This window comes from Lynx rufus, unplaced genomic scaffold (genome assembly GCF_022079265.1).
Source record: "Lynx rufus isolate CCGP_SWC_20201006 ecotype Redwood Valley unplaced genomic scaffold, mLynRuf1.p SCAF_18, whole genome shotgun sequence".
Classification (NCBI taxonomy): domain Eukaryota; kingdom Metazoa; phylum Chordata; class Mammalia; order Carnivora; family Felidae; genus Lynx; species Lynx rufus.
Genome location: NW_025814832.1, coordinates 28,732,855 through 28,802,506, shown reverse-complemented (window position 1 = coordinate 28,802,506; position 69,652 = coordinate 28,732,855). Strand labels below are relative to the sequence as shown.

The 69,652-nt window shown below is 55.3% G+C and overlaps 2 protein-coding genes across 2 annotated transcripts; one reads left to right on the top strand and one right to left on the bottom strand.

Annotated features, from left to right (window-relative positions):
- The first annotated feature begins 8,029 nt into the window (after positions 1-8,029).
- On the top strand, positions 8,030-10,676 carry SPHK1 (sphingosine kinase 1). The gene is made up of 5 exons (XM_047080427.1): positions 8,030-8,339; positions 8,713-8,865; positions 8,952-9,046; positions 9,128-9,243; positions 9,551-10,676. The coding sequence occupies exons 1-5, from the start codon at positions 8,030-8,032 to the stop codon at positions 10,338-10,340; spliced, it is 1,464 nt and encodes a 487-aa protein (XP_046936383.1). The 3' UTR covers positions 10,341-10,676.
- Positions 10,677-11,646: 970 nt separating this feature from the next.
- Positions 11,647-68,844, bottom strand: UBE2O (ubiquitin conjugating enzyme E2 O). Its single transcript, XM_047081330.1, has 18 exons — positions 68,407-68,844; positions 25,671-25,730; positions 25,457-25,567; positions 23,294-23,391; positions 22,917-22,980; positions 22,097-22,240; positions 21,553-21,662; positions 21,262-21,412; positions 20,546-21,018; positions 20,037-20,191; positions 19,660-19,772; positions 19,439-19,567; positions 18,730-18,819; positions 16,963-17,659; positions 16,558-16,694; positions 14,221-14,424; positions 14,053-14,110; positions 11,647-13,888 (listed from the first exon to the last, which is right to left on the bottom strand). The coding sequence occupies exons 1-18, from the start codon at positions 68,827-68,829 to the stop codon at positions 13,218-13,220; spliced, it is 3,888 nt and encodes a 1,295-aa protein (XP_046937286.1). The 5' UTR covers positions 68,830-68,844; the 3' UTR covers positions 11,647-13,217.
- Positions 68,845-69,652: the final 808 nt, after the last annotated feature.

Below are 69,652 nucleotides of genomic sequence, written 5' to 3'. Positions count from 1 at the left end.
ATTCTGTCTCTCTCTCTTGAAAATAAACATTAAAAATTAAAAAAAAAGATTTTTCTCTCTCTCTCTCTCTGTCCCTCTCCCCACATTCCCCTGAGTGTGCACATGTGCGCGTTCTCTCTTTAAAACACACACACACACACACACACACGATTTCACTAGTCTGTAAGCTCTGTCAGGTAATCACTTGTTTCCCCATTTCCTTTTTGAAAGTGAGTTTCAGAGAAGGCTGCTAGGATCATCTGACGGTGCCTTGAAGGAGAAATGACATCTTAACTCGTTCTCAAGATGCTAGTCACGTGGCCGCGGCCAGGACTTCAGAGAACAAGGAACTGCTTTTGGAAATGGGCTCTCCTGTCGGATCAGCACATCACTCCCCTTGCTGCCCAAAGGCTTCGGGGAACACGTGTGCAATTAGGTTACAGTGTCCCTTGCCCCCAGCCCCCCTCCCCGGCCCCAGCTGTCCAGCCCATGCTGTATAATCATGGCTTACATTACCGGGGCTGTGTCTGGAAAGAATCGAAGGGTTTGACCTTCAAGCGGCAAGCCTCCAGGGAAGAGGAATTTCTATTTTCAGGATGTGGATAATGAGCATCAGGGGTAGGCAAGCCCCGCTCCAGGATCGTGTCTTTGTGCAGCCGGGCAGAGTAGGGCGCCCATGCCCCTCTTTTGCCCCCAAGCTACCACCCCCCACAGATGGCGTCTAGGGAGAGGAAGCCTGAGCAGCCGCAGGGTTCGGATGAAGGAGAAGGACGCATGTCCCAGGTGGCCACCAGGGGTCAGTGGGGTGCCGGGAGCGGGCGTTCCCAGAGGCAGGGCAAGCTTGTCTGGGTCCCGGTGACAAGGGACTTCACCTCCCCGGCAGCAGGCAGGCAGGGTTCACGTCAGGTTGGAGGGAAGGCACCGGACCGCTGGTGCCAATGCACCGCCCACCTCGGCCGGGTCCGGCCCACTCTGTTTGCTTTGGGAACGTCCCAAGGATGCATCTTAGCTTTTGAAAGAGGTGAGAGTGGAAAACATTGCACAACATCAAGCCCCCGGAAAATTGTGTACACACCCATCCCCTTGGCTTGGATCCTGCCTGTCCTGCTGCCCTGCTCCCCAATTTCAGAGCGCCAGGCCTCTCTTCCTGACTCCCAGAAGTTTCCCTTTGGGGAACTGCCGCGGGCGGCCTGACGTGGCTTTCCTTCCCTTGGATCAAGGCTCCTACCAGTTGCCCCGGTCTCCGAACCAGTATAAATGAACAAGTAGGCACAGTTGGGTGGGGTGGAGGGCTGGCTGCAGCCTCAGGAAGGGACAATCATGGCAAGCATCCAGGATGTGGGGTTGGCCACTGGCGAGCAGACCAGAGGCTGCTTTGGGCCCAAACCGGAGCTGATGTCAGCTGGAGCCTCTGGAATGTTCCTAGCCACGATTTTCTGTGTGGCAGAGGCACACAGAGGGGCAGAGGCAGCAGGGCTGTTAGATCACATGATAGGGGCCGAGAGGACCACACGCTTCCTTTTGGTACCCAGGGGGCCCATGGCGAACCCTTCCGGCAAAGCCGAGTGGAGAACTCTGCCAGGCCGAAAAGGGATGGGCTGTTCTGTTTCCCGTCCCTTCATCAGGTGAAAAGTTGGGGTTTTGGAATGCCGGAATTACTGTGTGTAGCCAGGATGCCAATTTTTCTCTGGGGTAATTTTCAAAATTGGAAACCGGTATTCTTTGCAGGGAAGTTGACAGAATCACGTGTGGAGACCAGCAAAAGTGTTTTCACCCCCACACGATAGACACTTATTTGGGGGAAAACAACCTCCTGGTGTGTGTTCACTTGGGGGTGCTGGGGACGGGTGTCGGAAAGTTCTTCAGCCAAGACGCAGTTCCCAGACTTTCCCTAACTCCTCCATGGTTGGCAGGATAACTGCCCCCCAAATGTCCAGGTCATAATCCGGGGCGCGGGCGAATATGTTACCTTATATGGCAAAAGGGCTTTGGAAGAAGCTTAGGAAGCCTTAAATTAAGGCCCTTGAATGGTGAGACTATCCTGGGTTATATATAGGGGTGGGGCCGATGTAATCGCCGGGTTCCTTTGAGGAAGAAGGAGGTAGGAAGGTCAGAGACGTGACAATAGAAGTAAAGGTCAGACGAAGACCTGAAGTCCTGTGCGACTGGCTTCGGAAGGAAGAGAGGGTCTGAGCAGAGCAATGCACATGGCCTCCAGAAGCTGGAACAGGCGAGGCAGGGCAGCCCCGCTGACCCATTTGAAACTTCTGACCTCTGGAGCTGGAAGACAGTAAATCTGGGCAGCAACAGGAACCTAATACGCTGACACAAAACTCAGCTTTGTTCTTCCAAGGGCCGGGGAAACAAACCCATCTTCTTAGGAAGTCAGAGACGCCATAAGTCAAGGTGTAAAGTAAGATCTGAAAGTCGAGGGAGCAGTGTGCAAGCCTGGGCGTGCAAGGAAGTGTGGCAGGCATCAACAACCCCTCCCAACGGATCGCACCCTGACAACGCCGGGAGAAGGGTGGTTCCGGTTTCCAGACGCCCACTTTCCTCCAACACGCACGTGGACGCACATTATCTCCCTTTTTCAGGACACCTAGTATTTGTCCATTGAGGAAAATAATGTTTTTTAAGTTTATTTATCTTGAGAGAGACAGAGACAGCGCGGTGGGGGGGGGGGTGTGGGTGGTGGGGAGGGGCAGAGAGCGAGGGAGAGAGACAATCCCAGTCTCCAGGCTATCAGCACAGAGCCCAATGTGGGGCTTGAACTCACAAAACTGTGAGATCATGACCTGAGCCGAAACCAAGAGTCAGATGGTTAACCGACTGAGCCACCCAGGCGCTCCTAGTATCTGTACATTTTTATTTTTATTTATTTTATTTATTATTTTTTTTACATTTATTTATTTTTGAGACAGAGAGAGACAGAGCACAAGTGGGGGAGGGGCAGAGAGAGAAGAAGACACAGAATCCAAAGCAGGCTCCAGGCTCTGAGCTGTCGGCACAGAGCCCAATGCAGGGCTTGAACCCACAAACCGTGAGATCATGACCTAAGCCGGTCAGACGCTTAACTGACTGAGCCACCCAGGCGCCCCTATCTGTACATTTTTTAAAAAGTGTTTATTTATCTTTGAGAGAGAGAGTGTGAGCGAGAGAGGGGCAGAGAGAGAGAGGATCCGAAACCGGCTCTGTGCTGACGGCAGAGAGCCCGAGGTGGAGCTTGAAACTCACAAACCCTGAGATGGTGACCTGAGCTGAAGTCGGACACGCAACCTACGGAGCCACCCAGGCGCCCATAGTATTTGTACATTGTTTTGATTGAAAATGTGATACGCTAAAAAAGTGATACGTTAATTCACACTAGAGTCCTAATAACTCATTGGTTTTTCCCTCCCACAGTAATTTGCATTTGAAAAAGAACAAGCCCACAGAACAGAATATAGACCCCAAAGAACAAATCCAGGGGCGCCTGGGTGGCTCAGTGGGTTATGCGTCAGACTCTGACTCAGATCATGATCTCACAGTCTGTGAGTTTGAGCCCCACGTCCGGCTCAATGCTGTCAGAGCACAGCCCACTTTGGCTCTCTCTGCACCCTCCCACCTCAACATACTGGTCTCAGACTCGGGACCTCTGGGTCGGTGAAACAGTAGATTTCTGGGAAGTCACCCAGTTTGTGGTACTTTGTGACAACGACCCCAGGAAACTAGAATTGTCTTCAGATGTTGGGCAGACATTCGAAAGGAGTGGAGTGGGCGTGGCCTGCAGGCCTCCACACTGAGGGTGTTCCAGAAGCTAATCACCCTGTCAGGGAGCTAGAATCAGCCGGCCAGCAGGAGAGGGTGGAAGGCAGACCCCAGAGGAGACAGGTGTCCCCAGCCTTAGCAAGGAAACCCACGAGGACAAGGAGGCTGCCCGAAGGATAGAGCTAAGCTGATCCCAACCACGGCAGAAACAGAAACTCTGAACACTCCCTGCGAGCAGCCAAGAATCCCGTGTGACCAGTCCGCCCTCCCGGATCTCCACGGGCGGCACACCCCACGACCCACAACACCCGGCACGGTCACGAGCATCTAGGAAACTCTCAGAACGGAAAGCCACATCTGGGACCGTCCTGAACACAAGTCTTAAGGGGAGTTTGTAGAGTTGGACACCTCCCCTTCCCTGCCCTCGCAGCCTCCCAGGCGGAAAGGACTCAAGGTCAAGGGAGGCCTCGAGGCTCTGCAATTCAACTTGGGAGCTGCAATCTCCCAGGGAGGATTGCTTCCGGGAACGGAGGGATGGTGGGGATCCTATCCTAATAAAAGCAAGTCATGTGCCATCTGGCGGCCTTGGCCCCACGTTTCCTGAGAGCTGGAGCTGGGCCCAGTGAATGCCTGCTTTCTTTCTCTGAAGCAGAAGAGAGGCTCTCAGGAGTGTCTCCCTGGGGAGGCTGCCTGGGGGAGGAAGAGGTGCTGGGAGAGATGGAAAGGCAGTCTCTTTGACCTGTGAGACAGGTATTGCCTTCAAGCCGAGCTACCCAGTGGCAATCCGGTCAGATCAAGCCTGGTGGGCCTTGCTGGGCACAGGGGCTGGTTGCTAGGACTAGGCTTGGGGGAGGAAGCCTGGAGAGGGCTTCAAGACGTTTTCTTTCTCATTGGGGCAGGCCACCTACCGGGTCAATCGATAGGATACTCAAACTTTATCAGCAAGAGGCCTGTCTTCCCGGCTGGGAGGCAGGACTCCTTGATTTACTTCTCCGCTCTGTTGGGAATTGGCTTGACAGCTTGGGCAAGACCCTTCACCCCTCGGGGTTTGGGTGCCCCCAATTGTCAAAGGGCCACAAGCATCTTGTTCTTGCCCAATCCTGTCTCTTGGGCCAGGGCTGCTGATGGGTGAGTTTCTGCATCAGATAAGGTTCTTTAGAGAGAGGCTGGGGAGAGGCGGCCTGGGAGCGGGGAGGTGAATGACAAGAAGGAGGGGGGTTACAGCGGAGGCCGTGGAGGTGAGGGGGGCAGGAGAAGAGGCGCCAGGGAGGACAGAGGAGCCATTGTGCAGACTGGAACCCGGGCCAGAGGGCTTTGCCCTTCACCTCCCTCCCACTGGGCCCCCGGAGGCCGGATAAAGAGCCCAAAAGGCTGCCCCGCCTCCCCTCGCCCGCAAGGTTTCTGGTCAACCCCGCCTCCACCCGACTCCCTGCGACTCCGGCGGGGCTCCAGCCTGGGGCGCCTGGAGGAAGCGCGGGACCCTGTAGCAGGCGAGCTCTCTCACCATGGACTCATGCACAGCCACATCTTCCCTTCCCTGTGCCTCAGTTTCCCACCAGACTCCAAGGTTTAAAGCAGCAGCTCTTCAGGCCTGATGGGGGAAGGGGGAGGCTGGCCTGGCCTTCTCCGTAGCCACCTCCCTCCAAGGCCGAGATCTCAGGGGGAAAAAAGCGCGTCCCGCTTTTTCGAAAGCGCCTAATCCAGACTTAGACCCTAGCCTGCGCCGGAGGGGAAGAGAGGGGACGGAAGGGCGGGAAGGGGAGGAGGGGAGCAGGGGGGAGGGGCGGGTGGGCTGGATCAGGTCCTCAGGCTCCCGCACTGAGCCGCCTCCTCCGCCGCCGCTCGCGTCCCCGCGTCGCGTGACCGCGGCACTGCGGCTGCAGCGCTGCCCTTCCCGTGCCGGTTTCCTGCGGAGTGGGGGTGGCGGGCCCGGAGGTTCAAGACCAGACCGCGGCCGCGGCGCTGCGAGAGGGTGATGGCGCTCCGGCTCCCTCCCCACGTTCTTAGTTTTACGGAGTTTCTCGACCCTCGAGCGCATCGCTGAGTCACTTTCTCGGAACGCGCAAGGGACGCTCGGGACCCAGCCAGGGCCGCCCGGGGGCCGCGCAAGGCGGAAGCGCGCACCGCTGCGACGCGCGCCGAGCCGCGGGTCCCCGGGCCCGCGCCTCCCTCCTAGCCCGCGACCGCGGGCTCCGCCCCCCCGGGTGCCGGGAAACCGGGACCCGCTGCCTCCGTTCCCCGGAAGAGACCCCGCGGAGGCGTGCCCGAGTTGCGACTTTCGGGGGCGTTGACAAGTGCCAGGTGTGCGTGGGCCGCGTGGCTGCGGGTGCGGGCGCGCGAGCCCGGAGCAGCCTGGGCCCGGACCACCTCCGCCCGCTACAGGCTAACGTTAGGCCCTTCCTAACTTTGGCCTCACCTGGTCAGGGCGCCTAATCGGCTTTGACCCCTTCCTCCTCCGGGTCTCCGCAGATAACCACCCCCCCCGGGGACTCAACTCGAGTTGGTCGCGGACACGTTCAGGTCAGACACTTTCTCCTGATATGTATGTATATCTCTCACGCACGCACTGACACGCGCTCCCCGCTCTGCCTCCGTCGAAGTGAAGGTTCCCCCGGCGCGCTTGCATTTTCCCACTGAGCCAGGGGAGGCGGCGGGGGACACTCCGCCGCGGTTTGGCTCTCCAATCCCGACGGGGACCCCTAGACCTTATTCACACCTCACGGAGGGTGAGGGGCGTGGGCCTGGATCGCCTGCTGCGGGACGGCTTCTCTCGCCCCGGTGAGCCTCGATGGTTTCCTCTGGGGAAAAAGATCCAAATTTTAAGGTTCTTGACAAGGCCCCCTCCTCCGGACAGCAGCCACCCCACCCCACCCCCACCCCGGCGGGTCCCCTGTCCCCTCCCCCCGCCCCCCGACGGCGCGCCTGACTGCCGTGGGCTCGGTGGCTGCGCGACCGGGCTGCCGCGCCGGGAAGCCAAAAATACTCCTCCGGGGGAGAACGGGCGCGGCAGCAGAGACGCCCCGGCACAGAGGAGGGGTACCCGGTGGGGTCTGGGCCTCGAATGCCGGGGGACTGCGGTGGGGCGCACGAAGGGGGAAGATCCCGGGGCGGCAGGTCGCAGCGTCCAGGGGCAGCCGAGGGTCTGCCCGGAGCGCTGAGCCGCGCGCGCCTGGAGCCCCACAGGGGCGGCTCGGACTTCGGGCGGCGCGGCGAGTTCGCGCGGGGCCCGCGCTGCGCGTTCACCCTTGCGCGTCCGGGACTCTGAGCTCGCGGCCGCCGCTCGTGGCCGGACCCCGGGCTCTGCGCCTCGCCGACTCCAGCCGGGCCGCGGCGCCGCCTTCTCGCCGGTCGCCCAGTCTGAGCAGCGGGCGCGCGCGCGCGGGCGCGTGGCCGGGCCCCGAGATCCGGCCAAGCGTCAGCGCGGGGGCCGAGCCGCGGGGGCCGACAGTGCGGGAGGCCGGGGGCGGGCAGGCCCTGGCCGCGCCAGGCGCCGGTTCCACCCCCGGGAGCGCGGGGGAGCGCGGGGTGTGGCCAGGCCGGGCGCAGAGGCACAGCGCCCTCCCAGCGCGGCGGCGCCTGGCGGCGAAGTTGAGCTAAAAGTTTGAGGCCAGAGGCAGCGAGGCCGTGGAGTCAGCGTTAGTCCGGCGCTCCGGTCGTCGCTCAGACGTGAGGCTGAGCCCGGGACGAGCCGAGTTCCGCCCTAGGCCACTGTAGGGAACGGAGGTGGCGCCTCCCCAGCCAACCGGACCGACTGGGTAGGGCCGCCCGCCCTGCCTTCTCGCCGCTCGTGGCTCCTGGGCGCCCACTCGGCGCTCGGCTGAGGGAGGCGACGGCCGGCCGCGGGGCTCGGGCTCGGCCCTCGCGCGGCCCCGGCGCGGCTCCCACGAGCAAGGCGCGCGTCCGGGCAGCGTCGCGGGGCCTCGGGAGGCGCGCGCGGCGACCCCCGCCGCTCTGCAGCTCGCGGTTGTGGCCCCGGCCCGCCGGGGTGGCTCGGGGCGGCGGTCGCTCGCGCCCAACTTCGCGCCCCGCGATGCCCGCTCACGTTCTGGGATTTTTACGCAACTGGACTCCCCTCCCTCTGGCAGTCCCCGGGGGGTGAGGAGCTGGTGCGACCGAGAGAGCCACGGGGCTGTGCCTCATCGTCGGGCCGGAACCCGAGGCCCCCAGGGAGGAGAGTCCCCAGGAAGAGAGACCTTTCGCCTCTGAGAGTGGAGGGGCGGGGGTGGGGGGGCTCAGTTCTAGGACGGGAGCGCCCTTGGTGGCGCCAGACCTCGGCTCTCTGGACCTCTCGGAGGACTAGGCGATGCCAGAGAGCGCGGCTCCCCGCGCGCGGCCCGAGGATCTAGCTGGGCGCTGCCCATCTCTGGGGGCCGCCCGGGACTCCGCCAGCGCTGTCTCCTCTCCCTCAGATCCCGCAGCCGCAGGGGATGACGCCGGTACCTCCGCGGCCCCGACTCCGGGCGGGAAGGGCGAGCCCCTCAGCCCGCACCGCGTCGCCCGCCTGGGCGGCACCGATAAGGAGCTGAAGGCAGGAGCCGCCGCCGCGGGCAGCCCCCCAACAGCGCTGGGGACGCCCTGGCAGCGGGAGCCGCGGGACGAGGTTATGGATCCAGGTTTGTGGGGTCCCGGGGGGGGGGGAGGGGCTGAGGGTGGGTGGCCCTTCCGCCCTTGCCAGGAAGAATGGCCAGAGTCAGCTGGGCAAAAAAAGAAGGGGCTGGCTGGGGGACAGTCGAAACACTTTTCCCGACGAGGCCCGAAGCTGGCGGGGTCTGAGCCAAGAGCCGGGGTGGCAAGGGCACCGTGCTCCCTCCCGCTCCTGGAGCTCCCCCCCTGGAAGGCCGCTGCCTCTGGCGGGGATCTGTTGGATCAGTTACGGGGGGGGGGAGTTCATCAGGCCCCACGTTTCCACCCCAAGTACCCCTTTTGTGATCCGCGGCCCCCTAGTGGCCGGTTGGGGACGCGGTCTTTTGGGGTTTGTTTTTACAGCGGGCGGCGGCGGGAGCCTGCTGCCCGAGCGGTGCCGCGTGCTGGTCCTGTTAAACCCGCGCGGAGGCAAGGGCAAGGCGCTGCAGCTCTTCTGGAGCCACGTGCAGCCCCTGCTGGCCCAGGCCGGCATCTCCTTCACGCTGATGCTCACTGGTGAGTGCCTCCCCGAGGGGTGGCAGGGAGCAATCCCAGCCACTGTCCCCCATACATACCCTCGGGGCCACCCCGTCTCTCCACAGAGCGTCGGAACCACGCTCGGGAGCTGGTGCAGGGGTTGGAGCTGGGGCGCTGGGACGCGCTGGTGGTCATGTCTGGAGACGGGCTGATGTACGAGGTGAGGCCCGCCCCAAGAGACTGGGTGTGGGTGGTGGGGGGCGGGGTGCTCCCCAGGCTGAGGCCACCCGTGCTCCAACAGGTGGTGAACGGGCTCATGGAGCGGCCCGACTGGGAGACTGCCATCCGGAAGCCCCTGTGTAGCCTCCCAGCTGGCTCCGGCAACGCACTGGCAGCTTCTTTGAACCATTATGCCGGGTGAGAGCCCAGGGTCCGAGGGGGCCTCAGTTTCTCCTCCATGCCACCCTCCTGCCAGGTTTTCTTTTCTAAGTCCCCGTATCCCGGGGTAACTTCTGTTCCCTCTTCTCGGGAGCCTCCACGCTGTGTTCTGGGGCCCTCTCTCGGTCACTCCAGCTGGCTGCCTCCACCTGCTCCCTCTGTCATTCCTACCGACTAACTCCCTAGGGACCCGGTGTTGCTTTGCCTGCCTCGAGTCCCCAGGCAGCGGAAGGGGAGGATGCACGAGGGCTCCGGCCTCACTCCCTCCGACCTCTCTCCCCCGCAGCTATGAGCAGGTGACCAACGAGGACCTCTTGACCAACTGCACCCTGCTGCTGTGCCGCCGGCTGCTGGAGCCCATGAACCTCCTGTCACTGCAGACCGCCTCGGGGCTGCGCCTCTTCTCCGTGCTTAGCCTGTCTTGGGGCTTCATCGCTGATGTGGATCTGGAGAGCGAGAAGTTTCGGCGCCTCGGGGAGCTCCGCTTCACTCTGGGCACCTTCCTGCGCCTGGCGGCGCTGCGCGTGTACCGGGGCCGACTGGCCTACCTGCCCGCAGGAACGGGGGTCCCCGGGGTGCCCGCCTCCCCTGCAGTGGACCGGCAGGACCAGCAGGGCCCTACGGACGCGCACCTCGTACCCCTGGAGGAGCCGGTGCCCGCGCACTGGACGGTGGTGCCGGAGCAGGACTTCGTGCTGGTGCTGGCGTTGCTGCACTCGCACCTGGGCAGCGAGATGTTCGCTGCCCCGATGGGCCGCTCTGCCGCCGGCACCATGCACCTGTTCTACGTGCGGGCGGGCGTGTCTCGGGCCACGCTGCTGCGCCTCTTCCTGGCCATGGAGAAGGGGAGGCACTTGGAGCAGGCCTGTCCCTACTTGGTGTACGCGCCCGTGGTCGCCTTCCGCCTGGAGCCCAAGGATGGAAAGGGTGTGTTTGCCGCCGACGGGGAGTTGTTGGTCAGCGAGGCTGTGCAGGGCCAGGTGCACGCGGACTACATCTGGATGGTCAGTGGCTGCGTGGAGCCCCCACCTGGCCAGAAGCCTTCGCGGGGATCACCTCCAGAAAAGCCCTTATGACTCCACGGGCCTTGTCGTGCCTTAGCCTGCTAGGTCTACTCCGAGCTCAGGATCCTCTCCCCTTCCCCCAGGACCGGAGGGCCTGTCCCCAGCTCGTGTGGTGGTGGGGAGGAGGAGCAAGCGGACCCCTGGAGAAGGTGGGAAGGCGGAGGACGTGCTTTGGAAGGCCGGGCTCTGCCTCCCAAAGGCCAGAATGAGGCTCTGGGCCAGGAGCCCAGCCGGTTGCCCCCCGCCCCTGCCTGTGGGAGCCAGTCCCGTTTTGTCCTGGGAGCCCCACCCCATGAATCAAAATACAAATAAAGTGACCCTCCCAGCCTACTGGTGTTATTCCAGGTGTTGGGGAGGGAGTGGGGTCTAGAACTTAACGTCAGCGATGCCCAGTGGTGCCTCCTGGATTGGACACAGCAGGGTACTGACCCCTGCTAATAGTCATTTTGGTGGTGGGCACGGGACCAGGGCTGGTCCGGGTTTTCCTTTTTTTTTTTTTTTGCGGAGGTTAGGGCCCTGCCCCAGTGATCATCCCGCCTTTGGCCTGGAAGAAGCCAGGGAGCTCAGCCAACTGCCTAACCCCATATGGAAGACAGACACTCAGATCTAGTGTCTTACCCGGGGCCACACAGCCAGTTAGTCTCCGCAAAAAGGGAAAATGTCTCCGATTTCAGGGGCATTAGGGAAATTGGCAACAAAGTCAAAATGGGAGGTAGTTACTCCCTTTGGAAAGGAGTCTTATCCCTCCAGTGAGGGCTCTAGGGCTCCCCCAGCCTCCTCCACCTCCTCTACCCTACCCTGCCCCTATCCCCCCATGGGCAGGAGTTAAAAGGAAACAGCAGGAGGGGCACATACCAGGCCCCCAAGCTGGTCCCCGTTTTGGCGTAAAGCCCAGGTCGGATGTCTGCTCCCCCAGCATCTGGAAGGAGTTGACCTGGCCGGGCCGGTCAATTACAGGCCCCTGGGACCCCAGCCGCTGCTGGCAGACATTGCCCAACACTGGCCCTTGAAGAACGGGACGCGAGCCCTGCCCTCGAACAACAGCACTGACCCGCTGAACTAGATCCCGGGCTCCCGGCCCCCGGACGCCCGTGAGTCCTAGGACCGGACGCGCAGAAGGCGCGGAAGCAGACCGGGTGGGTGCAAGGTGCCGCTGCCGTGAACCTTCCTGGCAACCGGTCTTGCCTTCCCCTGGGGGGGTGTGCGTGAGGTGCCCCAGAGGGGAAGAAAGGCGACAGAGCCCAGATGAATGGCAGAGGCAGGTTTAATGGTGCCACCTTGTCTTTTTTGTACATTGTAATGAGCCAAACGAAAAAAATGCAAGTAAAAAAAAAGTTTAATCACACAGCACTTTATACAGATATCGTAAGCAGTAGGCATTCACATCTCCACATGAACAACGCACCGGGAAGCACAGCCCCACCACTCTAGATGTTTCTCAAACAAGATACCGACTCAGGGCTCCAAATGCCGCGGCCCGGCTCCGTCCTTCCCTGCGGCCGCTGCCCGCCGGGTGGTTACGGCACAGCACAGGCGTGGGGCCAGCGGAAGGCGGACAAGACGCATCATGCTTTGGCTTCTTTTTTTTTTTTGTCTTTTTTTTTCTAATAAGAGTTAATATCTTTGCTTTTGAGATTTATTTTCTTTCAACCTTAAATATTACATACATACACCAAAAATTACATAGCTGCAATGTGCTCAACAGCATCCTCTTAACCTGGAGCTTCACATTATCAAAAGCTTAGAAAACTTGTAAACCTCTGGGCCTGTCTCTGCGAGGGAGGAGAACCCCTGTCGGCCACCTCTCTCTCCCCAGATTGAGCCTGCAGAGTTTGTAAGCAACAGGAGGCCTCATCCTCAACCGAGAAAGAGAGAGAGAGAGAGAGAGAGAGAGCGCGCGCGCGGGCCGGTTCCTTCTATGTCACCTCCCAGGGTTAGCATGTGATGGTGGGAGGGGCAGAGTCTGCGGGAGGGGCCCCAGCACCTGCCCCGGCCTTGTCTGTGCCGCTGCCCTGCCTCCTAGGGCCCCGGGGCGGGACGGGGCAGGGAGCAGACCGGCTTCGGCCCAAGCGGTGAGGCCGGCATGCCAGCACTGCGGAGCCCCCAGCCTCTTGGGACGCAAGAGCAAGGCACCTACAGCTGTCTTCTTTTCCAGCAGCAACCTGGTCCTCATTCCATGTTATGCGCAAGGGCCACCACCACCTCTCCCGGGTGTCACCCTGAACCCAGCCTGGTCCCAACCTCTCTGAGAGAGCAAGTTCAACAGCCTGAGGGTTATCCTGTGAAAGGTCCAGAGCAGAGCCAGGAGTCGGTGACGGCAGCCACAACTCCCCAGCTGGGGATGGAAGGGGGTGGGGGGGGGGAGACAAGGGAGGATCTGGTGGCGGTGGCAGCGGGAGGACCCAGGAACGGGGACGCTATGGGGCACCGAAGAGGTTGAAAGGGACGAGGGGGGAAACGCTGGAGCAACCCACACTTCATGCAAGGCACACCCACTCGTCCTGCGGCTGAGCTGCACGGCTCGTGGGGCAGAGGGAGCCCCCGAGCCAGGCCCTAGGAAGACCCCACCTCCGCCTTGAGATGGGGACGGCGAGGGAGCAAGTGCCGGGACGCTCTGCCTGGGTGACAAGTGGAAAATCAGCAACAGGTTTCAGATTCTCTTTGCCACAGGGCACCGGCCCGTTGGAAGATTGCTTCGGAAAAGAAACGGCAGCATCTCATGAAACTTCTTGCACTTCAGCATCAAACTCACCTCGGGGAGAGGGCAGCGAGGGGCTTTCGCGTTGGGGACAGAGGAGAAAACGGGAAGATGGAAGGTTCCGGGGGAGGGAGCGAGCGGGCAGCGGCTGGCCTCTCCCCACGTGACGCTTCTTCCTCAAGGGCTGGCGGCTACTGGTCCTCCGCGCTCTCAGGCATGCCCGCTTCTAGCAGAGCGGCCCGGAACTGCGTCAGGACACCCCGGATGCTCTTGATGAAACCCTTAGAGAGTGGGAAGAGAGGGAAGCCGATGTCAGGATAGCCGCTCTTCTCGGGCAAGAAGCTCCGGTAGCTCTTTCTCCGCTTCTTTGGTCTGACGCTGGGGGGCACCGGGGCGTCGGGCGCTGCCTCCGAAGTCTGGTCTGTGCGGTCCCTGCTGGCCGAGGCCAGGCCCTGGGCACCGCCCTCCGAGTCTGAGCCCTGGGAGGCCTCTCCGGGGAACAGCCCTCCGTCCTCAGCTTCCTCTCGGCCGTAGTCTGAGAGCTCGGCCACGGCGGGTGGCTCCGGGGAGCCGCTGTCCTTGGGGATCCCGTTGGGCAGCGCCTGGGCCCTCTCCAGCAGGGCGTGGGTTTCCAGCCAGGACTCGATGCGGTTCACCAGCCGCCAGCCACCGGTGCTGAAGTGTTGCCGGATCTCCTGCTCGAAGACCTCGGGCGGCCGCCGCACCAACTGGGTCATGGACTGCACCACGCGGATGAGCGCCATCTCGTTGTAGCAGCGACTGTTCTCATACCCCTCCTGCAGGCCCCGGTCGCTGTCGAAGCCCGCCTCGTTGTAGTACGGTTCATTCACCAGGATTAGACCTGGGGGTGAGGGTGGGGGTGGGGGGTGAGAAGCCCGTCAGGGCCGGCCCGACAACTCCAGGGACGGCCAGAGCCACAGGCGGGACGGGGAGGACACGGAGGCCAGCGGCACCGCACCCTCCAGCGGCTCTCCCCACCGGCGCCCCGCACCCTGCCCGCCGTACCTTGGATGGAGATGAGCACCTGGAGGAGGCTGGATTTGCTCGTCCACCTCTCTGTGCCCTGGAACGCACATGCGCACAGCCTCATCAGCTCCGGCCCCGACACCCCGCCTTCCCCCTCCCCCCCCCCGCCCTCCCCCGTTCCCACCCGGCTCCTGGCACCGTAGTCACCTTTCCGATCCAGGTGCCCAGGAGGCTGACGCACACCTTCCCGTTGTCATACAGGTTGGGGTTCAGGCGGCCACTGCACTGGGAGAGGTAGCAGAAGTGGGGGGGCACGGCTGGGTAGATGTTGGGGAGCTGGATGTCAAACAAGTAGAGGCCGTCCTCGTAGGGGGTGCGAGTGGGGCCCTTGATCAGGGCTGAGAAGAGGTCCTAGAGGGAGGGAGGGAGGGAGGGCTGAGGTCGGCGGGGGGGGGGGGGGGGCTCCAGACACCACCAGCTATGGAGAAGCTAAACGTAAATACCTCCGTGCAGAGCCACGCGGCATCTTTTAACTCCAGGCGTAAATAGAATTATCCAAAGTTGTGTTTATTTTACCAGGCTGTTTTTTCCGTTAAGTCATTACTTTAATTTTTAAAAATTTTTTTATTAAAAATATTTTTTTTAATGTTTATTTTTGAGAGAGAGAGAGAGAGAGGGAGAGAGAGGGGGAGAGAGAGAGAGAGAGAGAGAGATGGTGCCTGAGCAGGGGCGGGGGCAGAGAGAGAGGGGGAGACACAGAATCCGAAGCAGGCTCCAGGCTCTGAGCTGTCAGCACAGAGCCCAACGCGGGGCTCGAACTCACAGACCGCGAGATCGTGACCTGAGCTGAAGTCGGCCGCTTAACCTCTTTCTGCCTTTTAAAAAGTTTTTTTTATTTATCTATTTTGAGAGAGAGCATGAACGAAGGAGGGGCAGAGGGGGAGGGATAGAGGGAAGGGGAGAGGGAGAGGGAGAGAGAGAGGGAGAGCGGCGGGGAGAGAGACAGAGACAGAGACAGAGAGAGAGAGAGAGAGAGAGAGAGAATCCCAAGCAGGCTCTGTGTTGTCAGCGAAGAGCCCGATGGGGCTGGCTCGATCTCACCACTGTGAGATCACGACCCGAGTCAAAACCAAGAGTCAGACACTTGACCGACTGAGTCACCCAGGAGCCCTTCATTACTTTTATTTTCACTCTTTAAAACACCTGCCCTGACCTCCACCCCCATGAAGACCAACAATAATCACAACCAGTTAGAAAATGAAAGGACATCCTAGGGCGGCAAGGCTCTACCTGCTTTTGGGAACCGGAGGGATAGGGGATCTGGAATTCCAGCAGAAACGGTGGCAGAGCGCCAGAGACTCCGGTCACTAAGTCACCGGGCAGACGCCCCACAGATGCTCAAGATCTGGGTGCATGCCGGCGGACGGGCGGCATCGGCAGCCAGACCCGTGCTCGGAACACGGGGTGACAGAACGGCGAGGGCGGAGTGCCGACTGGACCGACAGCACCCTCTCCCGCGCTTTCTCACGCGGCCGCCCTGTGGGCCTCAAGAGAAGGCACTACTTCCCCGTCCCTCCGAGTGAGACTTGGAAAACATGCGAGTCCCTTCCGTCAGCACAGCTGAGACCAGCCGGGAATTTCACAAGTTTTACTAAAATCCAAGAACAAGCCAAAGTGTCGTTAAGAACCCGGAGCAGCACCGACCCTGTGGAGACCCCAGCCCTGCTCTGCGGTTTCCGGCCTGCGGCAAGAAGGTCTGAACAGCGCCTCTCTTCTGTCCTGGGGCCCCTTTCACCAGGGCTGGGCTGGGGCCCAGGTCAGAGTAGGGTTCAGGGTCTCGCACGAGGCCCAGCACACAGCAGGCGCCTGGTAAGTGTGCTGGATAAATGAGGGGCCAGGCGGACCGGGATGGCCTGCGCCTGGAACGAGGAGGTGCTCACACGGCCTCTGGTGGCAGGACTCAACCCTGGGCCTGAGCCATGAAGACAGGAGTGGAAAACGCAATGCGGCATGGCCGCGTGACGGGACGCTATTCTGTAGCTGAAAAAGAACGGACTGGATCGACATCCATCAACATGGGGGGTGGGTCTAAAAAATTACCCGATCGAGTGAAACAAGCAACCCGCAGGTGACATGTACGAGGACGGGCTGTTCACGTAAAACAAATCACACGAAGTGTTTACGGGGACACACGAGAAGGTAAAGACATGAAAAGAGGGTCTCCTATAAGGAGACCCACAAAACTCAGTCGTGACTCCCAGGGGCGGGGTGAGGATTGCCCAAAGGCAACTTTCGCCTTTTCCACAACGTTGTAATATTTCAAGAGAACAGGACTCAGGTAAAGCTCTGTGCTTCAAAACTGACTTTTAACAGGAGGGAGAAAGGGAGGAACCATGCGATCCGGACATACGTGCGGGGCTCCTGCCCCGTGAGGGGTGCGGACGGCCTCCCAGGTGCTGCCGGGTCCCGCGGCCCCCTGGGTACCAAGCACCCACACGAGCACGTCTGCAGCCGCCCGCGCCAGGCCCACGCCAGGCTACTTGCCATTCTGTCCTCGAAGGTCTTGACCATGATGCCGTCAGGCAGCGAGGTAGCCAGCAACGCCATCTCCTTCCGTACTGTGCTGAAGAACTTCTTGGCTTCCGGAGGCTGGAACTCAATTTTCTTAAAAGAGTGATTTGCTACAAGGCAAGAAAGAGCGGTCAATCGCTAACGGCAAGCCCCTGAGAGCTCTATCTGGAAACACAGCTGCCGCCCTTGGGAAGCCTGGCCCCGAGGGAGCGGCCGGCTGCTGGGTGTGCGCCCCCGACGGGGGGATAACCCCACGCGCTTCGCACCCGCCAGCCTGGCATCGGCACCAGTGACCACACCGGGGACATGGCCTCCTCCCCTCAGGCGGCAGCTGGCCACCGGCCTCCAGATCTGGCAACAAAAACAAGGTGAACTCACAGGGCGCGAACTCCAGCACTGAGAAGACCTCGCCCTTAGCGCTGGTGAAGGTGACTCCGGGCTTGCCGCCGCACTGCTGACAGAGCACCGGGGTCTCGCTGGGCCACTCGGCCTTCACGGGTGACTGCCCTTCCGGCTTCTCCTCCTTGCGCTCCGTGTCTGGCATCGCCTCCATCTTCTCCTCCTCTGCGATGGCCACATTGTCCAGGGTCTTCTTGAGATTTTCCTGCAGTTTCTTGATGTCATCTAGAAACTTCTTCTCCCGAGTCGGTTTCTCCGGCTCCACTGTGGGGGAGGTGGGCGAGCCTGTCAGAAGCTGCTCCACAGTCATGTTCTTGAGGCTCTCCAGGATCTTGATGGCCTCTTTCAGCTCCCGGAAGCTCTTCGGGGGCCCGTCTTTGCCAGCCTTCTCCATCAGCCCAGCCACGGGGGCAGCCATGGCCACGGCCCCCTGAATGGCGGCCGTGGCAGCCTCTTCGCTGATCACTACCCCCTTGTCCTCCTCAGGGGCCGCCGGCTGCTCAGTGGGCGGGATGGGGGGCTCCTCTATCTTGGGGTGCTCATCCTCCACCAGCCCGTTGTCCGTCTCCCAGCTGTCACTGTCGTCCTCCCACTCATCCGAGGACGCCCCACTGGTGCTGCCTTCCACCGAGTCATAGTCCGACTCCTCAATCTCAGACTCGATGTTGTACAAGTGCTGGGGGTGGGGGAAGAAAGGCAATTCAGAGAGGCTCTGCTGGGCGCTCTGGGGCCCTCACTCTGCGGCCCGTCCCGACCCTCAGAGCTGATGGTGACTGGGTGCGTTGAGGCCTCGGCAGGCCCCTTCCACCTGTTCCCCCTCTCCTGTTCTCGACTCCACAGTTGAGTCTCTCTGCACTAGCTGGTCCCCGGGTCTCTAGAAGGCGCCTCTGCCTGCCCCACACCCACTGCGGGGGGGGGAGGGGGGCGGAGCTCAAAACCCCAACCAACAGCCAAAGGCTGTTCCAGCCTCCCCTGCCCCTGTGTGCACCCCTTGGCCACCATTTGACCTTGATGGCAAATCCGGCCCCTCCCCTAGAGGATTCAGGTCAGCCACCTCTGTGGGGCTGCACGGGTAGCTGAGAACGTGCAATGGCGGGGGGGGGGGGGAGGTTCAGCAGAGCCGGCCTGTGTCACATCCTGTTCCCGTACCCTGGAATGGCCGCCCGGACGAGGGGGTGAGTGAGTCACTCCCTCCTCTACCCCATGAAGGTGCCAGGAGAGGGGAGCTGGGGCGTGCAGATCAGCTCACACAAGGGGGGAGGGAAACGGTACTGAGAGTAGCTTTGCTGCTCAGAGCCCACCAGCAGGGGCTGGGACTGGGGCCCAGCTCTTCTCCTTCCTCTTGCTGACGTGTGAAAAGTTTTCCTAGGACTGTTGGTGGGAAAGGTTCTATCTCCTATAGGAAGTAACCTGTGTTTCTCAGCACAGTGAGATGGGGACACAGGCAAATCTGGAAAGCTTGTGAAAATCTGCACACACCTGGCAACCTGGGGAACCTTCCAGGTGGGACAAGACTACGGGCCAGCTGTGGGCTGCCCCTCTGTTCTCCGGACTGCCCACACCACAGTTTTGCATGGGACAGCTCCTTCCTCTCAGGTGCTCTGAGACCCAAACGCCCCAAAGAAGAGACCCTCACCGGGAAGACCCGAGAGCCTGTCTCCCTGTTCTGTGAGCAGGGACAGGAGACGAGCCACGGCTCCCAGCCCGGCTGCCACGGTTACGGTCTGGGCCTCAGCAGGGGCTTACCTGGGGCAGAATGATGGTCTTGGAGTTGTCAGCCCACACCACCTCCACCTTGCTGCTGACGTCCACACGGGCCACCTGGCCAACTGATGGCTGCAGGGCAACGGGACAGGGTCAAGGGAGCATCTCTCTGAAGGGTGAGGGCCAGATCACCTCCAAAAGGGAGCTCCGGCAATGGGTGACAAGGGCGAGGCCGTGAGAAGGGACACGGGTGCCAGCCCGAGGCCGCACAGGGTGAGCAGCTCAAGCGTGGGGCCCTCTGGCTCCGGCACCGGCAGCCAGACACCAAGCCCCTGTTAACTCCCTTCCCGCTCAGCATTCTGCCCTCCCTGGGCTTCCCGACCTTCTCGGGACGGGGTTCCTGCTCTTCCTCGGCTTGACCCCACCCGATGTTCCCACCTGCTCGCCAAGGCAGGGCTTGGACGCCCCCTCCCCCAGCCTCTCCGGTGCCCCCACGGCACTCAGGACCAGGAGTCGGACTTCCCCACTAAACAGAACCACTGGGGCTCAGGGAGCAGCTACGTGCAGTCTGATCCGGACGGGCAGGCAAATCCTTGTGGAGGCGCACGCGAGGGCACGCGGAGCCCAGAGGACACCTGCAGGTCTGGTCTCCTGGAGCCACCCGGTGGCACCTCCAGGGATCGCAGATGCTGCCTGGGGCGGGGAGCCGGCATGGAGGCCGTGAACTGGGGGGGGTGGGGGGGGGGCAGACCTCATCCTCCTTGTGAGGAGCTCCATCCTCAGTATTGCCGATGCGGATGACGATGTCCGTGGTGCGGAACCGGAAGTCTGGGTGGTCAGCAATGTCGTAGACGCTCACGTCCTCCTCTTCTCCAATCAGCTGGAGCACGGGATGGGTTGTCATGAGCCCACGGGCCTTACAGCCAGCCCACCAGAGCCCACCCTGAAGGAAGGAGCGGGGGCTGCGCATACCTCCACGTCATCGCCACTGGGCCGCAGCTTGAACCACTTCACCATGCAGGTGCGGCCCACGTGGTCCCCAGACTGCACCACGCCGTAGACGGCGGGGTCTGGACAGGTCTGGACTGGGAAACCGGAGGAGGGAACGTGACTCAGGGCTAAGGAGCCCTGCCGCGCCCCCCCCACCGCCCGCCGCCACTACATCGCGGGGCACAGGGCACAGGACCCGTGTCCTCTGGCCAGGCTGGCAGAGGCCAGAGAAGGCTGCCCCAGTCCTTGAAGAAGTTCTTCAAAGGGGGTGTCTCCTCCCTGAGCCCGAGGCCTCCGGCCCCTCCCTCCCAAGCCCTGCCCAGGCCCTCGGCTGGGAGGCCTTCTGGGGCCGGCACTACCTCGCTTGTCCACCACAAAGTCTCCGGGGCAGAATTCGTTGTTGTCCAGGTGGTGCACGGGAAAGAGGTCGTTGGAGCGGATGTTGCACTCCACGGAGCCGTCTTGCCACATCACGTCTGCCGAGGTCATGGTGGTCACCACCTCCACCGCCACCCTGCAGGCGCGGTGCATCCGGTCAGCCGGGCCACACGCAACAGGCAAGGAAAGAAGGAGGAAAGACAGGTCCGTGAATGCTCCCCCCCATGTCCCGTGCCCCGGGACCTCCTCTGAGGCCTCGTTTGGGAGAGCCCGGTGAACGCGGTCCCGGAGGCCAGACTCGGGGCCACACGGTGCCTCCACGCCACCTGCCGGCCCCACTCCCAGAGCTCTCCTCTCCACGCTGGCCAAGGCCAGGCACCCACGCGGCCTCAGCTGGGCCCCCCCGAGCCTGCGTGGGGCTCGCAGACTGTGCTTGCGTGTGCGGGAGCCAAACGGACAGCCAGGAGGGAGAGGGCGCCTCTGGGTTTACCTGTCCCCCGGCTTAAAGTCACGAGTGATTTTATTCTTCTTCCGCTTGTGTTTCCGCTTCAAGTTCTTGATAGACAAGGGGATGCTCTTTTTTCTACTTGTGCCGCTGCCACTCTGGGAGGAGGTGGTGGAGCTAGCAGAGGAGGTCACCGAGCTGGTGTCATCCGTGTCATCGGCGGCCTCGTCGTCCGCGTCCTGCTCTGCCGAGTGCAGCCTGTCGTCGCCACCTTCCTTCAGCAGGAAGGGGGGCAGCTGCTCACCCGCGTCCTGGGCCTCCTCTGGGCCCTCGTCCTGCATCTCCACCGGGCTGGCGGCCCCATCGGGCGTCTCCTCGGGGCTGACCGACCCCGTGTCGCTCTTGGCTTTGGCCCCTCCTTTCTTTCCCGGGTCCTCCATGGAGTGGTCTCGGGAGCACTGCGTGTCCGGGGAGCAGGACATGATCCTCACAACCTGCTTCTTCAACAGGCGCTTCACCTGTGAGGGCGGAGCAGGAGGCACGGGGGCTGTGGAGCAGCAGGGCGCCCCTGGCCCCGGCCTGGGCATGTGGGACACCCAGGCAGCTTGGGGGGGAGGGGGGCAGCGATACACATCGAGGTGGCCTGCAAGGTGACTGGGGCTGCCCCCCAAGGCCTAAAGCACAGACCGTCCTTCCCGGCTGTGGAAACAGCTCACGGCCAGTTCCTCAAACGCCCACCTATCCCGACCCCAAGGACGTACCTTCTTGGCCATAGAGCCCTCCCCCTGGGCGCAGTGTTTTTCTGGACATTCACAGGCAATCTTGGCCGGCTCTACCTTGGCTGGGAAGACATACAGACAGCGCTCCCCAAGCTGCCGCTGAGCATGGTCAAAGCATCCGAGACGCTTCACCCTGGGAGGGAGAGAAGCGAGGGGTGGACCGACGGTGATCTCGGCCCCCCCCCCCCCCGCCCACGGCTCTCACTTTGGTCCAGAGACACGAGCAGGGCACGCTACCGGGGTCGCTGGAGTGGGCATGCTGGAGCCACTCACCTGCCTAGGTTTTCCTGGGTAATGACAGAGGGCGGGGGGCTGACGCTGTCCGTGCCCCCTGGACAGAAACTCTTGGTAATCCACGTGACTTTTAGCTCTACGACCTGCACCTGGGGATGGTGGGTGGGACAGGGTCTTAGTCGGCAGCTTGACCGCTTTCTCAGTTAAGCAGCTGCCCGGAGCCCACCTGACCTCCGGAGCAGGAAGCCAGATGGATCTTCACAGCCTACCACCAAGTAGGACACCCCCAGAGCAGGCCCCACCTGTAACAACTACAGCCTCACCCCACGGATCCCCACATCCCCACCCTGTCAGGGCCCGGCGGGTCCACCACTCACCACTGTGCCACCTTGCTGGGTCAGGCTGGGGGACACCTGCCTAGCAGTTACCCCAAGACCACGCCCTGGCTTCCCTCTATCCTTAAAGCCCTTTCAGATCAAGAGGGCTAAGGGGCCTCTTGGTCCTCCGAGCAGACAGCAAGGGAGTGGTAAGAGCTCAGCGCCAGGGCGCAGAGGCTGAGGCCCCGGCCCCACCCCAGCCTTACCTCTTCCACCACCACACGGAACTTGCTCTTGGTGCTGAGCACAGGCTTGACCCCAGACAGCCACTGGGCGCTAGAGAAGATCTTGGCGGGGCCGATGAGCACCTGGCCCGGGTAGAAGCCATAGGAGTCATCAAAGAAGAGACCCTGCAGGATGTGGGGCCAGAGAGAAAGTCCTTATGAGTGGCACCTGCCCAGGGGACAGTGCTCTCTGCATCTACGCCTGCCTCACCTCACACCTGCATGCTCCCCAGCCCTCTAAGCTAAGACAGACCCCTAGGGCTCCGGAGCAGCATGCATCACATCTAAAATGCACATAAATCACCCAGAGAGCTCATTAGAATGTACACCTGACTCATCCCAACAAGCTCTCAGGCCAGGTCAGTGTTGTTGGTCAAGGGTGACACTTCGAGGGCTCTAGAGGGCAGGAGTCCCCACACTGGTCTGATCATGTGCCCTTCCCATACTTACTTATAAACAGTCATATACTATTCGTTCTAAAATATCCGACTGTAACAACACAGTGTACTACTCTAACACTGAAAAGTGGCTATTTGTTAAAGAAAACATACAGTTAACAAAATGCAAAGAGAAGTTCTGATACTTTCTGTCCAGGTCTAGACTTCTAGACCTTTTGGTACGCACCCACCCCTTTTCTAGGAAACCACTCTGCCTAGAAGCAGCGTCTGCTTAGCCCAGGCTAGCTCGCAGCTCTCTGCTAAGAAGTCCTTCTTCCTGTGCGGCCCAGAGGGCAGAGGAACATGAGACTCTGTCCCCTCCAAGCCCGCCCCCGGAGAAGCCTGCCTGGGTGGAGCAAACGTACAGAGTCGCTGACGTGGGGACAGACGTCATAGAGCTTGGCGCCATCTTCTGTGTTCATGGAGCACCTGCAACAGCGAACATGGGTTTGGTCTCCACCAAGGCACAATGACGGACACACCGGTCCAAGTGGTTCCCCCGAGACAAACAAGGCCCCGACCCCTGAGTACTGACTACCATTAAAAATTATCGAAAATAAAGCACCAACCCCTAACAGATGCTCTAAATTAGGCCAGGGCGACAGGAGACCAGCCCAGGGGCGGGCCCCCAGAGCCAGCAGCGCGTGTCACCGCAGGCCCCACGAGAAGACGCCCTCGGCCCTCCCTGGCCCGCGGGTGGCCCCTGCAGAGCGTGGCCCCGTATCACGGGTGAGCTGTGTACCTGGCACCGTTGGACAGCTTCAGGATGATCTGGTTCTTTAAGTCGTAGACCTTCCCCAGCCAGCAGTCATAGGCAATGTAGTCCCCATACATGAAGGGCTGTGGACCGGGCCGGGGTGTGAGAGGCAGCGGGAGGCACTGGCGTGCAGCCCACCAGCTCCTCTTTGCCCGGAGACGGAGGAGGAGGGATCCGAGGAGCTCGCTGCCTGAGCCGGCCCGCCCTCCCCCCCAAAGAGTTCTACGCTGCACCCCGGCTCCCCCTCCCAGGTCGGAGGAGGGGGTGGCGGGGGGCGGGGGGGGGGTCTGCCTGGCGGCAACGAGAGAGTTGCGCAGAGGCCACGGAGCCTCCGAGGACACGGCTCCGGGGCAGGAGTGGGCTGTGGAGGTGGCAGGTGGAGGGTGGTTACGTGGACAAGTAAGCGATGCAAAAGCAAGTGTCTCCCTGCTGGGAAAGGTTTTCACTCACACAGAAAAGCGGAAAGGAAAGAACGAACCTGAGCTGCTTAAACGGAACTAGAAGTATTGAGACAAAATCACATATTTTCATGCGTCCGTAGAAGAGGTGCTGACAAATTCAGACGTGCCTCCAGGTACACACACAGGCATCTCCTGGTGTGGTCCTGAGAGGCCCTGCTGGCGATCCGTATACCCTGCACACGGCCAGATTTCTGTTTAAAATGCCATTCCCCTCTGAAAGGAACCAAGGCTCTTGGGAGAAATGGCTGATTCCAGGGCCGGATCAGAAGAGGTAGAAAGTAAGAAGGTGCTTAAAACAAAACAAAACAAAAACCAAAAACAAGACCCAGGATGCGAAAGTGTCGAAAGGACACAGATATCAGCTTGAAGGGGCGCTTACTGGCCAAATCTGCAATAATTTAAGCAACAAAATACTGGCAGTAATGGATTGCAACCAACCGAACAGAAGGGGACCTCGGAGTCCGTACCGACGTAAAAAGAATTAAACGAACGAGGCTGAAAGTGAAGCTCTTCCGTACAGAATGCCAACTAATAAAAAGGACGAGAAGCCACCGTGCCATCAAATCACCACTCAGCAAGCATTAGAGGGCTAGCCGGCTCAGGTGGGAACTGCTAACGGAGGCTAAGGCCGGTGGATCGGGGTCTCAGCAATTATGGACACAACCCCGGAGCACCTCCCCGCAAAGCTGGCCGGCTCGGGTGGGAAGTGCTAACCGAGGCTGGGGCTGGTGGACCAGGGTTTCAAAAGTAACAGGTTATTGACGCAACCCTGAGGCATCTCTCCCCAGAGCAGAATCCCTTGCAAAGGTGGTGTAAATGGTGACCTTGTGGAGAGGCTGGGCAGACACCAATACGGCCGGGATCACGACGAACACCCCTACTGTGGCCGCTGGATGTCACGGGCCAGGAAGAGCTCCGGGTGTTGCTGGGGCGGTCCTGACAAGGATGCGGGGCCTGAGTCTGGTCAGGAGGCCGATGACACGGCTCCGCGCTCAGGTCAGCCACTGGAAGGTACCAGGGCGTGGACAACAAAGCAAGACTGGGGAGCAGTTCCAGATGAGGAATCAAAGAGCTGACAACCGAATGCAAAGTGTGCTTCTGAACGGAGTCCCGGATGGGAGGGGAAAGGCCGTTGGAACAGCCGGATGGGGTCTCTGGGTCGGACAGATGCGTGCTAGTGCCACCTTCCTGAACGGGGGCACTGAAAGACGGGTTCCGGGTTTGGGGAAGTACGCACCGTAGTGCTTCAGGCCCGTGGGGCGCTGTGTCTGTAGCTTGCTCTCCAGCGTGTCAGAGAAAAGACTGGGGAGACAGAAGGAAATGCGGGGAAGGGAGGAGGAAGGTGATGGGGCCAACGGAGGGAAAGGTTCACCGCCAAGGAGCCCAGTGATGCAGGGAGCACGGGAACGTACAGCTTTCCCTAAGTTTGAAATCACTTAAAAAAGAAACTAAGGAAGAAATTTGTTGTTTCAAAACAGAGTGTTAAAGAAGAAAGGGAGCGAGGGAAGGAAAACCCCACCAGCAATGCATGCCGGAGGCACAGGGAGGTGTCCCGACCTCACGTCCGCACGGCTTCCTCACAAGGAGCGCCACTCAGGCAAGCCCGCCCCGGGAAGGTGCCCGGAAGGTGCGGCGCGGTGGGGACAACCGGACCGCCGAAGGCGGGCAGGCGGGCGGGGCCGCTCACCCAGATGTGCTGCAGGTCCTTGCTGTTGACAGGGTAGATGATGCAGTTGGTGCCGATGAGCTTGACGGCACAGTCGATGCTGACGTCGATCACGGTGCCGCACTGGCTGTCCTGGGGAGGAGAAGGCATCCAGGCCCGAGCAGGCGCACGGCACCGGCCGCCAGGGCAGACCCGGCCCAGACACTCCCCAGGCAACCCCCGCGCCAACACTCACGGTGGATCGCATGTGCCGGACCACGTCCCGGGGCACCACAGAGCGGTCCTCTAGCTTCAGCTGAGAAAGAGAACACGGTGTGACAGAATGGCCTCTGATGTCATTACGGGGTGCGTTCCCCCCCAACTTCTGACTACGCTGTGACACACAGACAGCCAAGCACACAAACCCTAAGTGCCGAGCACGGCTTGGGCCAGCGCCACACACCCTCTAACGGCAGCCAGACTGACAGACAGAACTCCAGGCGCTACCTCCCGGAGCTCCAAAGGCAAACAGTATGGTGACCGAAGGTCGTTTCGATCATACCGAGAAGCGTGCCTAAATGACAGATCACATAAGGCCTCCTTCAAATTACAGGTTCGACAGCCCGTCACACAGCAAGACCGCCTTGCTAGGAGTGACATCCTTTTCCCACTTTCTGCGAGTGCCTGCCTGCGCCCCCACTGGGCGCTGCGTTACAGGGGGTGGAGGAGCGGCGTGACACCGGGCCACGTGGGTCACCCTGACGCCCGCGATCGCCTGACACGACCTTGTAATCTGGGCTATCCTTTCCGACCAGCCGCAGTCTGCTCCTTATCTACTGCTCCGCAGAGCCGAGCACAGCACCGCGGGGGAGCCCTCGGGCCGGCCGGCTCTGGAGCCCCGCCAACTGCTCGGCGAGCACCGGACCCATCCCTTCGCAGCCAGCCAGGCACAGCCTCCTCTGAGCGGACAGCCAGGGCCCCTCGGGGGCTGTCCCCCGCCTCCGCCAGGCACGGGACCCCCCTCCAATGGCCCGGCCGCAAGACAGTGGTCCACCGGGCCCACGTGTCTTCTCTGCTGGCTCGCCCAACCTGGGGACGCCCCTCGGGAATGCTTCACTGAGTCACGGTACCGGGTGAGTCTCTGACCGCCCACCTCCTTTGGACGGGCACCTCCGAGACCCCAAACCACAGGGGTGCGAGAGCTATTCTCTCAAACAACACCCAACCTACGACTCCTCAGGCTCACTCCCCCAGTGCAAGGCCCAGGGCAGGGAAAGGTGAACTCCACGGAAGGAGAACTGAGACACCGGCTCAAGGTCACCGAAATTTTGGCAATGATGGCTGACACAAACCCTGCTATCAGTAGGATGATGTGATTTACAAAAAAGTAAAGGAGGAAGCGACAGGCCCCATTATTGACAAGCGATGGAGATTCTCCTACCTGGGAATACAAGCCCATGATCCAGCTAAGAGTAAGCCCGGGGGTTAAAATCAGGGGTCCCTGAGCCAGACACTTACACGTGCCAGCTCTGAAACCTCAGGAAAGTCACTTATGTCCACACGTGAGAGCAGCCGTCTGGGAGTGGTGGAGGGGATTACAAAGGCAATGAAAGCACAGACGATCACAGGGCACCGGGCACACAGTAAGTGCTCAGCTAATGCCAGATCTGCTGTCTCCCAGGGCACAGGCTGAAGGCCCTCTGAGGTCAGGCTCTTCTTCTCTCTGCTCAAAGACCCCAGGAGGCTGTGAGGGGCCACAAGGAGCTCTGCTCAGGGTCTGCCGTGACGATGGTGCCACTTTTCTAACTCAAAGAACTTCTTATCCTGTAACCCTCTGTGCCCAGAGCTCTGGTCTGGGTCACGGTATTTTCAGTGCTGTCCCACCCTATCTCAAACCTCTGCTCCCATTTTAGACTTCAAAAGCCACAATTGCAGGTCTTCCCAAGTTGCCATAGAAACCAAAGTTACAGTGCCAGGAAATCCAATGGGAGAGGGGCCGTGCTGTGTGGGACACAGGGGTGCTACCCTTGGTGTGAGCCACGGCCGTGGGCACAGGCCACCTTATCTGCCCGGGGATCCCTGAGGAGAGCCCCAAGTTGAGTCTGCAGATCACGTCCCCACCGAGGGGTCTGTGTCGGGCCCGACAGAGCTGCAGGGAAGGGACGGGCACAGGCCCAGCTCCTGAATCAGTGTAGTCTGTGATGGCACGCCGCCCGGCCTCGCGGCACCCTGGCCCGAGGGACGCTGCTCCTGAGGGTGGGTGGGTAGGTGGGACCGAGGCGACCGTTCCGAGGCCAGCGCGGGAACAGCACGTGGGTGAAGGCTGGTGTCACTGCAAGGCCAGAGGCGGGTTTCCTCCAACCTGCCTTTGTGAGCCCGTGCGGAAGGCGGCAGGGCAGCAGTTCAGTGTTCTTGGGAGAGGGGAGCTGGGGAGCAAACACCGTCCTCTGGATATGGCTATGCTGACCTCCCCACCCGGAGGCCTGGTCCTCAGGCCCTTCTAACCCTCTGTGACAAGGAGTGACATTTCTCCAAAGCCCTGACAATGCGGGGAGGGGAGCGGAGTGGGAACGGCAGGGAGAAGAAAGGGGTGTGGCGGCCACGGGTCTGGCTACATAGCCTTCCCTTGGGAATTCCAGACGGTGAGAGAAGGGCATCTGGAAGGGCTTAGATCAACCTGCAAGGCTCTCGCTGATCTTTCACAACCTTCCTCCCCAGCTCCCTACGTCCCACCCACACGGGGCACCGCCTGTGTCCACACAAGCCAGTCCTCCCCCTCCTAGGCGTCTCTCCACTGCACAGGTCCTTCCAAACGCTCTCCTTTCCTCGCCCCACTCCCATCACGTGCTACCTGCATCGCGAAGGCTCTCCATAGCCCCACTCTGGGAGGCACCTCAGTGCTCCCGGGGGCTCGGGAGCTCTGGAGCCCTCTGCCCACGGCACCGCCCAAGGGCGACAAGCAGCTTCCTCGGTGCTTTGTGTGTTGTAACCTGTGAGGTCCTCCACGGAGCTCTGAAGCACACTACTCCGGCCATTCCCATTTTACAGATAAGTAAATGGAGACAGAAAGAAAACACAGCTCCACGGAGGTGGACCTTGACTTGAACTCAATCTGGCTCCAGGGGCCATTCTCTTAACCGCACAAAAAGCCCAACCCTCCCTGGAGCCGCAAAAATGAGAAGCGAGTAAAACACGTTCCTGGAACGTCCATCACAGTGAAAGATCAGCGCTGTATTCATTCCTGGGCCGGGGATGCAGAGATCGGGCACCCAGACGGCGGGCACTGGAGGCCAGCACTAGAGGGCGCTGTGCCCGCTCTAGGAAAATGCCGGGCTCTGGAGCTGAACGAGTCGCGAAGCAAAACCTACCAGTGATTTTCTGGTAGGTACACCCTGACTGCAGTTACCCAAAGCTCGTTACCGGAGTGGGATCTGAGGTGGGGGATGGACAGGTCCCAACTGCCATTACCGGCTCTAAATTGCTGAACAACCTCTGAGGAGGGGACTATCAACATTTTTTGAGAGTGTAGCTGCCAGAGACTTCTGAACGGGGGAAAAAAAAGATGCCACACCAAAATGCTGACCTGTCTCCGGATGAGAAGGGACTATGGATGGCTTTTAAAGGGAGCGTGCATTACTTCAGACGATTTTGGGACACGACTGTGGGACGTCGTTTGCTCCCCCTGCCTGCTCTGGAAACAGCGACGCTGGCGCTGCTCTGCGGGAGGAGAGCCAGGCGTCACAGAGGAGGTGACTCATCTGAACAATGATGACTGAGCACCTGCCGTGGGCCAGGCGCTGGGGAGACAAGTGCCGGCTCTCACAAAGCTTAAGTTCTAGCGCAAGGAGGAGACACACGCGTGTGAGCGCACACACAGGTCAGGCGGTGCTAAGTTCCATACAGAAAAAAAAAAAGGCAACTCAGGGGCAGGGGTGAGAGACCAGGAAGGGGAGGAAGCAAGAGTGAGTGAGTTATTTTATTTACTTTTTAAAGTAGGCTTCATGCCCAATGCAGAGCCCAACGTGGGGCTCGAAGTCACGGCCCTGAGATCAAGACCTGAGCTGAGATCAACAGTTAGACGCTTAACCAACTGAGCCACCCAGGCGCCCCAATGAGTGAGTTCTTTTGAAGGCTGGTCAGGAAAGGCCACGCCAAGGTGCCATCTGACCGGAGATCTGAGTACAAGAAGGCGGTGAGCTTTCCAAGCAGAAAGAAAGGCGGCCACAAAGACCCTGTGGGCCTGCGTGTTCTATGACCAGCAAGGAGGGCAGTAAGCAGCTGAGGCTGGCTCATTCAGGCCTTGGAGAAAGACCCGCAGGAAGGGCCTGAGATTCCATCCAGTGCGGGGCTCGGGGCTCGGAGCAGAGCGTGTGCATGACAGTAACGTCAAAAGAATCCTCTGGCTACCGGCTGTAAAGAGGGGTAGGGAGACCAGTTAGCCAAGTGGTTCTCAACTGGGGGCGACTTTGCTCCCCAGAGAACATTTGGAGTGTCTGGAGGCACTTTTCATTTCACTGTCACCACTGGGAAAAGGGGTTTCTGGTACACAGTGGGGAGCGATGCTGCTAAACGTCCAAGGAAGCACAGGACAGCCCCCCACCCTATTATCCCTGATGCCATGACAAAGAATGCGCTAGCCCAAAGCATCAGCTGCATTGAGGCTGAGAAGCCCTGAGGCTGCCCCCAGAATGGTGGCAGGAGGGAGACAAGAGCACTGGGGGAAAGGATGGCCCTCCATACAGTCTCATCAGAAGGCAGAGCTCACTGGGGCGCCTGGGTGACTCAGCCGGTTAAGTGTCCGACTTCGGCTCAGGTCATGATCTCACGGTCTGTGAGTTCGAGCCCCGAGTCGGGCTCTGTGCTGACAGCCTGGAGCCTGCTTCGGATTCTGTGTCTCCCTCTCTCTCTGCTCCTCCCCTGCTCATGCTCTCTCTGTCTCAAAAATAAGTAAAAACATTAAAAAAAAAATTTTTTTTTTTTTAAGAAAGAAGGCAGAGCCCATAGTTGGGAAGCAACACAGATCACACGGAAAAGGCAACACGGCAGGGAGGCTAGGCACTTCCATCACCTCCATTTGAGCTCCACGGAGCTCTGCTCTGACCAGGAGGACTACTCTCCTCTCCCCGGCCCCCACCCGAGGTGCACACTGCTTCTGAGCTGGGGTCTCGGGGCCCACCACTGACAACACGACAGAAACACGAGCTGGTCCTGCAATCCTTGGGCTAGACCCTCACTCATAACATTGCTCTTTATTGACCTGGAGGAACCCAAATTCACGATATCAAACTGTTTCAAGAGTAGAAAAAGGCAAACTGAGGCTGATCAACAGGTTGAAAATGCAAGAAGCTGCTTTCAAGCAGACCGAACGTCACATCTGTAGGACTGGGTGGCCATAAGGGCTGGCCTGCTCAGTGGAGGCCAAGCACTTGCTCTGGGGAAAAAAGGTGGCTTTGTTCCTCGTCAGGAGCCCGAGCACAGGGGCCCCCAGTGTGAGAGGGGAAGCGGCAGAAAGTCCCCAACAAAAGGCAAAGGAGGGGCCTTAAAGGTACCTGAGCATCTGTGTCAGGGCTGGAATCCGCCCACCAGCCACCGCCATCTCCTGTCAGACTCTGGCGAGGGCCACAACACAAGCGAAGTGGGTAGATCTCCTTAAGTACCACCCGAGAAAAACCAACCTGGTCTTTGCTGGGGGGGAGTGACATTCTCACCACCAGACTCTCAACTTACAACCAGAAAGAGCTTCAAACCCAAAAGGTACGGCATCGTGCCAAGCACCCACGGGCGCCTAATAAAGTCTCAGATCACAAGGACAAGCTGTCTGCCAGCCCCTAACGGTGGTGCCCTGGTGAGCAAGTGGAAAACTAGGGACAGCCGGCAGCGGGCCCAGCTTCGGTTTGTATTCAGAGTGAGGTTTTACTACACTCCCCTCGACTGAGCCAGGCCCGAGACCCCGGGGAGACCGCTCAGGGGCCTCACGGTGCTCAGCAAGGAAACCAGAATCTTCTGAGCTACGCTGCTGCTTTGCCCGGTGAGGGGAGGTGGAGGGCAGCGTGGCCCAGCAGACGCACGTAGGAATTAGGCTGTTTACCTAGGCCAGGACTCAAAGAACGGAGTCCTGAAAGGAATATGAGGTCAGACGAGCACTGGAAATTTCTAAAGGCTTATTACTTCCCAAGGGGGTAACAACCCCATACAGCCTGAGCCGAGGCTGAGTCCAAGCCGTACTGGAGAAGGACGAAACAGGTCAACAGGGGCTTCCACTTGTGACGAGGACCCCAGGGCCTCCTAAGCAGACCCCCACCCCTTCAGTGTCACAGACACTTCTGATGCTGTCCCCGAGCCTGAAGGGCCTAGCCACACTGCCTGTGGGCCGGGTCCACTGCAAGTACCACACCGCACTGGGTGGGGGGGGTGGGGGGGGGGAAACCCAGCAGTAGAGGGGGCATGCTGGTGAGTGCACACACACGTGCTCCGCCGGCTTCCGTCCGGGGAGGTGAGAACAGAGGAAATCATTCACCAGGAACTTTGCTGACACCTAGGGTGGAGGTCATTTAATTTCTTTAGAGCTTCCTGTAGATTCAGGGCTGGAGAGAACATCCAAATGTACAAGGAGCGAACACTATCTTTAAAGAATTTACGAGCACCTGGCACAGAGATGGGTGGGGAGGGGGATGGTCCAGTGGCCTTAACCCTTTCCCCTCCCCGAGGTAACTGCAACTGGGTGGCCAGAGAAGCTAATTATGCCAGACTGGGAAGTTTGTCCTGCAGTGAGGACTTCTAGAAAAGTTTTGGAAATCCCAGAATGAATGGAATGCCCTCTAGAGCAGTGTTTTCCAAACTGTGGGCTGTGACCCATTAGTCAGGAAATCAATTTAGGGGCACCTGGGCAGCTCAGCTGGTTGAGCGTCCAACTGTTGGTTTGGCTCAGGTCATGATCTCACAGTTCGTGAGTTCGAGCCCCAAGGTGGGCTCTGAGCTGACAGAGCAGAGCCTGCTTAGGATTTCCTCTCTCTGCCTCTCCCCCTGCTCAAGCTCTCTCTCAAAATAAATAAACTTTGAAATCATGATGTAAAACTTAATATTCTACAGTGGGTCGTTTTCAAGAAGCTTGAGAGCCCCCACCCTGCCTACCTATCTGCCCGGTGCCTGTGCCCGGCTCTACTGGCTCTCTCTGGCTATGGTTTTGGCCAGTTGCATCCAGGAGAGAGAAACAGCTCATCAGAAGCTGGTCTGGAGCCAAAAACAAGCAAACAAACAAAAAACCCCAGATCTGTATGTTCACACGTAGACACTGTGGGGGTGGGGAACCTCGAACTCTGTGACATTACTTACAAACGTCAGTATGGTGGCTTTCAGAACCGGAAAACCGGAAGTGAGAGGAAATGGCACGTGAGCCCGAATTCCCCGTTCACACTGGGTCTGGGGATGTGACTGGTCAGGGATTCTAGCATATGCCGGGGTAAGGCCTTTCTCGGAGCAGGTGACCATCATGTGGCCAGCCCCGGACAACCCAGCAATCAGCAAGCTGCCCACCTGAGGACAGAAGGTTTTACCGGCAAAACACAAATGGCCAGAGGGCCTCCCATGCATGGGGAGGAGAGAACAGCTGGAAATGTCTGGGCAGTATGGAAGAAAAGACAAAGGTCAGTGCCCCTAACCAGAAAATCCTATTAATCGTGGAAATCATTCATCGGAAGTTCTGCTAAAGCCAAAGACTGAGGTCAATTAATTCCATAATTTTTTAGTGTTTTCTATAGATTCAGAATGAGACAAGAATAAAAATCTGTAGGAATATGCACATACATTTAGATGGGGAGAAAAAATGAAAATACGTGCAAACATTTATACACAATACACATACACTGCTTAGCTGGGTAGGGAGAAGAAAAACTCCTGTTTCTGGATGGTTGGTGGGGGAAGGTGGGAAGGGCCAGGCTGCACAGGAACTAACCATCAGAGATACAGGCAAGGGATGTCCACCACCTCCTCTGCATCAGATGAAAACTGGCCAGGCCTCTGTGCTCTCAGCCCCCGGGGGCAGCACTGTCCCCAGGGAGCTCCCTCTTTGATCCCACACCCCAGACACCGCAATCTGGGCTGGGCAATGCGGCATGACTGCATCACTGCCTGGAAAGTGCAGCTGCAGCTTGCCAGCTTGCTGGAATGGCCTGGGAGGCACAGCCTGCCCCAGGGGGCAGAGCAAGGGGACCGAGTCCAACTGCCGGCGAAGTGAGGGGGCAGGACTGGGGAGCTGCGCCCGCGGCAGGCCAGCTAGAGCCTGGGCAGCAGGGCTGGGTCTCTACAGATGCCGTGATGTTTGGGGTGCGGTGCGTGCATTCGGTGGCAAGAGGCCGCATGGTCATAGAACAAAACTGCCCATGACTCCTGGATTTAAATTGAAGGGAGGGTACAAACAGGAAGCTTTAGGAGGAAACCTCCCTCCTCAAGGAGCACGACTAAAAGGTAGAAAAGTAAACAGTAAACATGACTTCTTCTTCTGTTCTTGGGGCCAGGCTGCTGTCCTAGGGCTGCTGGGCATCCCTGGGGGTAAGCACGCAGCAGGCCAACCGTCCAGGCGCAGAGAGGGCTCATGGCCTCATCACTGCCTTCCAGACCTCCACCACCTGATGTCAGGTCGGCTCAGGGAACGACAGACCTTTACTGAGCTTGCACAGTGTAGGGAGGAGTGCCACACGCTCTGCCCCTTGCAGACCTCACAGCCTCTACAAGGGGCACCACCATTACCGGAGTCCGGGGGGCTTGGAGAGGCAGGTGAGCTGCCCAAGACCGCCCTGGCAAGAGCACTCCAGAGCCGGTTTTGCAAACTTGCCCTTCCTCATCTGGCAAGCGTGACCTACGGCGCAGCCCTCGGGCGTGGCGCTGGCCAACGAGAACCGTGCTGACACGGTGTGGCCCCTGACGGCAGCCCCGCCATCTTCCCAGAGCTTACTGAAATGCAGACTCCCAGGTCCCACCCCAGCTCTGCCGCCTGGAAGTCCACATGTGAACAACGTCTCTGCTCTCCGGGTGACCCGTGCGCACGGTACGCCGTCTTCACGTAACAGAGGGTCTCGACAGAGAGGGTATCAGGATAGAGGGAGGGACAGCCCTGTCCCAGGTGCACTGCTCAGTCCAAAGCCCCAGGAGGGTATTCTGAGAATACGCATTCTGAAAAAACTACCCCCAAACCTGGCTATTCTAACTAGCACTTTAAAGGCGGCAAGGGAGGAGAAGAAATAGCTCAAAGGGACTGTCTCCGGGTCCAGTGGGGTGGGCCAGGCCCACTCTCCAACCGTAAGGGACCCCACGTGGAAGAAACATACCCTCCCTGGACCCACAACCGACCTCTGCTTGTTTCCCAAACACCTGAGGTTACTACCTCCCCGCAGATGAGTACCCTATATCCTGGGGTACTGCGTGCCACTTGGGCACCAGATGGCCCTGCGGCTGGCACACTAGGGGCTGAGGTTACCTCTGGGTCTGATCGTTAAGTCTCAAAATCCCTGAGTGCCCAGCACTCGCCCATGGCAACTTGCGGTAGGATGACATAGCTCATTGGGCTGGGACTTAAGATACTTGCAGACGAAATGGCAGAGTCGCTGAGACTGGGGTAAGAATCCCTGCAATCGCGCTGTCGCATCGAGGTGGCCCGTCTCCCTACCGCACAACCACCAGGCCCGGCAGAGGCTGGTGCTGCACTGGGGACGTCCTCTCACCTCCCCGGGTGTTAGCCGCCTCATCTGGAACAACAGCCCTGGGCCGGGCAAGCTTCGGGCTCTTCCAGCTTGAGCTCATTCCCTATAACATCGGCGGGGGGGGGGGGGGGGGGGGGGGGGCAGGGGCAGGTTTCTAGCACCTGCCCGCCGCTGTCACTGCAGAGGGGCAGTCTGTTGGGAGCGTGCATCCCTACAGACCTCTCAAGTAGGCAGGCTAAACAGAAAGATGTCCCTGGTCTGCCCGGTCTAAGAAAGCCCCACGCCAGGAGCACCCGGGCCCAGCCTGCAGCAGGCGCCTCCTCTGAGGTACTTACAGAGCCGCTGGAGAAAGCGCACACACACACACACACACACACACACACACACACACACGCGCGCGCGCGAGGTAATGTTTACAAAGACTGAAACAAGATGCAACAATTAGCGTAAGGGCACATCTGGATTTAGATATCACTAGGAAAAAGCCTTTTGCAAACTGAAGGGATTTTAGGTACAACAGGGGAGCTATTTCAAGAAAACCCACAAGAAATCTTATAGTATACAAATAACCATGTTCCCATTCAGAGGGTCAAAATTCTCCCCTCCTTTTAATGAGTGTGGACACACTCACCCACAGGGGATCCGAGCAGGAGTAAATCAGAGAGTGTGGGACAGAGCGCTCTCAGCTGGGTCCGAAGCTACAGTAACACTGGCCGATACTGCTACCCAGGCTCCGGGGCGCAGGAGGTAACAGCACTGCCTGGACCGAGGGGGTCCAGCAAACAGATCATCTCAGCCCTGGGTGAGGGGTGCTCAGGGGGGAGGGGGAGGAGGTACGTCTAGGTGCCTCACAGACCTCCTTCAACCCCCACCGCCGCCTCAGGGAGAAGGTCTTCTCCCCCTGTCGGACAGGAAACGTGCAGGGACAGTCACAGAGCCGCCCCATCCCAGGACCAGAACAGCGTCTCCACCCCAGGCTGCTCCAGGGTGCCCCTGCGGTGTCAGGGAAGGGTGAAGGGTGACTAGTGAACAGACACCAGCACACGAGACACAGAACCTCAGCCGTCCAGTGATCTTTTCTGTACAATCAGGCACGGAGCTTCTCCCCTTCTCCTGGGCCCTTCTGGGCTCTTCGCGCAAAGGGCCTCTCAGCCAGAATTCATAGTATCACAAACCTGAGGGGAACGCATTTCCTGAGAGCAAGAGGGCAAAACTGACTTGCACCCGCTTTTAGACACCGGGCCTTACAATCGGCAGCTGCGAGGTGGTGTTTTGGCTGACCACACGCTACCGTGTTGGTCTTTGAAGGGCCACAGGTGGAAGCCGACAAATGGCCCCATAAAAACGGAGCAGAGGAAGTCTAGATATTTAATTTGGCAAGTGCCAAAATCGCGAAAGATTGTGAGGAAAGACGGAGGCAGCCTCAGTAGGGCTCTTGGGAGGAGGACTAGGTTCTAAGGCGGCTACCCATTAGAATCCTCGCGCTCTTTTAAAACGGATGCCTGGGGGCGCCTGGGTGGCTCGGTGAAGCGTCCGACTTCGGCTCAGGTCATAATCTCATGGTCCGTGAGTTCGAGCCCCGTGTCGAGCTCTGTGCTGACCACTCAGAGCCTGGAGCCTGTTTCAGATTCTGTGTCTCCCTCTCTCTCTGACCCTCCCCCGTTCGTGCTGTCTCTATCTCAAAAATAAATAAACGTTAAAAAAAAAACACAAAAACAAAAAACGGATGCCTGCCTGGGGTGCCTGGGGGGGTGGGGGCTCGGTTGGTTGAGGATCTGACTCTTGGTTTGGCTCAGGTCATGATCTCATGGTTTATGGGTTTGACACCCGCATCGGGCTCTGTGCTGACAGTATGGAGCCTCCTTGGGACTCTCCCCTTCCCTCTGCCCCTCCTCCGCGTGGGTGCACACTCTCTTTCTCTCAAAATTAGTAATAAATAAACTTGAAAATAAAACAAAACAGGTTCTTTATTTAGCTTTTACCCCAAACTTACTGAGTCTCTGGGTGAAGCCAGAGACAAACAGCCTGGTGAAAACAGTTCTGACCCAGTCAGTAAGTTTCCCTTTCTTCTAAAACAAAATAGAACCCCAACTACTTACGGACATTTGTTTTTAATTTAAAAATATTTCAGGGGCGCCTGGGTGGCTCAGTCGGTTGAGCGTCCGACTTCGGCTCAGGTCATGATCTCACCGTCTGTGAGTTCAAGCCCCGCGTCAGGCTCTGTGCTGACAGCTCGGAGCCTGGAGCCTGCTTCGGATTCTGTGACCCTCCCCGTTCATGCTCTGTCTCTCTCTGTCTCAAAGATAAATAAACGTTAAAAATAAAATAAAATTAAAAAAAAAAGAAAAAAAATAAATAAAAATATTTCAGGGCGCCTTGGCGGCTCAGTCGGTTAAGCATCCGACTCTTGAAGTTGGCTCTGGTTGCGATCTCACGGTCGTGAGACGGCGACCCACGTCCAGCTCTGCACCGAGCGTGGAACCTGCTCGGGATTCTCTCTCTGCCCCTCTCTTGCAAGCGTGCTCTCTCTCTCCAACGAGATAAACTTTAAGAAATAAAAAATAACTTTTAAAAATATTTTAAAGACATAAACCTGGAGATCAAGGTACAAAAACAAGGTGACTAAAATAACAAACACGGTGAGACCCAACTGATTACCGCCGCTTTGCCTCAGTTTTCCCTGATACACTCGTGGTTCAGCCTCTGACGAGATACACGCGCACCAGGTCGTCCAAGTGATGTGGCCCCAACTGTGACCTCTTTTCGGGTGGTCCGGAACCTGATCTAGGCCAGTTACCAGACTGACGCCAACAACAAAGCCTGAGGCCCTGCGACTGCTTTTAGTGTGAAACCTCTATTGACCAGAGTCAAGGGACCTGACTCAGGCCAGCTGCTACCGAGGTGGCAAAGAGCAGATTCTGCCATCCTCAGACACCTGGGGGACACGGTTTCGCCACCTTAAAGACTTCCAGGCAGAAAGGCAGCTCCTAGGCCCGCGCTGTGACCACGAAAGCCTGATTTTCAGAGCTGGGTTTCAGGACGGGTGTGAGCCAGTAAATGAAATGTGGCTCTGCCCACAGGTAAGTGCTCCAAATCTGAGACAGAACTACCCCGGTCTGAAGGGTGTGTCACTGTCTGGCCCAAATCATCCAAGATGGCCACCAGGACTTCATCTTTACAGACGCTCCCGCTCCCTTTCTTCACCTTCCCTCCCGTGAGCCCGCAGAAACATGACATCATCTCCAAGATGACATAATCTTCACTCAGCAAAGAGCTGACACCTCATTTCCACAGTGGCTTGTGACATCCAGCCTCACCTCCACCCACAACACCTGCGTCTCCTTCGGGCCACGCTCCCAAACACTGAGAATCAGCTGCTGATCAATAGCCACTCTCTGCAAAATGCATCCTACCTTCCGTGGCAGACTCAGACTGAAAGGGATCCACTCAGCACTGCTATTTTTAAAAATGCAAATATGGTAGGAAAAGGCAGTAAAAATAACACACCAGGGCCCCGATCCAAGGCAGATTCTTTGCCGAGGGGCCAGGATTTCATTGAAGTAGGGGTGGAGTGTGTGGGGCTCAGGGTGGCTGATCTTCCTACGGAGTTTTGGTTTTTATCACACCTGTGCGCACAGAGCTGCGAAGACCGTACAGACTGCCCCGCCTCCGACCTCTCCCTGGTGAGCCACCCCACAGCAGGTAAGCTGAACCCATCCCAGAGGGGCGGGCAGGCTTCACGGTCCTTCCCGGAATGACTATGCCAAACACGGACGGTTCTCTGCTTCCCTCAATTCTAAAATGACATCCTTCCAAGACAAACTGAGGTGGGTGTTGCAAACATTCCCCCGCCCCCCAGGGAAGCGGGGGCTTGGTAAAGGCACAGCGAGCCAAGGAGGAGACACACAAGACCCTGGGATGGGAAGCAAGCCGGGGTCCTGCATCATTCAGTGATGGCCCTGACGGCCAGATGGTCCCAAACTGCAGACTGCCTTCCAAATTGGCTGGTCCACACTGCCGATGCTATGGCCACAGAGAGCCCAACAGACAGGCGGATCCCGCCGCTGCGAGTCAGCAGACATGGCCTCGCCACTGCGGCGCCAACACGATGGCCATGGTGGCTTCCTTTCCCCAGCTCCCCACGTCACTAGAATTAGGTCAGGACAGGAGCAGGTACCCTGCCTCTGAGCAAAGATTTCTAACTAAATGAAACACAAATATTTAGCAGCCCGTTTCTGGGCAGAGTTCATCGTAATTGGCATGGCTGGGAAAGTGGAAAGGACTCCCCAGCACCCACCGGAAAAAAAGAGGTAAGGAGGAAACACCTAATGGTACTGCAGACTGATCTCTAACATGCCCTCTGGCCCTCTAACAGGGAATGGGAATAATCACGGCTACGACAAGTGCCCCAGGGCCGAACCCAAGTGTCGAGAAGGGCCAGAGACTTGCTGGGGTACGGGTTACAGCTTCTATGGAATAAACCTCTCAGCCTTTCTGGGCTGGCCGTCTTCCCTTAATCCCCGGGTCCTGGGAGCCGGCCAAGGTTGCTGGAGTGGGAGTCTGAAGAAGAACCAGAAGGCGACACCGGACTGGCATCTGAAGAGTCCTTCTACCTCTAGTAGGCTGCACCCAGACCTTCTCAAGGACCACCGATTCTAAGTGGGGGAAGGCGGGGACAGATAAAGACGTCTCAGGGGCTCTGCTATGGTCCTGCGAGGGCCAACCAAGCCACGTGAGGGCAAAGGCAGGCCTGCGGCGATGGTTTTGAGCTCTCTGTGTGTAATAAGCCCTGGGAAGCACCAGGACACGTGTGGCAAACAGTAAGTAATCAAGAACGATTTCCTCCCCGTGCCCCCTGCCCATGCTCTCCCAACCTTTTCCAAGTTTACTTCACTCATGCAATCTGAACTGTCCCGACACAGTAGACGACGTACAGAAACTGTGGAATGAAGTACACGGGGAGAGGTATGATGGAGGTGTCTCACGTTAACCCACTTTTGTCAGGCTGCAGCTCCAGTCCTGTCTCTCCTCTATCAAGGGCTGGACAGGGACAGAGCCTGCCCTGTAGAGAAGTCTGGGCTCCTGACCGGTCGCTTCCTTTGACATTTATGATATGCCTCTCCCCTGATCGACTACAGACCGACAAACCATCCATCCACTGATGCAACCAACTAAACACCTACATACAGGATGCCAGATGCTGTGTCTGATGCTAATGAAACATGGGGAAACGAGACAGACTCAGCCGGGGCAGAGCCAAGAAGGGTGCGGAACACAGGTAGTTCCATAAGCAATGACGTGCTGACGCGTGCGGGGCTGGGGGAAAGCATGAGCGGCCACACGAACAATCACGGCTTTGGTTTGTCCAGATGGCCGCACTCAGGTCTTTGCTCAGATGTCACCTCCTCAGAAAGGCCTTTGACCGCCCCATCTGGACTCATCCCTCCTCATTCTCTACATACTCCCACTTTTTCTCCACAGCACCTGCCATCCCCTGCACCCGTTACCGTTTGCCCCATTCGACGTGACTGCCCCCCACGAGGGCAGGCACCGCTCACCACCGCATCCCCACCACAGTGCCAGGAATCCACAGGGTGGAGGAAGATGTGAACATTCGGGCCTGAGAGGGAACCCACTGGGGCAGTCTGCAGCATGGCGTCTACGAAGCCATCTGCATACTGGAGGTACTGCATACTGTTCGGAAACGCCACTACCTTGAGGAGGCTGGATTTTCCAAACCTCAAGCCCAGAGTCCATTTCCTGTGACATCTGCCCTGCCTCCTCTTGGTGGAGGGTGGTGCCGAAGGGCATGCTACCTGTGGTCATAAGCCTAGTGGCTCAGCTCCCAACCGCCAACACCAGCAGCCCACGGGTCCAGTGCGACAGTTCTGATGGGTGTCCGCACAAAAGGAACCACTTCACAGGTAACCGCGATCTGAACAAGCAGCACTCGTGCCGAACAGGCCAAGAACCACATGAAAAGAAGCACCGCCTGGAAGGGTGAGGCCGCCTTACCACTCGGTTCTCAGTCCGCCAGCCTTTCAACAGTATTTTAAACCCAGTTTTGATTATTACACCCACAGGGTGTAGAGAATTTGGAGAAGATTCAGAGCGGCGCTAGAAACAGGATCTGCGAGGAAAGAGGGAAACACACTCTAGGACAGAAACGAGAAGCCCGGGATCGCTTCTGTCTTCGAGTCTGGAACTTCCATGAAAACACTCAGCAACTCCAAATGTCTGTGGAGAACTTGGAGTAGGGATGGCTGGGATGGCTGGGCGGCTCGGTCAGTTAAGCGTCATGATCTCACAGTGTGAGTTCGAGCCCCGCATTGGGCTTTGCACTGACAGTGCCAAGCTCGCTTAGGATTCTCCCTCCCTCTCTCTCTCTCTCTCTCTCTCTCTCTCTCTCTCTCTCTGGCCCTCCTCCACTCGTGTGCTCTGGCTCACACACACACTCTCTCTCTCTCAAGATAAACTTCAAACAAACAAACAAATAAAGTAGGGATGGTTGGGCAAAAGGAAGAAACCAGGGTCAGGTAACTCCCCTCCAGAATGGGCTTCTCCGATGTTCCTGGGTCAGACCTAAACTGTCCAACAGGGAAGCCACTGGCCACATTCGGCCACTGAGCATCTGAAACATGACCAAGTCAGAGAGGAGACGTGCCGCAGCACAGACGAGGTGGCGACGACGCAGCGTGAAGAATGCAAATCATTACTCTTGTCACCTCTGTTGCATATGCTGAAATGATATCCTGGATCTACACTGGCTTGAATACAACATTAAATTCATCTGCTCCCTTTTGCTTTTTTTTTATGTGGCCACTAAAAACCACCTGAAATTACCTATGTGACTTAGATGGCCTTTCCACTGAACAGTGTTGGTTTAAACCAGTAAATCCTTAACAACACCAACAACAGAGTACCAGAGGCATAAAACATAAAACAGCGCCCAGTTGTACTGTCTCAATAGTGCTCCCCAGAGGCAACCACTTTCTACTTTCTTAGAGATTAGAATATTCAGCCACATGTAGAAACCATATGCTTGCATCACTAATTCCTAATCTGTTAACAGCAGACGTTACCTACTGTTTCTCCCCTCCCCCTGACAACCCGTCCCTCGAGCCCATCTTTCCAACAGCTCTACCCTTTGACTGAAACAACTCGATCGTGTTGTAACGGAGCAAACAGAGCTTAGAGCCGAACCAAGGGGCACTCCGCGAACACGTACAACCTGTGCGTCAAAAACCTATCCATAACTTTTCCCAACCTGCTCGAATAATTCATCAGGTGTTTTCTAGGTTTTGTGTCTGTTGGAGACCGCCGTTCCACCCTGCCTCTCCTACGTGGACTTCCCTTTGCCGCAGGGCAACAAGGGAGCTCTTGTTTCCCGGATCCCAGAAAACTCCCTCGTTTTGGTGAAGCACACCTTCCGTCAGCTTCCGGAGAAAGGGTTCAAGGGAAGCATGTTATTTTTCCAGTCCTTGCACACCTGAACAGAATTACCCCGCTGGGTCACCTGGATGTGGGATGGGGGATGTGGGATTCCCACAGAACGTCGAGGGCTTTGCTCTACTGTCTCCCACCTGTCATAACCGGCACGTTCGCTCTGTTTATATTCACTGTGATCGTGCGGATTTCTTTCTATCACCTTTAGGGCCTTCTATCTTCCAGGCTTTTTCTTTGCTCTCCTTTTTTCTAGGAGAATGACCTAGTTTTTAATAACTGAGTATTTTCTCTCTATTGGTTGGAAAGCTTTCAGGCCTATTTCTATTTGACGGTTACCCTTACTTAACACGCTGGTTTGTCTACTGGACTCAGGCTGAATCACAGCAAGGCCCTCCTACCCTTCCCAAACGGGTCAAAGGCCTTAGAACGCGTTCATTACAATCGTCCCCTCGCTCTCATTTCCGCTGTTTGTCGGGATTTTCCCTTTAAGCTCTCCTCAAATTAGTAATGCTCACTGTTTTGTGTTCCCCATGTCCTGGCACGCCGTTCCTTGTTGTCTGTCTCCTTTCTCCTGGGCTTAGTTTCCTTCTCCCCGGAGTATGGAGAAGGTCTGTCGGTGAATAAATTCAGTGTTTCTGTGCTGTGAAAATGCCTTTATTTTGTTCTCACTACTGAGTAGTAATGAGGTGGTTACTGAAAACGAAGGTAGCAACCTATTTTCCCTAGCACCCTGAAGAGTCTCTTCCATTGTGGTCTGGCCTCCATGTGACTACCTGGACCCCTGCTGACTTACACGGTGAACCCTGGGAGTAATCGGGATTTTTTTTTTCCCCTCAAGCTTTTTCCCTTTGGGAGCTCCCATCAGACACAGGCTGGGCACTCCCGTCCATGCCCCTGGTGTTACTTCTCTCCCTTCCATCCCGTCTCACTCTCGGCACCGAATCCCTACTCAACTTCTTCGAGATCTGTTTTCCAGTTCACGTAATTCTCCCTGGGGGTGTATCCACTTGGCTATTTAGCACTTCCACTGGGTTTTACATTCAATTAGAATTTTCATTCTGGAGGTTTTTTGGGTTCTTTTAAAACAAAGCCCGTTTAAAGGTACTGTCCTAGGCTTTCCTTTGATTTCTTCTCTTTCCTTTAGTTCTTTAGCCCTTCAATCCCTTCAGACATTTATATTATAATCTCTCCTATTACCTGGAATTTTAAAACGCTGGAAATCCTGTTTGTTCTGACAGCTGATTCTTATCGTTTCTGCATGTTTATCAGTAAACCCCTGGCGTGAGCTCATCATTTTGGTGGAGATGTCAGGGTTCTAGGAGGCCAGCCTTGTGGAAGGGTCATTCAATCCAAGTTCTGCTTTTCTTCCTCAAGGGGCTCTGAGGGCATCACCAGCCTGGTGCTGGCGTGGGGATTCCTAAAATAGGAGGCTATTACCAATACAGAAATCAAACGTGGATGTTTCAACTGCTTATAAGAGACCTCCCCCAGCATCTCAGAGTGTGGTGCAGTGATAAAACTTCCCAGCCATTTCTCTAGCCCCACAATGGAGATCTTCTCGAATTCCTTTTATTCCTTTTAGCAGGGAAGAGCCCTTTGAAGGGATCTCTATTTCAACTCTGCACATGATCATCGAAATCCAAACTTCTATTATTGTGAGGGCCTGTTTTAAGGTCCAATCAACACCCCCTAAAGATGCCACAGTATCAGTAGGCCTTCTCGGCTCTAGTTTTAAATTCCTTCTTGATTTTGGTTTCTTGTGATCCCCTTTCTTTCTTATAAACTTAGTTACATATTTAAAATCTTCATTATATTCTATACGGCATTTTCTAAGTGATTGAGTAGGAGTGGTTCTACATTAGCTCAATCTACCGTGTTAGACTGGAAATTCACTCCACTGCCTGCTGGCTCCCCACAAGATTGAAGGTTGCAAAACTGGAGGTATCTTCATTCCCAATCTTTTGCATGGAACCTCTTTTCTCTCTTTGGAAGCTTCATCACCAGTGTTCCGGAATTACACAATGTGCCGGTCAGAACCTTTTCCATTCACCATCCTCGAACTTTGTGATCATCAATTCTGGAAACAGTTCTGATGTCTCTGATACGTTTGTGTCCTTAATTTTTCTTTTCTTTATAGATCTCCTAGGTGTTTTCACTCTATTTCCTGGGAGTCTTTGTCAACTCTTTTCTATCCCGATACGTTTTTTTTTGTTTTTTTTTTTTAATTTTTTTTTTTTTCAACGTTTATTTATTTTTGGGACAGAGAGAGACAGAGCATGAACGGGGGAGGGGCAGAGAGAGAGGGAGACACAGAATCGGAAACAGGCTCCAGGCTCTGAGCCATCAGCCCAGAGCCTGACGCGGGGCTCGAACTCACGGACCGCGAGATCGTGACCTGTCTGAAGTCGGACGCTTAACCGACTGCGCCACCCAGGCGCCCCTATCCCGATACGTTTTTAACACCAAGAACTCTTTATTGTTCTGAGTTGTTTTTTTTTTTTAATTTTTTTTCAACGTTTATTTTTGGGACAGAGAGAGACAGAGCATGAATGGGGGAGGGGCAGAGAGAGAGGGAGACACAGAATCGGAAACAGGCTCCAGGCTCTGAGCCATCAGCCCAGAGCCCGACGCGGGGCTCGAATTCACGGACCGCGAGATCGTGACCTGGCTGAAGTCGGAGGCTTAACCGACTGCGCCACCCAGGCGCCCCTGTTCTGAGTTTTATACCATTCTGTTTTATTTCATCAACAAAACATTGGCTCTTATTTCTGAGAAGACATTCACTATGTTTTGAGGGTTTCTTTTTTTTTTTTCACGTTTGTTTATTTTGAGTGGGACACACACACACACACACACACACACACACACACACAGAGGGAGAGAGAGAATCCCAAGCTGAAGAAGGGCTTGATCCCACAAACCTTGAGATCATGACCTGAGCCAAAATCAAGAGTCAGATGCTTAACTGCTGAGCCACCCAGGTGCCCTTAGGGTTTCTTCTGATTCATCTCTTGGCTTATTCTAGCTTTACCGTTCATGATGGAAGCTTTTTGAATATGTTCAGTGACCCCTGGATGTCCATTCCTATTTGAGATGCGGGAACATGAAATCGTGATGGTGATGGAACAGTTCTGTATCTTGATTGCTGCGACAACTACATGAAACTACACCTGATAAAACGGCACCGAACTGCACATACATTGTGTACCAGTGTTGATTTCCTGGTTCTGATACCGTCTGTAGTCATGTAAGATGTAACCTCCGGGGGAAATTGGATGAAGGGTACAGGGGACCTCTCTGTACTATTTTGCAACTTCCTGTGAATCTCTAATTATTTCAAGATAAAAAGTAAAAAAAAAAAAAAAGTTGAGAGATAAAAAGACGATGGAAGCTTTGCGAACACAAGCAGGGCTTTGGGCCGGTACGGATCATATTAGCTGGGGTAGAATCTAGCTTCTGCTGAGGGACTGTCAAGCCCCACAAACTGCAGGTCTGTCTCTGACGCCATTCTTTTTTTTTCCGGAGAGGAATCCTCCAACCCCACGCCTCATGCCTGGTTTCGGCACTCGGGGAGCAGGCAGGGAGCACAGCGGAGACTTCCCCTTTTGGTGTACAGACTTCCTGGAATCCCTATTTCATCTCCGTGTTATGCTGCCCTTCGTTACATGGGAGCTGTGTCAATCCACAGTCTCCCTGGTTCGATTTCTCCAGAGCACGAACCTCTGCTCTCGCACGCGGGGTCTGCACGGGCGGAGAGGCGAACCTCTCATCTAATCCCTCTGGCTTTGGGCCCAAGCCTCACCTACGCCTTGGGCAACATCAGGGGCGTCCGATCCCTGAGACTTTCTGCAGTGCTTCTCGGTCTCCATAAGCACCCACACGGTCTGGGCTCATCTTCCAGAACTTAAAATCTTTTGTTCTCTGTTCTTGCAGGTTTACACATTCAAAAACTTCATTTACTGGGGCATCCGGCGGGCTCCGTCAGGGAGCACAGGACTCCTGATTTCGGGTCATGAGTTCGAGTCCCATGGTGGGGGTAGAGATGACTTAGAAAAATAAACTTAAAAAATTCATTTACTGCCATTTCAGAAGGGCTTCTGGAGGAAGTGGAAATAAAAGTTCAATCTACCGTGTTTACCTAAAGGATGCCAACCACAGATCTCTAACCTTAATTCAGCAAAGTACTTACCTACAACCACGGGACAGATTTGAAGATGGAGAGAGGGGAAGAAGTTAGTGAAAACAAGAAATCACAAATTCAAAAATCAGAATGCTTTAGTTTCAACATCCACCCACTTAATTTAGAGACCAGTTCATCATTGAGGGGCTCGCCCAGAACTGCTGTTCTAATATGCGAAATGGTGGGGGGGGGGGGAGCGGAGGGGAGGGGAGGCACAACTGTGTCAGAAACTCCCCCGGTAACCTGAGGGGGCACCTATCTGTGCGGACAAATGGCTTGCTTTTTTGTTTTTTTAAATGTTTATTTATTTTGAGAGAGAAAGAGAGAGCGAGCACACAAGCAGGGGAGGGGCAGAGAGAGGGGAAGAGAGAGAATCCCAAGCAGGCTCCGTACTGTCAGCACAGAGCCCGATGCGGCGGCTCGATCTCCCAAGAACCAAGAAAGAGATCATGACCTGAGCCAAAATCAAGAGTTGGATGCTAACCAACTGAGCCACCCCAGTGCCCGTGGCTTTCTTTCAAATGTTGAAGAAATTCTGAATTCTACGGATTGCAGGGATTCAATCACGACAGTCAGACCTGATCCCAGACAAAGCTGGGCTCCGGGTGGAAGAGACTCACTCTCTGTGCCTTGCGACAGACATGGGGAACCGACACTTCACATGCTCACGAAGTTAAATTAGATTCTTAAATGCTAAACTAAAAACAATCACCGAGAAAGTCACAAAACATAAATAGCAGCCCATGTGCCCCTCAGCAGACAGCCACTCTGCGTAAGGATGGGGGATCTGGGAAGCAGCGGGAGCCAAGACGCACTCGGCCAGCCCGGGGCCTCCGTTACCAGGCACCGTTTGTCACACGCCCGGCACCCCCCACGCGCCTCCGCACAGCCAAAGCCTCAAACCTGCCAAACGGCCACAGAAACGCCTCGGTTACCAACACACATGCGTGTCTAGCAACAAGCACTTCATCACCTACTGCGTAAGACGTATCATAACCCGTACTACAGGGGAGCCGGAGGGGGAAGGAGGTGGTACCGTCTCTGCCTCTGAAAAACTTCAATTGCGACTGCATGCCGTGCCTAATTCGTGCGACTGGTAAACATCTGCAAGCTTGCCCCTATGTCAAGGAAGCCCTATTTAGCAACCCCTTTCTTATTCTCGGGGGAATATGGAGCCCCAGATGTCAAACAATTAAAACTCAGTTCAAGAAGATTTAGAATTTAGAGCCCTTTCAGTTTATAAGGATCTCAACTCCTCTAAAGTACATTTAAATAGGAAAGGAAGTTAAATCCGAATGCAGTGCAAGACGCCTGGCAGAGACCCCCGTGACACACACACACAGCACCTACCGCAGGAAGTGGTCCCCCTGCCAGCCTCTAATGGACAGAGAAGACCCAAAGGCAGGGTCTACTAGGCAAGCCGACAAATGACCCACTTAAAAAGCGCGCAAACGATTCACTGGAAGAGACATTTCTCCAAAGAAGAGTTACAAATGGCTACGAAGCGCGTGAAAAGACGCCCTCAAAACCGTCAGTCGCTAGAGATGCGCACCAATCGTGACGCAATAACCACTCCACGCCCACGGGGGCGGCTGTAATCAGATGGCCAATAACAAGCACTGCTGACGATGCGGAGCAACTGGAACCCTCACATACTACAGTTGCTCAGAAGGACACACGCCGAGTCACCGCACGAGCCAGCAACCCACTCCTGGGCATGACACCCCAGAGAACTGAAAATACGTGCCCCACAAAAACGTGTACGAAAACGCTCACGGCAGCATCGTTCAAAATTGCCCCCCAGATGGAGTGTCCGTCAACCGATGAACGGATAAACAAAAGTGACATCCCCATACACCGGACCTGGTCACAGAAGGGGAACGAGGTCCTGATGGGTACTACGACATAAAGGAAACTTGGAAACACGCTCAGTGAAAGAAGCCAGACACAAAAGGCTGCACGGTATGTGTTCTTATAGGACATGTCCAGAAGAGGCAATCCCATAAAGACAAAAACCCAAAGAGACAAACAAAGAAAGAGGTTACCGGGGGCTGAGAAGTATGGGTAGTTCAGTGGGACGGCTTGCTTTCAAGGGTGATGGAAATGAAAATATTCTACTTCTATACAGTGAGGGTGGGTGCACAAAGCTCTGAATATACGGAGAGCCATTTGAATTGTATAACTTAAAAGGGTGAATTTTATGGCATGTAAATTATATCTCAAAAAAGCTGGGTTTTCCTTTTCTTTCTTTTCTTTTTTAAAGGCAAGCCTAAGGTTAAGCTGCAAGTAGTGACTTTGCCTGCATCTATGATCTCGAGTAGGAAGTTTCTTGAACATGCCTCCTGAGTCACAGTTAAATCCTCTGTATTCTACATTTTATTTAAGTCAAACACAGAACCCATCAACTAGAACTAAATCACCAGAAAACTAAAACCGGCACTAACACCCTCTACTTCTACTCCTAGAAATTAGATGGGTGTCCTTCTGTGAACTTTTCTTTTCTGAAGTCTCAGGGTCTTTGTCCTTTGGTGGCTTCCGTCATCCTTAACCTGAACCAGTGAGCCTCCTGGGGCCTCAGTTCCCTGACTATGAAATAAAGGGGTCAAATCAAATCCTTCCTTCCGGTACCACTGCTGTGGGCCCAGACATACCCTAAAACCCAGTATACGGCCAACGTCATTCATCTCAGGGGCTCAGGGAAAGACCCGCTGGCACTGGGCACCTGATAACTGAAAACTCCCTTGTCCTCTGATGTCACCAGCAAAGGAGAGGCAAGCTTGAGGCACAGGGGTCTACAGGAGAGACAGAGAGGACGGAGATGGCATCACTGTACAGGACACAGTCATCGTCCCACTATGAGCTGGGTCATCTGACAAGTGCCTCGGTGGAGCCATGTGCAAGAGATGGGGATTCTGAGCGCTGACTGGGGTTAATGCCTCACCCTGGGGAAAGGAAAAAGGCCCGCTTTATGCGACCATGATCTGCATTTGGGTCGTGGAGGGCCCTCTGAGAGTTCAGCCTCTGCAAACGCCAGCCCATGTCTGAGCCACCCTAGCTCCCCTGGCTTTCTCACCGTCCCCTAGTCCAGCCCTCTGTTCAGGGAACGCGTGCCCTGAGCCGAAGGCACAACAGACTGGCCTACCAGTCCTGCAGAGCTCGGGGACACCCCTGGCCACAAGAAGGGCTTGTTTCTTGGTGACAGAAGAGTACAGTCAGAAACATGCCTAGTCAACTGACCTGAGTTCTAGTCCCCAGATGCTGCCAGCTAGCTGGGGACCCCCACCTAAGTCACCAAAACCTCTCCCCACCAGCTGGGGAGACAGGCACTGCAAGATGGAAGTGTATACCGGCATACCACTTTGGGGGACGACTGTTTGGTAAAATGAATCCAAAGTCTTAGCAGTGTACTCCTATCCCTTGACTAGTAATTCTGTTTCAGGAATTTATCCTGAGAAACTAGAAGATTTGTTTAAAAAAAAAAAAAAAAAAAAGGTATCAAGTGTAAGACATTAGTTCCATTACTGAAAACTGTGAAAACATGGAAATGTTTTAGCTGGTCAAAAGTGGACATGAGTTCAAGAAACTTGGGTTGGTCCACCTGATGGAATTATGGGCGGTCATTAAAAAGCATGCTACCAAAAATCTGTTTTGAAACGGGAAGAAAACACTATGACACACAAACACCTCCACCTATGAACATCTAACTTCTAAATACCGTAGGCAGCACCAAAGCCACGTTCCCGAAAAAGAGCGGTCGTACTTGGCCTTTCTAACACACTTAGCCCATGTGTGTTTCACGAACGTTACACCTGCAGGGAGCGGAGGCAGTGGCACCGCAAGTGCTGTGCAGGGAAGCCGTTTGGCTGCGGAGGTCCCCAGGGCACAGATGACAAATACGATGAAGAGATGAAGGAGAGAACAGGATGAACAATTCAGGAGTACCCGGAATGCGCTGATTTACGGCGGAAATGACCCTAAGGGCTGAGCAGGTCTCTGTGAGATGCCAGCAGGGCTGCGTCTTCACCGGGCAGGGAGATGGCCAGGCCACAAAGGCCTGAGCGCTGCCTGACCCTGACGTCTACTGCTGGTTCACAGAAGGCTCAGAGTTAAGACCCTGAAGCCAAAGCAAGGTCAAGCGGCAAACAAGTTCTTGTTACTGGTGTTCTCTGTTCTTAAAATGCAATCTAGGGGAACAAAACATAAGAGACTCTTAAACACAGAGAACAAACTGAGGGCTGCTGGAGGGGTTGAGGGTGGGGAATGGGCTACATGGGCAAGGGGCATCAAGGAGGACACTTGGGATGAGCACTGGGTGTCATATGTAGGGCATGGATCACTGGATTCTACTCCTGAAATCACTACTGCGCTATATGCTAACTTGGATGTAATTTTTTAAAAAATAAATTAAGAAAAAAAATGCAATCCAAGGGGTGCCTGGGTGGCTCAGTCAGTTGAGCATCTGACTCTTGATTTCAGCTCAGGTCACGATCTCACCACTTGTGAGTTCAAGCCCCACGTTGGGCTCTGTGCTGATAGCCTGGAACCTGCTTAGGATTCTGTCTTCCTCTCTCTCTGCCCCTCCCCTGCTTGCACGCTCTCTCTCTCTCTCTCTCTCTCTCTCTCTCTCAAATAAAGATAAACTTAAAAAACAAAATAAAATAAAATCCAAGAATGATTCTTTAGGTTTGAGCCCATGAAAATCAGTGTTACATCAAAGTGAGAGAAAATGTCAAGTAGCTCCTGAGGAGTTTCCGGGAACACCTGCACAGGTTGTCAAGAGAGGGTCACCTGCACAGCAACAGAGCTGATAACGTGCCCCCAGGAAAAACCAACAACTATAAACTTCAGACAAAGAGAATAATCCTACCAATTTTTCTTCAGAGTTGGATCATCAGAGACTGAAAGGGCCCCTAAGCCTACTTCCCCTACTTCCCTGACTTCCTCACTCTGCACTCACCTGTCCAGCCGCCACCCTCCTCTCTGGGTACTGCCCATAGTTACGGGTCACCTCCAGACTGCCTCATTTTCAAGGGCATCTTGCTTGACCCCTCTTCCCTGGCGTCAAAAGCTGTTAACAAAATTCTTCAGAAAAATAACTCTTAAGGCAGAGGATGAACTGAAGATTAGATCAAGAGAAAGATCAATTAGGTTTTTTTTCCAACATTCAGAAGGCAATTACGCAGGGGCGCCTGGGTGGCTCAGTCAGTTGAGCATCTGACTCTTGGTTTTGGCTCAGGTCATGATCTCAGGGTTGGGGGATAGAGCCCTGAGTTGGGCTCCGTGAACATGGAGCTTGCTTCTTGAGATTCCCTCTCTTCCCCGCCCCCCCCCCGCCCCCACTCTGTCCCCTCCCCCACTCATGCTCATTCATGCTCTCTCTCAAAAAAAAGAAGCAATTATGCAAAATGCAACGTAGTATTGTGAACTGGATCCTGAAACAGAAAAAGGACTGTGGTGGAAAACTAATCCAAATAAAAGTGTACAGTCTAGTTTATAATGTAAAACCAATGTTAATTTCTTACTTTTGACAAATATACCGTGTTACATAGGACGTCAACATTAGAGGGAGCTGCTGCAGGATATACTAGGATCCTTATAAATTGTCTATAAATCTAAAAAGCGTTTATTTAAAAAATGCAATTATGGAGGCGCCTGGGCGGCCGGTTGAGCGTCTGACTCTCGATTTCGGTTCAGGTCACGCATGACCTCAAGGTTGGTGGGACCGAGCCCTGAGTCGGACGGCGCAGAGCCTGTTCGGGATTCATTCTCTCCCACTCTCTGCCCCTCCCCCGCTCACGTGCCTGCTCTCTCAAAATAAACAAACATTTAAAAAAATGCAATTATGAGGGCGTGGAAGAGGACAACGATAAGAATCAAAGCAAGACGGGACTCAATACGCATTTCCAAGGTAGGGGTCTCTTCGCACGGATGATTCCAAGATGATTCCAAGCATCTACGACACTCAGCTTCCGACACTCAACCTCCCTCGCGCTTCTGTGTCCACGCTGTTACTGGCGGGACTATCACGTGGGCGCGCACTCCGGAGGCCCGAGTCTCTGCCACGCTTCTTCCCCCGCCTCGCTCCTTGTATGTCAGGAGACCACATGTCTACAGTGAACGGGTCACTGTTTAATGGGGGCAGAGTCTCAGTCTGGGAAGAGGAAACAGTCCTGGAGACGGGTGGCAGTGATGGGTGCACAACAGCAATGTACTTCATGACACCGAACTGCACACTTAAAAATGGTACATTCGAGGGGCGCCTGGATGGCTCAGTGGGTTAAGCGTCCGACTTTGGCTCAGGTCATGATCTCCCAGCTTGTGAGTTTGAGCCCCGCGTTGGACTCTGTGCTGATGAGCCTGGAGCTTGCTTCAGGTTCTACGTCTCTCTCTCTGTCCCCCCCACTGGTGTGTGCTCTCTCTCTCTCACTCTCTTCTCTCTCAAAAATAAACATGAAAAAAAAACTTTAAGAAAATGGTACATTTTATTATGTATATTCTACCACAGCAAAAAGCAAACAGGGGCGCCTGGCTGGCTCAGATGGTTGAGTGTCAGACTCTTGGTTTCAGCTCAGGTCATGATCTTGCACCTTCATGGGTTCAAGCCCCATGATGGGCTCTGTGCTGGCACCGTGGAGCCTGCTCAGGATTCTCTCTCTCTCCCTCTCTGCCCATCCCCCACTGTCTTGGTCTCTCTCAAAATAAATGAATAAACTTATAAAAAAAAAAAAAAGAGGATAGCCCTTAAAGAAAAGAAAAGAAAAGAAAAGAAAAGAAAAGAAAGAAAAAGAAAGAAAGAAAGAAAGAAAGAAAGAAAGAAAGAAAGAAAGAAAGAAAGACGTACATAATGGCTCCCCAACCCTCTTCTGATCATCTGAGACCCTGGGCACGTGGACAGCCACTGCTCCAGCCCAGTTGTGTTACACCTGCTTTCCTTGCCACTCCTAAATGCCCTTAATGGCTCTTGCCTGCCACCATCTGAGAAATCCGTCCCTGGGGCGCCTGGGTGGCTCAGTCAGATAAGCATCCGACTCTTGATTTCAGCTCAGGTCACAATCTCATGGTTCATAGGTTCAAGCCCTGAGTTAGGCTCCACAGATCCTGCTTGGGATCCTCTCTCTCTCTCTCTCTCTCTCTCTCTCTCTCTCAGCACCCCCCTGCTCACTCGTGCTCGCACTCTCTCTCAAAATAAACAAACTTTAAAGAAAGAAAGAAGGAAAGGAAGAAAGAAAGAAAGGAAGGAAGAAAGAAAAAGAGCAACCTTCCCCAACCTCCCTCTACCTCTCTATCCCTACTGCTCTAACTCAAAGTGCCCTGGCTGCTCTCCGATTCAATAGTCCTCATTGTGCTTGGGAGTCAGGTCCCAAGGTCAAACTGAGCATCGTCAAAATTATCCTTAAAAAGCTCCTTAAAGCTATCAGTAAGTCCTCCAACACACCAACTTTCCCTCTGGCACTGGAATAGGTTGCTGCTTTGTTCACTGAATACTGGAGGAAGTTATTGGTTCACACACAGGGGCCATTTTGTATGAAAACCGGCACTTTCAAAACTCTGCCGTGTGTGTGTGCGTGTGTGTGTGTGTGTGTGTGTGTGTGAGAGAGTGTGAGAGAGAGAGAGAGAGAGAGAGAGAGGGAGGGAGGGAGGGAGAGAGAGAGAGGGAGAGAGAGACAGACAGACAGAGAGAAATGCCACGCAAATTAAATGCACAAAAGATAGAACTCGCCAGCACTGCAAAAGCTCCTAACCGGTCCCCAGGCTTCCCAGATCCCACCCCCCTCCCCCAATTCCATCTTAGGAAATGCTGCCACACAATTCACCGCAAACTTTGAAGTGGCTCTTCATCACGTGGAAAAACAGCCACAACACAAAGCCAAACTCCAGAGGCTGCCATCCAAAGACCCTTACCCCACAGAAGCCGTGTGCTGCGCAGTCCCGGAGGGGCAGCAGACCTTGTGGCTGTGGGGGCACCTGCCTGGGCTTCACCCAAACTCTCCTTCGCTACACATAAAATAGGAACACCTACGCCACAGGGTTCTCCCAGAGGGGCCTAAGGAGCCCCCCGTGTGAAGTGATCGCAACACACCGAGAGCACAACAGGACATGAGAAATGCTGTCACCACCACCGGCGACCGGGGCCAGCCCGGCTAACCGGTGCTCCCTCTCGCCCGCCTCCTCCTTCCACCCCACCGCCAGCTCAGCAGTCCTGGGCGCATGCTCCGGGGGTCCTGAGACCCCCTCCGGGAGGTCCCAAGTCAAAACCTTTCCGTGGTCCCATTAAGATGGAATCTGCCTTTGGCACTCTCGTCCTCTCCCAAGTCCACGGTGGAACTTGCCAGAGGCCACGCGGCGTAATGATGTCCCTGCTCTGATGGCCAGAACGAGTGCCTGGGTATCTTAGGGCTTAAGTTTTGCTTTCACTTTGCACGTGTAAATACTGATACAACCCATATAAATAAAAGCTCCTTGGGATCGTCGATAATTTTTAAGTGTAAAGGAGTTCCAAGGGCCTGAGTGAACGATTTCTCCCAAACGTGCGAACTCGTCCTGCGCCCGTCTTTCTTCACGTTGATCTTCCCGCTCAGGATGCGCTTCCCTCCCACCCCTGTTGGTCCAAATTCTTCTCACCTTCCAAGGCCTAACTCAAAAGCTGCCTGCATGAAAGCTTTTCCTAAAGTTCTCCCACCAGTCTCCGCTTCCCCCACTTCCCCTCCCCGCCCCTCCCCCCCCCCCGCCCCGCAATGTTGTCTGTGCCTCCAGACGGGACTCAGCAGCCTCTACCTTCCACGTACCCCATTCACCCATTAAACAAGGACCACCGGGCACCGGCTCTGGGCCGGTCTCTGTTCAGGCACGGAGAGCAGGGAACGGTTCGCTTCTGCCCTCCGCCCTTCTGGCTGGGGAGACAGTAAACAAAGAAACGAGGCAATGAAATCTCAAATAATGCTAGATGCTCTGAACAAAACAAAGCTAAGCAAGGGACTGGAGGGTTTTCTCTCCCACCAGAGCGCCAGCCAACGCGTGAGCCACTACAGACAGAAGAATGTAAAATGTTTCCTAAGAATTTTTATACTGATTGCGTATCGATATGGTGTCTTGGTAGAACAGGTCACATAAAATTTATTAAATGTAATGTCACCTGTTTCTGTTTACTTTTTCTTTTCTTTTTTTTTAAGTAGGCTTCACGCCCAGCACGGAGCCCAATGTAGGGCTTAAACTCACAACCCTGAGATCAAGAGCTGAGCCGAAATCAAGAGCTGGATGCTTAACCAACTGAGCCACCCAGGCGCCCCTCTATTTACTCTCTCAAACGCGGCTCCTGTCGAGTTTAAAATTACAGACGTGGCTCGCATTGTATTTCCATCAGTCAGGTCTCTTCTAGAGCAGAGATCGGCAAACTATGGCCTCTAGGCCAATTCCAGCCTGCTGCCTGTTTGAAGTAAGATTTTACTGGAACACAGCCATGCCCCCTCGCTCCCTTGTTGTCTCTGAACGTTTTCACGCTGCAATGGCAAAGCTGACCAGTCGTGAAGGAGACAGTATAGCCCGCTAAGCCTAAAATATTTACTATCTGGCCCTTTACAGAAAGAACGCTGGTCCCTGATCTAGAGCGCAGGGCTTGTGTAGGGGTGTTCTCTGTACTCCCGCAGCACCCAGCCGGCGAAAAGGGCCCGTGCTCTGGCAGCAGACACCCAGGCTCTGCCCCTCACTAGCTGTGTGGCTTTGGGCGAGTTACAGGCATTCTCTAGGTTTTAGGCTCTCCCTCTCTAACGTGGGGACACTGGCCACTTTACGGAAGGAGTAAGATGATGATACGCGCAAAGCATTTGTTACGCCGCCTGGCACACGGCAAGAATCCACTGCTCCTGGATGGATATATATATATTAAAAAAAAGCAAGTTTCAATCATTTTCCTCTTGGACTGGTTGCATTCTTCTCGTAACAACAATCATATGTGCATCCTAAGAAGAAATGAAATCCAGCAAAACCCTTAGCGGCAACTGTGCATTAATACCGGTCAGTAGGCAATGGGGGGAGGGGGAGGGAGAAGCAGGTGTTTCCAACAGGAACACTAGGCTCTGAAAGCACTGCCTGGTTATTAGAGGTACTTAATGTCTCTTCCCTCCTGCCGCCCCCCTTTTGATAATTTCTGGCATTACCACTGCTACCAGAAGACTAAGGCAGAGGGGAGACAAAAACCTCAAACCAGTTACACGCATACAGTTTGAGGGCGGGGTGACGGGGGTCACACCTGAACCTACAGACATCGACAGGGTTTCCGAAGGACCTACAATGTCAGTTCAATTCCGAGGACGGTCCCAACCAGCAGAATCAGCGTCCCAGGGGGCAGGTTAGACGTGCACACTCTCAGGTGCACCCCTGGCCATTTCAGAAGACTGCATTACCAAGAGCCCCAGGCAAGGCCACACACATTAGCCTTCCAGAAGTGCTGCTCTGGATTCCATGGATCCACGCTCTCCCCATACTCCCGGCACCCCTGGTGAGCCGTGTTAATAGATGGTGCCTGATTCCTTCAGAGTAACAGGCCGGGCACAGGCACGCCAACTCCAGGCTGCGCTCTCTAGGACGCCCCAGAGCACCGAGGCAGGCAGAGCACAGAGCCCAAGCTGCGCTCCCAGGCAATGCACCGCTGGGGCCCTGTCCTGTTTCCAGCAAAGCAGGCTTACACTAAAGACCCAAAACCATCTCCTAAGGTGAGGGCTGTTGGGCTGCTCTCCATTCATGACCTCACACGTGTGAACGCAGGTCTCACAAGTGTCTTCTTCAGCTGGGTTGTTACAGCTGCCCCTCACGACAGCCTTGAGATGGGCATCGTCCCCATTTCGTAAGCTGAGAAACTGAGGCTCAGGGACGGTGAAGGCTTCCACCAAAGTCTTGAAGTTACTGTGGGCGCTAGAACTTGGGCGGCTTCTAAATGTTGAACTGGTGCTTTTTCCAGATCGTTCAGAGCTTGCACGAGGACCTAAAGGAAACCCAGAATGGCACCAACCAGGGAGAGTCTCTACTGGCTTCGTGAGGCACAGCCTCTTAGTTCTCATCCCAGCCCATGCTCCTAGGGAGCCTGTGGCCAGGAGAGTGTCTCAATTCCTGCTAGGTTTTAATCCCAGACACAGCTGCATTTCGGCCGTAGCTGACACCAGCTCTGGCTAGCTTTATCCTAGCCCACTGGGCTCATGCTCTGCCTGGGGAGCTTCTGATGGAAGTTGCTGAAACAGTCAACTACAACACGGTGTATTTTTGATTAATCTGTTCTTCCTGGTGTTAGGATACCCACATGTCTCAGTCTGGAGCAATTATTCATAGTGCTCTCAAAAGAGCCCAGCTTGGACGATAAATTACATGGGCAACCTACCTAGTACCCTAAGGGGACGTGTCAGCTGGCGAGGTGCCTGCATAGCTCCAGCACAGATCATGAAGCGTCTGGAAAAAGGCTAAGAATACTCTTTGTAGGTGAATGGGAAGGATCTGGTCATTAACTCAAACAAACGCCTCCCACGAAACTAGACGTGAGCCATTCAAAATAGAAGCTTTCACAGCATATCAGGAGTCACTGTCTTTGTCTCTCAAGAAGCTTCCAATCCAGGGAGAGAGACCTCAAGTGTGTCACGTTGAGTGCCATGGGGCATCGTGGAAGAGAACGGCACAAGTGAACCGGGGAAACAGATTAGATGCAGTCTACTGAAGGGGCAGAAGATTAAGCACAACACGCAGACGAGGAGCCTTGAGTGACAAGCTAAGGCGTGTCAGGAGGCTGGGTCCCGACGCAATCCAACGGTCATTCAGAAGGTCAGCCTGTGGCACTGCGCACTGGGCTGCAGAGGGCTAGAGGCAGGGAGACCAGGCGAGATCAGTCCAGGCGCAACACGGTCAGAGTGAGCTCGTGTTGCAGAAAGGAAATGCAGAGGAGGCAAGAGGCATTTCGAACAAAGATTTGATGACAAATTAGAATGGGAGGCTGACACCAGAGGCACGGGCAATGAAAGAACAGACAAACTGGATTCATGAAAATTAAAAAAAACATATTATAACGCATTAAAAGACAGTATCAACTGAATAAAAAAGGCAACCCACAGAATGGGAAAAAATATTCGCAAGTCATGTATCTGATAAGGGATTAATATCCAGAATATATACAGAACTCCTACAACCCAACAGCCAAAAACCGCCAAATAACCCCATTCAAAAATGGGCAAACGACCTGAATAAATGCTTCCTCAAAGATATTTAAGTGACCGAGAAGCATGTGAAAGGATGCCCAACATCACCCATCCTTAGGGAAACGCAAATCAAAACTACAGTGAGACACTACCTTACACCCGTTACGATGGCCGAAATAAAACAGAGAGAGAGAGAGAGAGAGGAGAGAGAGGAGAGAGCGCGCACAATGACAAACACTGGCCACAGAGAAACCGGGATCCTTGCGCACGGCTGGGGGAGCATGAGATGACGCGGCTGCTGTGGAGCACAGGAGGCCAGCTCTTCAAAAAAGTACACATAGAACTACCTCATGGCCCAGCAATCCCACCTCTGGGGATACAGCCAAAAGAACCGGAAGTGGGATCTCGAAGAGGTATCTGCACGCCTATGTTCATGAGCTGCGTTACTCGGGACGGCTAAAGCAGGAAAGCAACCCAAGTGTCCACCGACAGATGAAGAGCCAGGCTGAAAGCTGTGATACATACAGTGGAATCTCATTCAGCCTTTAGAACGAAGGAAATTCTGCCGTCTGCTACAGCATGGATGAACCTTAGGGATATTATTCTAAGCGAAGTGACAGTTCACATCAGAAAGTAGAACGATGGTAGCCAGGGGCTGGCGTGGGGAGAAACAGGGGGTTATTGTTCAGTGGGCACCAAGTTTCAGTCTTACAGAATGAAAAGAGGTCTGGAGATGGATGACGGGGGTGGCTGCACGTTACGAATGCATTTAATACCACTGAACTGCACACTTAAATTAGAATGGGCGCCCAAGAAGGTAAATTTCAAATGATCCCAAACGTCTGAATTTTAGAAGACGCAAGCTTAAGTATTCAGAGCCGTCCGCCGTCACGTCTGCTTCTGACTTATCACATGACTCAGGAGAACATATATTTACATACACAGGTAAAGCACAGAGAACAGAATGTTAACTGCTAACTCATCATTATGGGTAATTAATACTCTTTGGCCTAGTCTTTCGGCTTCTCTGTATATTTGAAGATTTTTCATGATCAAAAGTTGGAACTGGGGGTGGGAAGGGCAGCTACACTTATAAAACTTTACGCCCACAAAGTCTGAAGTTCTAGATGACAGGAGGGAGCCGTCAGGTCCACGGCGGGGACCGCGGAGCAGGTGTGGAAGCTGAGTGCGAGAGCCAGCTGCAGCCTCAAGAGTGAACAAAAGTACCGAAGATAGGAAGGTGGTGAGGGGAGTGACAACGTGGTATGTGGACAAGTCTCACAGAGATAAGAGGAAAAAGCTAAAGAGAAGGGGCACCTGGGAGGCTCAGTCGGTTAAGCATCCAAGTCTTGATCTTGGCTCAGGTCATGATCTCACAGCTCGGGAGATCGAGGCCCGTGTCGGGCTCCACTGACAGTGTGGAGCCTGCTTGGGTTTCTCTCTCTCCCTCTCTCTTTCTCAAAATAAATAAATAACCCTTAAAACAAAACAAAAACCACAAAGGCTAAAGGGAAAAATTCAGTATGGTTGGGTATATGGAACCCAACGAAAGTAAGTTTCCAGTAACAGGGCAGGACCGACCACAATCAACAAGGCTGATGGACCAAAAGGACGAGGACTAGGGAGAAGTCAGCAAATACAGTGACCAGGAATCCGTTAGTCCTTTGTGACCTTCAGAAGAGCCATTCACATCCAGTGGTGAGAGGCCAGAGGAAGGCTAAGAGGTCGTGAGGAAATGGAGGCAGCTACCTCTTGCAGCATACTGGAGGTAGGGAGAGCAGCTTTCTTCTTTGGCTTGAAGATGATATCATCAACCTTCAGGGCCCTCAAACTCCCTTAAGTAATTGAACAGTCAGAGCAGACAAATAAGGGGATGCTTTCAGCACAGACTCTGTTCCTGATCCTCCTGGAAGCCACACAAGACACAGATGCGTGTGTGTGTCCCTTCCTACCTGCACTTAAGGGGCTAGCAAGAAGTGCCGTGGACGTGCCTGTCACAACAGCTTCACCGACCGTCATCACAGCAGCATCTCCCACAAAAAAAAAGATCAAAATGAAAACAAGACGAAGCACCTCATCAGAGCTGCTGAGTGTCAAAGACCAGCTCTCACTTGCAGGATGTAAATGAAGAACATGTTCTTTTTTAGTTTTATTTTAATGTTTATTTTTGAGAGAGACAGAGACACAGTGCGAGCTGGGGAGGGGCAGAGAGAGAGGGGGACACAGAATCTGAAGCAGGCTCCGGGCTCTGAGCTGTCATATCAGCCCAGGGCCCAGCGCGGGACTTGAACTCACCAAATGCAACCTGAGCCGAAGTCAGCAGCTTAACCACTGAGTGTCATCACCCAGGCACCCCAGAACACTCTTTTTAAGACTGTAGAAAATCTCTCCTGCTTGCTGGGGGTTTTCATTTTATTGTTGGATAGAATCAAATATGTTTTCCTTTCTATTTTTTTTTAAGCAATATGCAGTATCTTAAATTCAAAAAATTTTTAAATTATCATAGCTAGAATCCTCACCGGACATAGCTAGGGTAGTTTGATCTTTTTTTTTTTTTTTAGATTTTTATTTTTATTTTTTTTTTTAACTAATGGCTACATCCAACTGGGGCTCGAACTTAAAGCTCCAAGATCAAGACTGCATGCTCGGGAGGCCTGGGTTTCTCAGTCGGTTAAGCATCCGACTTCGGCTCAGGTCATGAGCTTACAGTTCGTGGGTTCAAGCCCTGCGTCAGGCTCCGTGCTGACAGCTAGGAGCCTGGAGTCTGCTTCCCTCTCTCCCTCCCCAGTACATGCTCTGTCTCTCTCTCTCAAATAAATATAAACATTAAAAAAATTTTTTTTAATAAAAAAAATTAAAAAAAAAAAAGAGTTGCATGAGCTAGCTGGGCACCCCTATGCTATTGATTTAAACCCAAAGTGATCTGATAAGTGTCGTATTCCTTCGACCCAGCTACAAAAAATTAAGTGTTTCAGTCTCAAAATAGGCAAATCCCTCGGCCAACCAGTCAACCAGATTTAACCCCAAAAGGCCATTTGTTCCAGTACATGCTGCCTAGCTGAATACTTCTGAACAGTGTATCATCTGCCTCAATGTTTAAGTCAAAAACTTGTTTTTCACAATCTTGCTTCAGAAGAACACAGTATATCTGCAGGCAAAACTGACCAAAAGATCCATTCAACAAGGTCGGCCCTGGGTCGAAGGCTCAACCTCAGAGTGCAACTTAAGAGCAAAACGAGGGCGAACAACCCCGGAGTAGACAGACTTCAGAGGGCCATCCGTGAACATGACTCCATTTGATTCCGAAGTACAAAAATTTCCAGTAAGCGTTTTGCTCTTCCCTGTCTGTGACCACACACGTGTCAGGTGGTTCCTACTAGAGCCCCCTGAGGCCAGCAGAAATGTCAGCAACGGAAGCAATTCGGAATGTGCACCCCGCTCACTAGAGCCGTGAGTGTGGGGCACGCAACAGCCTTGAAAGCACCACCTTCTCAGTGGCACCCAGCCACCGGGCAGGTGGAGTCTCAGAAGGAGCTACAGTTAAAAACACCAAAATCCTAGTAAGTGTAAGCGAGAGCATCTTGTAAATGAAAAAGCACGTTTCCCTCTTTCGATTATCCATGTGAATCAGCACCCTCCCATCCAGAAGCAGGCTAAGCTCTGGGCAGGGAAACTCTGAAAGCTTCCATCAATTGGAATAGGAGCACAGATCACGTCCTCCTCCCAGTTAAAACTGCAGAATGGCTCTTTAAAAAGACATCACCCTAAATCCAACTGTGAGGGGACCACCGGGGGCAGCTGACACTGATCATGGGCCCAGCGCTGTTGTGATGCTGATTCATGTTACGCACGATAACCGATAACCGCATCCCTTTTGTAAAGTACTGGCCCCACAGAGGTTCCACTGGATTCCATGAGGCCCCTGGGTAAAACAGTAAAAAAGAGAGCAAGATTTCTCTTGATGGAACAGGAAAACGAAAAGAAAAAAAAAGAAGAGCAGGGATAACAGTGAAGTGGGAACGGGAAGGGCGCAACAGGACCTTTAATGTCCTAAAACAAGAAGAAGGCCGAGAGCACAGTCAGGTTCAGGGCGACTGAAGGAGAAGGAACTCAGCCTCTCTCCAAGGAGCCCTTCTGAACCCGTCTCATGACTCAGCATTCCCAGCGGGAGGGTGACAACAGCAGCAAGAGGGCGGACAGGTCTTTGGGGGCAGGAGGTCAAGCTGGATTTCCTAAGGCTGACCATTTCTAAGGCAACACAGAAACGCCCGTTCCCCGGACTTCTGGTCCAGGAGGTGCGGAGGGGACTAAACCAGCACTGGAATGAATCACACAGAGCTTGCTTTCATTCAACATCTAGGGGCACTCACAGGTTCTCCAGAAATAAAATGTATGTTTTGACAATGATTTTGAGAATGACGGCGGGGCCAGGGAATGAAAAATGCAGAACAGAAGCACAGCACAAGGGCCAACCTGGCGCCTCCTCCCATCCTGTCCCCGGAGTGAGCTCGCTCTCCCCTGGCCACTGGTACACCTTCCACCCATCCCAACACCCTGCTCCTCCCTCTCTCCTTACCTGGGGTTACCTCCTCTCCACTAAGACTTTCAAGTGTTTAATGACTGGATGATTAATACCAACCACAGGGTCTGTGACTCATGTTTAACCAGGGCACTTGATGCAGTAATGATCTATGAATGCTGAACTTAAACATTCTCAGGTGAGAACTACATTTACTTCAATTTGTATTCAGGTTCCTCCACTTATTAGCAGTGTGACATCGGACAAGTTACTTAACCTCTCTGCCCCTCAGTTTCCTCCTCTGAAACGTGCAGATAATAGCAGGACCTAATTCACAGGGTTGCTGGGAGCACTGAGCGATATGCAGAAAGCACTGAGAGTGCCTGGCACACAGTAACACGACATAATGCTTATCCATATTATGTTAAAATACAAAAGCAATAACCTACCATCTTTGTAATTCGTTCTTTTGGAAATTTCAAAAGATATCCTCCAGATTCTGGAAAATATGCACACGTATATGTTCATTCCATCCCTCTCCTGGAGGTTGGTGGACTTTTTGGCAGGTGTTACTTTAATTTTTTTTATTCTTTATTTTGGAGACAGTAGGGAGGGACAGAGGGAGGGATGGAGAGAGAGAGAGGGAGAGGGGGAGACAGAGGAGGGAAAGGGGAGAGGGGGGAGAGAGGGGGAGGAGTGGGAGAGGAAGGGGCGGTGAGGGAGAGGGAGGGGGGGAGAGGGAGGGAAGAGAGAGAGAGAGAGAGAGAGAGAGAGAGAGAGAGAGAGAGAGAGAATATCTTAAGCAGGCTCCACGCTCAGCAGAGAGCATGATGTAGGGCTTGATCCCATGAGCCTGGGATCGTGACCCGGGCAGAAATCAAGAGTCAGATGCTCAACGCACGGAGCCACCCAGGCGCCTCAGGCAGGTGTTACTTTAAAGGCGCATAAAGTTCATGAGTATCTATAGAAGAGTCTTAAAAAGAAGTCCAATCTATAACCCACCAGGTCAAGAGCAACAACATGATCAATGAGGAACTCCTACACCACCGAAACAAACCCCTGTGGCGCACGTTTTGCCTCCCAAGGTGCCTCCTGGGTGTAGCGCCACTCTGTGACGCATGGAAGTGGTCTCCTGAAGGGACGGGGCAGGGGTGGCTGGCTCTGTCCGATGGACATCAGGGTGGTGTCTGCTAACAGCCAAGTGGCCACAGAACTCAGCTACGCTTCTGTTTCAGGCTCATTTCAGGGGCTAGGAAGACAGATCTTGTATTTTATTGCAGAGAGAAAATGAGGCAGTGACTAGGCCAAGGTCATTCAGAGTAGGTGACAGCTGGGAAGAGCACCCAAGGGTTTTGACTTCCAATCACAGGACACAAACACACACCCTTCTTCTGGTGAAAGTGCCCTTGAGCAAGGCGGCAAGTCAGACAGAGGCACCATCTCGGTCCCAGAAGTCAGAAGGGGGGAAACCAAAGGACAAAGAACAAAAGCACAGGGGAGCTGTGCGAGTCTACAAGTGCTGTGATCCCCTCTGAGTCAAGTGCAACGAGATGCACTCGGTCCTGCATCTTGGTTAACCTTCCATAACTTCTTCCTATTACATCACTAAGAACAATGACTTTTAATGGGTCCAGCACCCGGACGAGTGAAGCAAAGCCAGCTTCACATGCCATGATGCTACACCTAAACAGTTTTCCCAGTGGAAATGCTGGCCTGAGTAGAAGCCAAAAATAAACCGAAAAGCCAATTCCTGAGGGATGTGTCATGAGGGATGCTACACACACACACACACACACACACACACACACGGCCTTCGAAAAGCAGCGTGATCGCAGAGACAGCTTAATTTTGAGACATCAAATCTCAAACCAGGAGAGACTCTGAACGTAGTGGTAACTCAAAGCAAGGGACAGCGCACAAGAGATGGGAAAGCCAAAGCCTAAACAGGAAGCCCCCAAACTTGGACGGACAGACGGCAGTCTGTTCTCTTCCTTACAGGGGCCATTGTGTCCAACCATAACCGCTGGAGACCAGAAAGACCCGCCGGGTCTAGCCAGTGCGCGAGAAGGCAGAGAGACTACCGGCATTTGGCTTTATTCCAAAAGTTTACTCAAGGATGGTCGCTGATGGGGAAGGGGTCAGTCACAAAGGAGACCCATGGCCAAACGGGGAAGTCTCAAGGAGTACCGTGCTGAAGGGGTCAGAAGATTGAGGGAAGAAAGGAGCACAAACTTCGTGTTTAAGTCCTAAAGAAGCTCCACGTTGGCTGCTGGAAGCCTCAGGAACTGGACCATAAATTCTGCAGTCTCCAAGGAAGAGCTACTTATTTGATTTCTGTTGATAATTTTCACTGAAGGGGCCAGGAGGGGGCAGAACTTGTCGGCCAGCCTCTTCATGTCTCGTCATGAATCTGTTCCTTTCAAGCTTGCATCAAGAGACTAATATTACCCCTTTACTCATTGCCCAACAAATTAACCCGAAAACGACAGAAATACTCCACAGCCTACTGAACGCTCCACATTAAAAGGGTACTATTTTAAAAGATGCCAAGAGGTGGCAGCTTTAAAAAGCAATACGTTTCTCCACACCGTCAACCACGTTATTCTATCAGTAAGTGGGTTCTCAGATCTCATAACCAAATCGGATGGAGTAGGCATCAGAACCTAAATGTTCAGCCTTGGTCTGAGAGTCTTTCCTTTACAGCCTCTACGGATTTCCAAGGAGAAGTGAGGAGAAGAGAAAAAAACAAAACTCTTCCTAAACCACTTCCGAAAGTGCAAGGTCCCAGGACCCACCCTGCCGCCCCCAGTCGGGGTCATCTGTGCCTAGGGTTCCTGGGACCCTAGAGCTACTTATCGGGTATACAACTCCCCTCCCCAACAAACCTACTCTCAAAGAACTGGGTCTTGCCATCCACAAATGGATGCTACGTGCCCCCATTTCCTAAGGTTCCCAGGCCCCTAAGCTCAGAAGCCACAGACGCTCCGGTGGCAAAGAAAACACCACCACCGGAGCTACGATGGACTTCAACAAATTCAAAGCAAATCACCAGAGGCCACCTTCAAGATATATCCAAGCCGGTGCCTTACCTTACAGTTATTTTCTGCTTAATTCCTAAATAGGTATTTTAAGCCCAACTCTGTAGATAATTACACATGGTGGAAGGAGGCGGGCAGAACATAACCGTAAACAAAGTTAACCACCAAAGTCAAGATGAACGGGAACCGACAACTGATAAACATGGCAGCTCCCGGTAGTGAACTTGGCCGGGCAGCCTGAGTCCCGGGGCAGGAGGCCATGACACGGTGAAACGAGTTGCCTTCCGAAAGTCACAAACCTCTGGAGAAGACGGTCAGGGCAAAACATTTTTTGTTTAAAGGAAAAAAAAAAACAAACCCGCAGAAAGACATTAGCAACCATGTGCTAGTAAGACAATGCAGAAACACGGCATAAAGACCAAAAAAAAATCGTCTTTCCGACGTAACAACACCGATGGGAATTGGTAACGAGCATTCCGCTATAGAAAGTAGTATTTCCCACATACTTTTGTGTTTGTTTGTTTGTTTGTTTTTGCACACGAACTTGTCATTTTCTTTCAGTCGGGGCAGCCACTGCCTGATTGGCATTTCTCTGAGGGGAAGCCAGGGGACCCGCGTGCGTGCGGACTTCGGGGGTCTTGGGGAGGCATGCGCACTGGCCAGCAGAAAGACTCTGCTGCTACCAAGGGTCACTTCTGCCCCGGGGAAGTGGTTCGCAGGCTCTTCCTGGGAGAGCGGCCTTTTCCCTGGCCAGAGCTGTTATCACAGACCCCCTTGGTAGGGTGGCCTTTGTCTCCCAGCGTGTGAGAAACCCAGATGAACTTCTCAAGCGCCCTCCCTTGAAATCACACCTGTCAACAGCACAGGCCTGATTCCTGCTTAGAAATGTTTTCTGGCGGGGGAGGAAGAGGACGAGATGAAGAAGGGGTGAAAGATACAGGGGTGTGTGCCTGGGTGGGAACCGCCGATAGGAGTTCACACTCAGGAAAACAAGACACAGGAAGCCACCAGGCCAACCTGGGTTCAAGGTTTCGGGTTTAAGACGATACACCCCTTCGCTGGTAAAGACTGCAATATTCACCAGCCTCACCCCGATACCGTATGGGAGTCTGAGGTGTGCCTCCAGCCTCAGGTCAGGAAAAACCCTTCGGGCTTCCGAACGGGTGGCTCTTTTCCATCCATGGTTCTGTAGTATTTTTTTCAAGAAGTCCAACTGCACTTGGGAGTCATCAATTCCAGTCGCAGCTGTCACATCCCCCCCTTCCCGTACTATTAATATCACGGCTCTGATTGTTAATGATTTTACTCACAAAGTACCCCGCAGCAATTACAATGAGGCAACAAGGTTGGGCTTTTTTTGTTTTTTTTGTTTTTGTTTTTGTTTTTTTTTTAAAGAGGGGTTGGGGTTTCTTTACCCATAAGAACGCATTCTGTCATTTGGGGAACTTCTCGGGCTTATCCGTCGCCCGAGATTTTCACCTCTACCTTTGTTTTGGACCGCCCACAACCCTTCCCTGCACGGACCCGGCACGGCCTTCCTTTCGGGATGCACAATGCAGTATGTAGCTCCTTGGGGGTCAGCAAAACGCCGCACTGGTGTCATGCCGAGCGTGCCTCAGAGTCTGAGAAGTTCCCCCACGGTAGTGGGTCCACATAATCTTGAGGCCGACACCACAGCACGGCCAGGCGTGGAAGCCCCTTCGCGGGCGGAGGGGGGCGGGGGTGGGGGGGAAGCGCGGCGCCCGGTGGCCCGGGGCTGGTGCAATGACTTTGCACCGGAGCGTCCCCTCCGCGGAGGCTTGTCCTCCCACCTCGGCCCACTGCGGTTGCACCACGCCGGCCAGCGCCTCGCGCGCCTCCCCTCCCCGGCCTAGGGCTCCTGCAGCAACTCCCGTCCCCGCGTCGGCCCCGGACCCCGGCCCCCCGGCCCGCCCGCCGCACCTTGGTCTCCTTCACGTGCTGCTTGACGCCCTCCGGGTACCACTGGACGCGCACGTAGCCGCGGCGCAGCGGGCTGGCCCGGCCCTCCTCGTGGCCCGCGCCCCCCGCCTCGGAGCAGCCCGAGCTCCCGCGGCCCTCCTCCTCGCCCTCCGAGTCCGAGTCCTCTCCGTGGATGAGGCGCACCAGCCCGAAGTGCACCGAGCCTCGGTAACGGCCCGACACCAGGTCGTGAGAGAAGAGCAGCCGCTGCGAGCCGGCTTCGGGGCCGGAGTCCGAGGACGGCCCTGAGGCCGAGTCCGGGGCGGGCGCCGGCGCCGGGGCCGGGGCGGGGGCCGCGTCCGGGGTCGGCGCCGCGTCCGGGGCCGCGGCCGGGGCCTGGGCGGGAGCCGGAGCTGCGGGCGCGGGCGCTGCGGGATCCGCCATAACTGCTCTGCGCGAGTCTCGGGCGGCGGCGGCGGCGGCGGCGGCGGCGGCGGCGGCGGCAGCGGCGGCGGCGGCGGCGGCGAACGCGGCACGGGGAGGCGGGGCCAGCCGGCGCGGGGGCGGGGCCACGGCGCGCTGACGTGGCCCTACGTGCCGCCGTCGTCTGGGAATCGAGATGCGGTTGCTAGGAGCTCCTGCCTCGTCGCTAGGGGACGCTGGAGATGCTGCCCGGGGCGGGGGGAGGGGGTGGATTTCCCGGAGGGAGGGGCGGGGCCAGAGGGGGGAAAGTAATGGGAGCGGGACTGGGTGGGGACCCCGGAGGAGGAAGTGGAGTGGTCAACGAGGAAAAGGGGAGTGGCCGAGGTGGGGCGGAGAGGATGGTCCCGAGACTGTCAACAACATTTGAGGAGCCTCCTTGGCGTCCCCAGCCCTAGTCCTACGCTCTGGGAGGGGTGGGAAAGAGCTAGATACCGTCCCTGTCCTCTAGGCGTTTACAATCTGGTTGGAGAGACAAAACATACACATATTAAATAGCTACAAAAGCAACTCCAAGGTAGCTTGTAAGCAAGGCTATAAAAGATATGTATAGAGTGTATCTAGGGTGAAATTCCGCACAAAGCTTGGAAGGTCATGACTCCTCAGGGATCGGTCAAGGGGTTGGTGAAAGAGGTCCAGAGAAAGATCAGAAAGATCATCAAGCGTTAGTAGCCTCTATGGTTTGGCTTTACACCCATCAAGAGGGGCTCAAAGCGGGGCGCGTGGGTGGCGCAGTCGGTTAAGCGTCCGACTTCAGCCAGGTCACGATCTCGCGGTCCGTGAGTTC

Bases quoted from the DNA above. Each gene is read 5' to 3' on its own strand.
- SPHK1 (XM_047080427.1), top strand. From the start codon at position 8,030: ATGCCAGAGAGCGCGGCTCCCCGCGCGCGGCCCGAGGATCTAGCTGGG. The intron at 8,866-8,951 runs GTGAGTGCCTCC...GTCTCTCCACAG, and splicing joins CTTCACGCTGATGCTCACTG to AGCGTCGGAACCACGCTCGG. The intron at 9,047-9,127 runs GTGAGGCCCGCC...GTGCTCCAACAG, and splicing joins GAGACGGGCTGATGTACGAG to GTGGTGAACGGGCTCATGGA.
- UBE2O (XM_047081330.1), bottom strand. From the start codon at position 68,829: ATGGCGGATCCCGCAGCGCCCGCGCCCGCAGCTCCGGCTCCCGCCCAG. The intron at 22,981-23,293 runs GTACACAGCTCA...TCGCTGTTGCAG, and splicing joins AAGCTGTCCAACGGTGCCAG to GTGCTCCATGAACACAGAAG. The intron at 18,820-19,438 runs GTCTGCCCCCCC...GTTGCCCTGCAG, and splicing joins CTCCTCACAAGGAGGATGAG to CCATCAGTTGGCCAGGTGGC.